The sequence below is a fragment of the Pyrus communis genome, chromosome 4 (assembly GCF_963583255.1).
Source record: "Pyrus communis chromosome 4, drPyrComm1.1, whole genome shotgun sequence".
Lineage (NCBI taxonomy): Eukaryota > Viridiplantae > Streptophyta > Magnoliopsida > Rosales > Rosaceae > Pyrus > Pyrus communis.
The window spans coordinates 27,595,673-27,667,761 of record NC_084806.1 but is presented as its reverse complement, the minus strand read 5'-3'; the positions used below and the strand labels follow the sequence as shown (position 1 = coordinate 27,667,761).

Sequence of the window (72,089 nt, the reverse complement as noted above, 5' to 3'; positions counted from 1 at the left end):
ACTCAACTCTCAATGAAAGCACCAATTTGTCGATGCAAATTTTCGCCTTCTCCTTCTTTGACAAAATTGCACCTTCAAAACGATCAACACCTTTGGTCAAGGCCAAGAGCCTTACGCGCCCACGATGAATGGGGGAGGGGGGCTTTGGCCAAAGAACCTCCGATGCCAAAGTTAGAATTTAGAGAGAAAAGTGTTTTGAGAGTTTTTGGGACTTTTGCAAGAGTGTGTAACTTAGGTTTTTAGAGAAAATTGGGTCCAATTTATAGAGCATGGCCGGCCCTCTTTGGGAGAGAGAGTGGCCGGCCTTTGGGTGTTTTTTAGGGTGTAATGGGTGAGTTATTTGGCAATTAATGGATTTAGTAGGTAATAAATCCATTAATTGGCCAATTAACTCAATTTATATGGAATGTTTTGAAGGTTATGGAGTAAATACCTTGTGGGGAATATAAGATGAGGATGGATGAAATAATTTTTAATTGTTACCTATTTCGGGTACTTTTGGCTTGGTTGAGGGATGCTTGCCGGCTACTCGCGCGTAGGAAACATGGTGTGCCTCGAGGGTAATTTTGTCCTTTTAACCCAAAAATCCACGTGCCGCCTCTTGATTATTTTTGGCTCCACAACAATGGTGATATTTTTAAGTTTGATCTGTGAGTGTTTGATGAAGGTCCTTGTAGTTGCAGAGAAGAGGGAGGTACGGGTGAGAGAGAGAGAGAGAGAGAGAGGAAAAAGATGAGACTGAGAAACTGACAACTTTTCTGATTGGTGGAAAAATGAGGGAAGTTGTCTGGTTGGGTGAGAGAATTGAGGAGTGAAAATTGATTGGTGAGGGAGATGGGTACACGGGACCGGTTTTAAGAAGGAAAAGTGATAAGGTTTTTTAGATTTTGGCACAGTAAATCCTACACAAAAATCCGCCTCTTTATCAATAACAGTGTTTCCAACACTGATAAATTAACACACGCATGTACCACTCCACCTGTTGTTAACGTACTTTAACATAACGTAACTTTTTCATTACAGATTCGATTAGGGTCTAACTCACTCTCATGTGTTCGTAATAACGAGTACTATTTAATTACAATAGTGAGAAAAATAATTTAAGGCTGTATAATCACATCCACGTCACTTTGCCAACAAGGGCATATATGTCAATTTACACACTCGGGAGAAATTACATAGAAAATTAGGGTCAGGTCGTCACATAAGGCCCTTAGGTTTTCCCAAGGCGTTGTGATCATTGACGTAGCTAGAAATTATTCGCGGATGGACTAAGCTAAAATTATTGCTACAAAATCAATCTGCAATCTTGATTAAAAACCATATGACATAGATCCAAGCTACTACAATTATCAAGTAAAGAAACATAACTTGCACCGCAATTGAAAGATTTTAAAATCTAAAATCAAAATGATAAAAAATATAAATATCCCTAGACTTGCAATGAATTTTGCAATAAAATGGCACTTTGATAAGCTCATATTTATACATATTTTACATCAAATTCACTTGTCTTTTGTTAGTTAGTTCCTTTTATTTCCAAGCTGTTCACTTTGTTTTTGTGTTTTGTAGGATTTTTCAAGCAAAGAAGAGAAAATGAGCACAAGTGGGATTAAAATAGGGTCATTTGGTTCCGGTCCCTTATCAACCTAATTGTTAGATTGAAACCTTGTTTGTTTAAATATTTTGATCGAGGTCTTGAACATCATTTAAGATATTTAACTCATGCATTTATGCATCTAATGTCCCACAAATTATGAAATTTAAACAAATTCAAATAATATTTCTAAAATATAATAAATACTTAAAAATCAATAATAGAGTAATATTGTTCTTCACAAAATTATAACAAAAAAAATAATGTACCCACATAATTATTAACATATTTTAAAAAATAACTATTGATATATTTTAAAACATAAAATAAATACATACAATTAGCATGAGTACATTTAGCAAAATTGAAAATGAGTACAAATAAATTTAAAAAAAAAATGGGTACAAATACAAATAAAAGTCTAAAATATATGGGTACAAAAAGAAATTAATATATAGGTACAAATTAAAGCTGAAAATAAAATTGGTACAAATTAAAAAAAGGGTTGCAAAGATACAAACTAAAAATAAAAATATATGATAAAAAAATTTAGCCATAAATATAAATATTTTAAATGTAACGTTTCTAACACTAAATGAATGTATTTAGAAATAATTTTTTTTTATTATTGAAATAATTAATAGCGTCTATGAAAACCTAAGGACCTTAATCAAAAATTGAAAGGAATAAAGTTTTAATCAAAGGAGTAGCGAAAAGAGGGATCAAAACCTAATTTCTCCTTTTAAATAATAAATTCATCAAAACTGGCTGTGAAGATCAGGTGACTTTGGCAGTGAGTTGCGAACAGCTCAAAATGAATAAGAAGTTAGGGGTTGTTTTGAAGCCCCAAATATGATTGCAAGTTTTTATACATATTGTTTGAATTTCTTTTATGAAGGATGAAAATCAATTCACTACCTATGTCGGTGATGAATTCTTTATGTGTATTCTATGGATGCATACTTAGTAAGCATATCTAAGATTCTAATGTTATGAATATGTCGAATGAGGACTTACATATCTTCTAAAGCTGTACTTGTTAATTGCGATTAACATGTGAATCAGTTTTTAGGATAAGTAAGACAATATTAGTACTTACGATGCCTTGTGATGACTCAAACTCTTTTTGTTCTTAATGATTTCTACTTGTTAAATTTATGAACACGCCATTCTAGATTGCATGCTAGGAACTAAGTTAAGTTGAAAACATCATTCTTTTAACATACTACGTAAGATAGAGTAATAAGTTGAGTTCTAACAGTGAGCCAACTTGAACATCTTCATCCAGAAATAAAATGAATTTTAATGAAACATAATTAACATGTTTGCATGATTATTTGGTGGTGGATAGCAATTTCCCCTAACTCGTTTTTGTTTTTTTCTTTTTCTTTTTTGAACTAAAATCGATTTTCGTTATTTTCTTTTTGTTTCTATCCTGTTTTTGTTGGATTTAAATAAAATACAAAATCAACTCCAAAAATCCCAAAAGTTTGTATGAGCGTGCCTCTATGTGTCTAGTGTTTGTATATAAAATTTTGTTGAATTTAGATAAGTGTAAGTTAGTCTAATAATTAGTTTTCGGTGACTGGTCAGTAGGAACAACAACCAAGTTTTTGTGATAATTTAAGTAGTTACGTTTCAATCTTCTGCCAGAAAGACCCTTATTTTCATATACTACAATTGATAAATCTTAGTGTTAATAAGGAAAATCAACAGGACATTTGTGTGCTACTTTGTGGTGCTTTTAATCCTATCATACTTCAATTATGCTTAACTATGAAAAAGTTGGGCCTCAAACTGCGAAGACTTAAACTTCTAAAAAAATATGGCAAACTGTAAAATTTATGACCATACTAGAGCAGAAGATCCTAACTTCAAATTCATGCGACCATAATGTCACAATTTTATGTAGTCTCTCGTGTTGATCCACGTCCCAAATGACTTGTGAATTTTTTTTTTTTTTTTTTGTTACAATGACTTGAGCTTTTGTTTTTAGTTTCAATGCTTTTGTTTTCTCACTTTCCGGTTATAATGAATTATGCTATAGAGAACAATGGTAAACAATATCTATCAATTTTAATCAACCTACATAGGCTATTAATGATACTAGTAAACAACATAAAACCAATTGCATTAAGCATGATAGACACTGGTAGTGAATGAGTTTCTTGTCTCAAAGCAAAGAAATTGAACAAAGGATCAAAGACAAGTTACCTTCAGTTTGGGACACCTAGACAGTGAAACTTTCATAAAGATGGTAGCAATTATCATCCCTTCCTGCAGCTCCATGTTGTCCTCCTAATGTTGCATCTACTGCCCAAACATGACCATAAGTGTGGATGCAAATTTTCGCCATCTTCTTCTTTGACGAAAACAAACCTTGCAAAATACTAACACCTAAGATTAAGGCCAAAAACCTCACGCGCCCACAATGAATGGGGGTGCTTTGGCTGAAGAATCTCCTATGCCAAAGTTAGAATTCTAAAAGAATGTGTTTAGGAGTTTGTGGATAGCAAATGACTTAACTTTTTAGTGGGATAATAGGGCTATTTATAGGGGAGTGGCCGACCCTATTGGGAGAATAGTGGCCGGCCATATATGGTGTAATTGGAGAATAATTGCAAGATGTTATGTGAAATAATATCTTGCAATTAACATGGTAATTAATCCCAAATTAAATAGGATTTTGGGAGTTACCTTTTGAATAAGGATTTGATGAGGAGTGATGAGAGGGATTTGAATAAATACCATTTTGATCATCTTTGACTCTTCCTTGATCGAGCCGTTATTGTCCGTTACATGCGCGTAGGAAGCCCAATGTGCCTCAATGGTAACTTTATCCTTTTTACCCAAAATTCCACATGTCACCTCCATAATTTTCTTGATTATTTTTTGCTCCACAAATGCCCCCACACGTGCTGGGTTGCTTGCAGGAAAGGGTAATAGGTGTAAAGATCTTCAACTTTGATGCAGATTCCCACTTGGACTTGGAATTAGATTCTTCTAGGAAAGGGAAATAAATCGCCTCCAAAACCTATTTAAGTCTACCTTAAGTAGGGGATTAAATCAACTTCGGAGGACAATTATTTATCCCTACAAGAAAGAAAGAAAACTAAAGGATATTTGTTCCTTTCCCCTAGCATTCTTCTTCGCTTGCCCGTGCAAAGAACCGTTTTCCGTTGATTTCTTTGTCTTTTCCATGCCATACCAAGGTAAGAAAAACTTAATTTTCTTTGTTCTTTTGGGGCCGCGGGGTAGTTGTTGGGGTAATGCGGCACATTGGCTAGCATAGGCCAAGCGTCAGCTTAGCATGGGCCAATAAGGTAGTGTGGCAAGGGCCACGACTTAGGTTACTTAGCTTGGCTAGACCTAAAGGCTAACTCAGTATGGGCCAAGGAAGTGGCATAGCATGGACCACGGTTTAGGCTGCCACATCTGTACTGCTTACCAAGAAGGAAGAAACTGCTTGAGTTTGATTTCTTAGTTACCATAGATGGAGCAATCGAGGATGAAGCTGCCAAGATCAAAGCTGCTAAAGATGAAGTGTCGGATGAGTAAACTGTTGAGTGCAAAGTGGCAGTTGCCCATGATCATTTGCTGCTTAGCTGGTTTTTAAGTATTCGATCTTTTGAGCTATGTGGCTTGCATCATAACATGATAAAGATTTGTAGAATATGATGATCATTAACTAGTCACATCAAAATGAGTAATTGTGCAAAAATTCATTGGCAGTTTGCCCCTTCCGTTAAAGAGTAGACCCAGATAGACGTCGAAGAACTAGTTTATCCTCTCACACTAGAGAGCTTACCTGGATGGGTGTCGGAAAATTAGTTTACCCTCTCATACTGGAAAACAGACCTAAATGGGTGTCGGGGAATTAGTTTACCCTTTTGCGCTAGAAAGCAATTGGTTTATCCTCTCACACTTGTGAGCAGACCCATATGGGTGTCGAGGAATTAGTTTACCTCTTGAACTGGAGAGCAATTGGTTTATCCTCTCGCATCGAAGAGCAATTAGTTTATCCTCTTGTACTAGAAAGCAGACCCAGGTGGGTGTCGGGGAATTAGTTTACCTTATCATACAACAAAGCATGGAAGTCGTTGTTATGAGTGCATATGAGGAAAACTTGACTAATAGACAACTAAAATAATCATTAGCCTGTGAGGTCTTGTTCTGCAATCCGCTTGAGACTTTGAACTACTAGTAGGAAGTGCAATGAGCTGCTCTTAGACTTTCTTTAAGTATTGCACCATCGTTAGATGTTTCGTCGTGTGCCTTTTTGAGGCTTGGTTGGTGATCAGCTGAGAATTTGAATGAATTGCAAGATTCTTCACCGTTAAGTTTTTTGTTAGCAAGGGCTGCTAATAAAGCCTTGTCTTATGCTTCGTCATTGGATGCTTTGAAGTTTGGAGTGTCATGGGCTTGGTCGATGCGATTAGGAGCCACAGGGCAAGATCAACACGGTTGGGAGCCATGGTGCAAGATTAGCAAGGTTGGGAGCCATAGTGATAGAACAAGGGCTACCGAGAGCCATGGAGCAAGTAGGCACGACTGTGAACATGAAGTTGGGGCCGACTTAGGCCAGGTTATGCGCAGCAAGAGGAATTGGACCACTAGGTTCGCAGTGCTTGGCTATTGGTGATGTGTTGCTCCAATATTGAATCGTCTAGAGCATTGAGAATAAGATCTACTTGGATTCTTGGTAATTGGGCTGGTGTGTCATTTTGGTACTTATTTGCCTCTGACGCGCCATTAGGCTAAGCTGCTGCGTTTATCGGATCAGAAGTAATCTTTGTATCCAATAGTCTATGTAGGATAATTTCATCTGCTCAATCTTGTCAATGAAAGATGACCCGCTTATTGATCATGTCTTGTCGAAGTGCCTCGTTAGTAGCTTTGTTGCGTTGGAAATCATGCAATCGTTTGATAGGAGCATTTTCATGCGACTTAAATGGCTTGTTCTCGTGCATTTACGTTATGTTTCTTTAGTTATTTTAGTACTTTAAGCTATTTTCGTGTGTTTGTAGGTCGAAAGGGCTAAAGGAGCAAAAAGATGCATTTTGGAGACTTTTGGAGCACTTTTGGGCTAAGGACGGATAGCTTATGCTTGAAGCCAAAGTGTTGGACGAAATTGAAGACCTAATTGGAGCCAAAGTGTTGGAACCTTGTTCTCTTTAGTTTTAGGACATTTAAACCTTTCCTAATCCCAATCATGCCATGCATAACACACATCCATTCTAACACATTGTCATTGCACATGCATTTCCTTCATTAGTTAACCCACATGCACTTATCACTTATCATCACCACATATCATATCACTTAATCACTTATCACTTATCATCACCACTTAACCACTTATCATATCATAACCACATATCATATCACTTATCACTTATCACTTAACATATCATCCACCTACTTCACCTACAACATCCACCTACTTCACCTACAACATCCACTTCACCTACAACATCCATCCACTTCACCTACAACATCCACCTACTTCACCTACAACATCCACCTACTTCACCTACAACATCCACTTCACCTACAACATCCACCTACTTCACCTACAACATCCACCTACTTCACCTACAAATGACATAGCCATATGTTCCCTCCACTACTCCTATAAATACCCTTGCATTCATTCATTCATGGACATCTCATTTTTCATACACAACACACCACAAACACTTCCATCTTCTCCCTAGCCGTGAGTCTCTCCATTTTCTGCACCATTCCCTTCCCTTTCTCCTCCATTTCTTCCATTTCCATAATCCCCCAATCCATTCAACACACCAACAACATCCCTTAGTCCTTGTGCTACAACGAAGACGAAGAGAAGAAGGCCTAAACGTTCATACAATTCACGTTTGAGTTGTTGGAATGTTTACGCGTTTCTTTGATTTCAATGTTTAAATTCAATTCTCTTTGTTTTGTAATGGAAGAGAAGAGTGCCTAAACGTTCATACAATTCAAGTTTGAGTTGTTGGAATGTTTAGGTGTTTCTTTGATTTCAAAGTTATGAGGAACTAAACCCTTTTTGGCTAGGGGTGATTTCAATACCATGTTTATTTATGTGATATGAATTGATGAATTCCGGTTATGAACTCTTGATTCGTGAATGCAATTGGCTTAACTATTTGATGATTAACTTATTTGTGTTTGTTGATTGAGGGTCGACACTTAATTAGCATGCATGAATATGTGGCTAAAGTTTAAGAAGGTTTCACATAATCGTTACTAACTTATACTTGAAAGTAGTGAAGGTCGCTTGTCACGATCGCGTTAAGTTTAATTCTTAGCATGAGTAACATGATGTCATAGTTACAAATGCTTTGTCAATGCTTATGGTTTTCATTATTCTTAATGATCTTCGATTGTATCTCTATTATGATGACATGTAGGGAACTTTTGAGAATGTTTTGGGTTGTCGAATGATGCCATCCAATCCAATAATATAAGGAAAATCTAAGGGTTAACTAGTGATGTCACGGTTAATTTGGGGCATTGTCGTTCATAATTCAATGAAGGAATAACTGGAAATTGATTCATATGCATAAATATCATGTGTAGAGAAAGAACCCTTAGCTAGCTTCCCATCCATTCATTTCCGTCAAATCCATATTTACAATTTGTTTTGTTTCCAAGTATTCATTTTAGTTTAAATTCGTCCAAATCCAATTCCCCCCCCCCCTATTTCGTTGAAGTCTTAGTCTTAATCTTTCTTATTTTTAGTTTTGCTTTCTTCGAGCATTAAATAGTGTTTTATATTGTGTTTTTATGTTTTTAAGTCAATTTAGAAGGTTTTAGCAAGCCCTCCTAATCCCCGGTCTAGAACGATCCCTCACTTATCCATTCTACTACAATTGTCAAACGAGGGTTTAATTTGAGTGTCAAGTAATTCTCGCATCAAATTTTGGCGCCGTTGCCGGGGATTAGCAACTTTGCTAATCCCTTGGTTCTTTTCTTTTTTTTGGTTTAGTTGTTTTCGTTTTAGTTTCTAACTTAGTGTTGTTTTCTTTGTTTGTTGTTACTTTTGATATTTGATTTAGTTCTCTTTCTTTGATTTTAGGTACTAGAGAAGTAAGATATGGATTTTGCTAGCATTCAAGCTCAATTGGCAAATCTTACTTCTAAATTGTTGCCATATGCCGAAAGGACCACAATGCAGAGTGTCCCTACATTTGGTGCTTCATATAGGCAAGGATTTCAAGCCAATCAATGTCCACAAAGAGATGGGAGGGATCATTCAAACTCTATATGGTGGGAAGATCAACAAGTTCAACGTGAAGCATATTGGCAACCATATGAGGAGTTCTATTCAAGACCTATGCAGCCACCACAACTTCATATGCAATATGCTCAATTAAATTCAAATTCGCCAATAGATTATATTCAAATTCTTAATGAAATAAATTCTTTGGCGCAGGGGTCACAAAATCAAGCCAAGGAGGCTCAACAAGAAGCATATTGGCAACCATATGAGGACTTCAATACAACACCTATGCAGCCACCACAACCTCCCCCACAACAATTCCAATCAAGTTCAAGTATGTCCATGGATAATGATAAAAATTTTCAATTACTAACCTCTTTGACGCAGGACGAACAAAATCAAGACAAGAAGTTGGGTAAATTGGACGAGCAATTTGGGCAGATTATGGAGTTCATGAAACAAATTCAAGAGCAAAGTGAACTTTCCAACTCAACTATTGAAAACTCGAAGGAAGATTTTGAAATCCATAATGCTATCACTTTGGGAAGTGCTATGGAGGTTGGAGCTGACCTAAAAATGTCCAAACATAGCCTAGAAGTGGATGAACAACTGTTAATTGAGGAGGAGAAAGAAGACATGCACACGGCAAGGGTAGAACAACCCTTGCCGCAGCCCCCTAAGCCCTCTAAACCACCCACCACCAGTAAGGACGTCCCAATTCCATGTTATTCTGATGTTATTCCACCCAATGTCCCTTTTCCTAGCAGGTTTTTGATTCCCAACCAAGAAGAGAGTAAAAAGGACATCGTGGAAGCCTTCCCAAAGGAGCAAAATGCTATTCAAATTCTTGGTGCAACACAGCAAGTTTTAGATGGTGTTGAATTCTTCAAAGGACTTTGTACACCAAGAAGAATGATTCAAGAGAAGGTAGTGGCTGGAAAAGATGTAGAAGGCATCAAAGAGGACATATTTGAAACCACAATTCCCAAGGAAGTTGGATTTTATGACACAGGACAAGTCATAACTTTCGAAGGGGTGTTTATTCTGGAGTTCATTTTGGAGCACACAGGTAAGCCGCCTCCCCGAATTTCAATTTTCTTTTATACTAACATGTGGTTAATGATTCAGGCACCCAATTTGGAATTTAAACTATTATCGGATCATTTCAAGTATCACCGCCCATTCAAAGATAAATTCCATGCCGTTTGATTTTATTTATGTGTAAAAAAAAAAAAAAAAAAAAAAAAAAAAAAAAAAAGATACTAAACATGGAGAAAGGTGGAGCTTCACAAAGGTTGTTTACGTGAAGCCCCACTACGAGGCGCAGAAGCGGAAGGCGCAGAAGCGGGAGGCATAGAAGCGGGAGGCATCGGAGCGGAAGCCATCGGAGCGGGAGGCATCGGAGCTAGAGCATTCCAGGCCTCAATACTTGGCCAAGCGCTGGATGACCCAGGAAAAAGGTGCCTCTGGAGATAAGACGCAAGCCTTTGACGGTCATTGTGAATTCGACCCTCAGATTCTTGCAGCTCATCAAGCTTCCTCTTCATGCCCGTCGAATAGTTGTTGGCAAGTACGTGCAAACTTCTATTCTCATGCTTAAGCAGTTTGATCTCCTGCTTGAGACTTTCCACCTCTGCCATCAATGATTCCACCTGACGGGAGCGGGCAAGCAGGCGTTGGCCCATGTTGGACACAGAACTCGCACACTGAACACTAAGTGCAAGGGACTCTTGAACGGCCAACTCATCGGACCGTCCTGACAGCAGCCTACTATCTTTTGGTGTGAGGAGGTTCCTAGCTACTATTGTAGCTGTTGTGGCGTCCTGCATCACAGAGTCTTCACCTGAAAGAGGACCATTAGAAGATAAGAAAGAAGGGCGCCATACGTTACCTTGACGCGGCGCGCCCGTATCACTGCTAAGGCTCAATTCCAAGCTAAGGTTCGATGAGTTTGCCATTTTTCAAAAGTGTTCAAAGAGAAGGGATGGAGTTAAATTTCAAAGGGCCGGAGTCAATTTTCAAGAATGGGAAATCTTCAGAGTGTGTTTGTTGTGGTGATCGATAGCTCAATAAAAAAGCCAAGGCGACGCGTCCACCAATTCAAAAAGCCAGAATTTCCGGCGTAATTTAGGCGACGCTTTCTCGGCTTTTTAGAAGGCGCGTTCAACTTTGTCAAAAGATTTCTTCTTTTCAGACAACACGTGGAGGCCATCATCGCAACTACACATCTTTAGCCGACAAGCGCAAAGTTCGGCGACGCTTTCTCAGCTTTTCAGAAGACGCGTGCAGCTTTGTCAAAAGGAGCCGCATCTGTACTACCACGTGTCGTTCAGAAAGCGAAGGGGCGTCGTTCAGAAAGCGAAGGGGCGTCGTTCAGAAATCGAAGGGGCGCCTGCTCAGAAATCGAAGAGGCGTGTTCAGAGATCGAAGAGGCGCCATTATTTCAAAAAGCCAGATTTGCGGGATCAAAACGTTTGTCGACAAAGGTAAAAAGTACCACCACTTGATATTATCTCTATATATGTCGACCTTCGTCTTTTATGGCAGGGCAAACCTGAAGAAAATGCCCAACTCTCCCTCACCTCTGAGGGCGCACTCCCAGCAAAGCCTTTCGAAATACTCAATTCTTTCTTCTTCCCCAAAGATGATACCAGATGCCTGGAGTACATATGACCCAGGAGGAAGCAGCACAACAAATACATGTGCTGATTCATTCACCGCTTCTTCAAAAGCAAAGGTATCTCATATCATCAAGGTCAAAAGCAAAAGTATCTCATATCATGCTCTTTCCCTGTCTTTTTCTTTGTCCTTGTTCTTACTCGCATGGCAAAGTAAAAGAAGCAATCAGCCGGCACTTGGAGTCAGTCTTCCGATCTGGAGCCAACTGCCTGGAATCTATTCCTGATTGCTTACCTAGCGTTGCTCTCGAGTAGTCATCTTCAACGGTTGATACACTTCCGGAGAAGGGACCACTTCTGCAAAGGGGAGCGAGTAAGGCAAGTGAAAATGATACATTGAAGCATGTGGAGACAAACATAGGCTGAGTTATCCTCCAACCCTTTTCAATACGAATTGGAAAGATTGAACAAAGAAACAGACCAAAGGAGTAAGCTCAGACCTTCGGGGGAGACCAAAAGAATCCTGCTGCCCAGTTCAAGAGTAGCACAAAGGAAAATCAACGATGGGAGGAGCCCCTGTGGAATCAACAACATCAAGCCTCAATGAAATCAACAAGGAGAAGATGGAATTTACATTCCACAACCAGATTTGCGTCTCTAAACTCTTCTCTTTGTTATTTACATTCTGCCATGTTTAGTATGTTTAAATGCTTTTTGTGTGTTTACTTATGCTTTGTATGATTTTAAGCTTAAAACATTGAGGACAATGTTTGATTTAAGTGTGGGGGTAACTAATGTTGTTAATGCAAATTCGTGGGATTTTATCGCCCATAACTTTAAAGGTTGTTCCTTACTGTTTTAAGGTGTTTTTAAGATGTTTTAGAGTGTTTTAGTATGTTTTGTTTTTATAAATCCGAAAATCACATAAAAATTTGAAAAACATGTTTTGAAAAACCTAAAAAGAGTGTTTTGAGTCGTTTTTGTGTGTTTGTGTCTTAGGGTACCTTCCGACACAATGATGAGGATTTGGTTTGTAATTGCATGACTGTTAAAGAGAATTATAAACATGGATGAAAGTTTGATTTACTCTTGGTATATGTTTGGTTATGGTTATAATGTATGACTTCACATGCAATCATAAAAGAAAAATTCGTTTTTGTAACATGCTTGAAGGAATGAACTCAAACAAACGCTACAACCCTGTGAGACTCGAGCCATTACTTTCTTTGGAGAGTTATTTTCTGTGATTCTTTGTTTTCTAAAGTTGTTGCATGATCTCATTATTCCTTGCTTGGTTGCTACTTAGAATGCAATTGTATCATGATAGAACTAAATGCTAGAACTTATATCCGTTTCATTCAAAGCATGATATTGATTGCATAACATATATCAAGATGAAGTTGTGTAGTTGCCACCATAGCCAAATAGCCTTACTTCCCATATTTCGTATATATTGTAAGTCTTAACCCCGTTGAGCCTCGTTTAACCTATTTTCTTTGCTAACCACATCAACCCTTACCTAGCCTAGATTAGGACCATCCGTACCCTTGTTCTTAAAAGATAGTGAGCATGACTTAAATGAATTCCTTTTGAGTACATTATGAAAGAAAATGAGTGTGGGGGAGAGAATGTTTTGTTCTTAAGCGTTTATGTATGTTTTGAGAAAAAAAAAAAAAAAAAAAAAAATTGTGAAAAATATATGTAAAAGAAAAACAGAAAAGAAAAGAAAGAAAGGAAAAAGAACTTGTTCCCCCTTGATCAAAAGTTGAGTTTTCATTCAAAAGTGATTTCTACGTTAATTCAAATGCTTTGCTCGCTATTTCTTTGAGAACCTTTGTTTTCCATATACCTTCTTTAGCCAAACACCTTTAGCCCCGTTACACCCCTTTGACTTCTATCTTGATCGTTATGTGTTTAATAATGTGGAGTTTGGAATTGATATGAGCTTATGGAATCACTGGTTCTCATTCTAAGTAGTAGCATTCCATTCATGAGATCATATTCATGTCGTTATCGTAAATTCAGAAAATGCTTTCCTTGTTATAACATATGTGAGTGTTCGTCTACATGTTTACATCAATCTTCTCACATATAACTAGTGTAGGGTGTGTAGTCAGAAAATCTATGTGAAAATAGAGTGCATTCTAGTAAGGAATTGAGGGAATTCTCTAAGGCATGTTACTACATTCAAAACATGGTTTTAAATGCTTAATTGTGAACTAGTATGTGGTGACTATGAGTAAGAATGTACTTAAGTGTAAAAATGGCTAAAATCTGTGGGAATAATGATTTTTAACTTGTCATGTGCTTTGGAAATCCCTGAGACGTTTGTTGGAAGGTTTAGGTTGTGTTTTACTTGTTCGTTTTGTTTTGTTTCTGGTTTCTTTTGTTTTGTTTTGCTCGAGGACTAGCAAAGATAAGTGTGGGGGTATTTGATAGGAGCATTTTCATGCGACTTAAATGGCTTGTTCTCGTGCATTTACGTTATGTTTCTTTAGTTATTTTAGTACTTTAAGCTATTTTCGTGTGTTTGTAGGTCGAAAGGGCTAAAGGAGCAAAAAGATGCATTTTGGAGACTTTTGGAGCACTTTTGGGCTAAGGACGGATAGCTTATGCTTGAAGCCAAAGTGTTGGACGAAATTGAAGACCTAATTGGAGCCAAAGTGTTGGAACCTTGTTCTCTTTAGTTTTAGGACATTTAAACCTTTCCTAATCCCAATCATGCCATGCATAACACACATCCATTCTAACACATTGTCATTGCACATGCATTTCCTTCATTAGTTAACCCACATGCACTTATCACTTATCATCACCACATATCATATCACTTAATCACTTATCACTTATCATCACCACTTAACCACTTATCATATCATAACCACATATCATATCACTTATCACTTATCACTTAACATATCATCCACCTACTTCACCTACAACATCCACCTACTTCACCTACAACATCCACTTCACCTACAACATCCATCCACTTCACCTACAACATCCACCTACTTCACCTACAACATCCACCTACTTCACCTACAACATCCACTTCACCTACAACATCCACCTACTTCACCTACAACATCCACCTACTTCACCTACAAATGACATAGCCATATGTTCCCTCCACTACTCCTATAAATACCCTTGCATTCATTCATTCATGGACATCTCATTTTTCATACACAACACACCACAAACACTTCCATCTTCTCCCTAGCCGTGAGTCTCTCCATTTTCTGCACCATTCCCTTCCCTTTCTCCTCCATTTCTTCCATTTCCATAATCCCCCAATCCATTCAACACACCAACAACATCCCTTAGTCCTTGTGCTACAACGAAGACGAAGAGAAGAAGGCCTAAACGTTCATACAATTCACGTTTGAGTTGTTGGAATGTTTACGCGTTTCTTTGATTTCAATGTTTAAATTCAATTCTCTTTGTTTTGTAATGGAAGAGAAGAGTGCCTAAACGTTCATACAATTCAAGTTTGAGTTGTTGGAATGTTTAGGTGTTTCTTTGATTTCAAAGTTATGAGGAACTAAACCCTTTTTGGCTAGGGGTGATTTCAATACCATGTTTATTTATGTGATATGAATTGATGAATTCCGGTTATGAACTCTTGATTCGTGAATGCAATTGGCTTAACTATTTGATGATTAACTTATTTGTGTTTGTTGATTGAGGGTCGACACTTAATTAGCATGCATGAATATGTGGCTAAAGTTTAAGAAGGTTTCACATAATCGTTACTAACTTATACTTGAAAGTAGTGAAGGTCGCTTGTCACGATCGCGTTAAGTTTAATTCTTAGCATGAGTAACATGATGTCATAGTTACAAATGCTTTGTCAATGCTTATGGTTTTCATTATTCTTAATGATCTTCGATTGTATCTCTATTATGATGACATGTAGGGAACTTTTGAGAATGTTTTGGGTTGTCGAATGATGCCATCCAATCCAATAATATAAGGAAAATCTAAGGGTTAACTAGTGATGTCACGGTTAATTTGGGGCATTGTCGTTCATAATTCAATGAAGGAATAACTGGAAATTGATTCATATGCATAAATATCATGTGTAGAGAAAGAACCCTTAGCTAGCTTCCCATCCATTCATTTCCGTCAAATCCATATTTACAATTTGTTTTGTTTCCAAGTATTCATTTTAGTTTAAATTCGTCCAAATCCAATTCCCCCCCCCCCCTATTTCGTTGAAGTCTTAGTCTTAATCTTTCTTATTTTTAGTTTTGCTTTCTTCGAGCATTAAATAGTGTTTTATATTGTGTTTTTATGTTTTTAAGTCAATTTAGAAGGTTTTAGCAAGCCCTCCTAATCCCCGGTCTAGAACGATCCCTCACTTATCCATTCTACTACAATTGTCAAACGAGGGTTTAATTTGAGTGTCAAGTAATTCTCGCATCATCGTTCGGTCAAGAGCCTCTCAACTTCTTTCTGAATTTGCCTTTGCTAGGGCAGCGTAGCTTCTGGCTGCCCATGGTTATGACTTGTTGGTTTAAGTTGCTCATCCTTATGATCGATTCGTCTATGTCGCGGCTACGGTGCATTTGGTACATTCTTAGTAGGCAAGCAAGTTACTCATAAGCTGCCGATTAAACTTGAGCCGGATTGAGTGACTACTTATCTCCATCTATTATGCTACATACTCCAATGTAAGGTGGAGAATGCTCATTGCGGGCCTAGCCGTGAATGAAAACTTCATCTGGAAGGTTGTCCATGTTGCTTATTGGAGTATGGTCCCAACCGTGAATGTATGCTCGTCCGTAGGCCTAACCGGGAGTGCATGCTCCTCCGCGTGCTAAGACGAGAGTATACATTTTCTTGGGGCCCTAGATAAAAGTGTACACTACCAGAATGCTTGGTTCATGGCTGGTCGAGAGGCTGCTTGCTGGGACGCTGCTAGAGAGGTTCATCATCTTCTTTTATCTTGCTTTGGGACACCTCGTTTGGGGCATGCTGCATCTTGGTGCACTACAAGAATTGATTCACCAAGGTCGTCTGCTGCGCGAGGGTGCTTATCAACTTTATGACTTGTCGAGACAATTGGTGTTGGCAATTTGGGATGGAAAAGCTTGGACGATATGCGTCTCCTTGAGTAATGGTAATGTAATGGACTCTAGGTGTGTGATTTGAGTTGAGATATGTCAAATCTGCAGAAAATTAGGGTGAAAATACCTCTAGTTCAATAGTCAATCCAGAAATATGAAGATAGGACAGTTGAACTAGCCTTGGACCGGTTGGGATCACTAGGTGGATTGTAAGAGCAGGTTGGGCCACGAAAGTAAGCCGAGCCATTAGCGGGGTGCGTGGGCACAATGCGGTATGGCCTGCTTGGCATTAGGCCGAGGGTGCATTAGGCTTGCACTGGCCTTGGGCTGCAACTGTTGGGCTGCCCCATTTGCCATAGTTGCAGCTGCTTAAGTTGTGCTTTAGGCCTCAGCTGCTATGGCAACGCCGTGGGCATGCTGGATCTGGGTTGCCTAGCGCTGCGTTGGCTGCCTTGTGGCATGGGCCTGGGCTCGTTGTTGCAAAGTGGCAACTGTTGTTGCTTCGTGGCCTTGCTGCCATGGAGTTATCCCACTCCCCACTACCACGGTGGTTGTGTGGCTGTCGTGGTGGTGGTACTCTGTGGTGGCAAAGTAGCTCCTTTTGCCGCCATGTTAAGCCTCATGGATCGTCGTGGTGGGGCTACATCGCAATCTCCATCATTTGATCCGAATTTTTGAAAGTAGGAAATTTCCGTTTGTCGTGGTTTCCAAATTTCCCGCCATTGTATTTTTCTCCTACGTCTTTCAAAGAATTTAAAAATTCTAGGAATAAGAACGTATGAAAATTTACAAATGAACGAGAAATGAGAAACTTTGAATGTGAGAGTCTTCTTCAAGCATGTGAATCAAGCTCTTAATGAAAGCACCAATTTGTGGATGTAAATTTCCGCCATCTTCTTCTTTGCCGAAAATGCACCTGCAAAATAATAACACCTAAGATTAAGGCCAAAAGCCTCACGCGCCCACGATGAATTGGGGGTAGGGCGAAGGCTTTGGCCGAAGAATCTCTGATGCCAAAGTTAGAATTCTGAAAATAATGTGCTTAGGAGTTTGTGGGTAGCAAATGACTTAGCTTTTTAGTGGGATAATAGGGCTATTTATAGGGGAGTGGCCGGCCCTATTTGGAGAATAGTGGCCGGCCATATATGGTGTAATTGGAGAATAATTGCAAGATGTTATTTTGAAATAATATTTTGCAATTAACATGGTAATTAATCCTAAATTAAATAGAATTTTGGGAGTTACCTTTTGAATAAGGATTTGACGAGGAGTGATAAGAGGGATTTGAATAAATATAATTTTGATCACCTTTGACTCTTTCTTAATCGAGTTGTTATTGTCCATTGCATGCATGTGGGAATCCTGATGTGTCTCAAGAGTAATTTTGTCATTTTTACTCAAAAGTTCACGTGACACCTCCATAATTTTCTTGATTATTTTTTACTCCAGAGTAAGATCACCAACAATGCCCATTAAAAGATTCAATCTTTTCAACCCCAAGCCCCCACCTGCATCCCAAAAGGAAACATAAAAAATCATTGACATATAGTACCTACTTAAACTTTGTAATACATCACTTCTGCTTCTGCTACAGAGTCGGAACCTTTAGGAACCCTGGAATTGATAAAATAATGAATACGGGGTAGCTAACAGCAACTAGATAAAGTTCGAAGGACATTTGTAGGCAAGGGAATCTGTGATTTACAAATAAATGAATGTAACTACGAGCAGATGTGAAATACACATATTAAAAAGCTTAGAGAATATTAGAAACAAGCACCAAAAGAGATTCATCCATAATCCATTCTTTTGTTTTAATTTATAACAGTCAATTTATAAGTACAGAAAAGAAAACAATCATAAAGCACAAAAGGATTAATTAATTATTTTCGAGAAAAGGAAAAGGAAATAAATTTGGTCAGCACCAGAGACCGTATGTGTGAGGGAGGGGAGTTATTTTGCAGGTGCATTGTTTCACCATCATCACTCACAATAGCATTGTTTCACATTTCCATCCAAGTTAATTTTGTAATGTCCATAATCTAAAACTTCAATGATTCATTTATTGAACATTTCAAAAAGAAAGATGATTATTGATGAGTTCATATTATACTATATATTTTACCCTAATCTTAGTATTAATATATTAGTTATTTTGGTAGAATTTTGATACTTTGTTATATATTTCCATGTAGTACATTCGACTTCCTCTGGAGTAAAAAGTATTCAAACAGATGAATTTTGGAGTGATTCCAATTGAAGGATGTTCGTGTGCCTTTCAAGATGATTGTTCAAAATTCCAGATTTTTCTACCAAGTCGTTTGATCGTGACGATGAAATAAAGGCACAGCGCATAGCTTTCCTAGATTGACGTTTCTGGATGTTTTGGGTAATTTAGAGGTCAAGATGGTGTATTTTGAGGAAGATTCCTTCTGAGAATTTGTAGGGGACGTCTTCAGCTTTCAAAAGAGACCTTTTGGGACCAAATCAGAGTTGATTTGTTCAGTCAAAAGTGTGATTTTATGAGAACTCCGAATTCTAGGTCAAATAGGAAACCTTTTATTTTCTGTTTTATCATTTAATTATGTTTCCTAGTTTTCTTGTAAGACCTTTTACTAGGAGGATTTTAATTAGAGTAGTATAAATAAGGCTTGTTAGCCATTAGGGTTCTTTACACAACATTGGGGGAGAACGCACGCATTAGTACTTTGCTAGGTTTTGAAGATTCAAGTTTATATTCAAGGTGTTTTATATCCATGATTTTAATAATATTTTGTTTTATGGTTGTTAGTAGCTAATTTTCGTTTGTTAGGGCGATGCCTTGAGCCTTAGCATGAATATGTAGTTTAAATCACTGTGCTTTAAACTGTCTCTATATTTTAATGCTTAGCTACCATTATGATGTTTAGATAAGTAGTCGGATGCAATTCGGTGGAAATACCACCGGGGAATTGAGTATTGCTTCTTGTGGTTGATAGTTGTAATTTCACCTAGGATGAATACCACATCTTAGGGGTTGCATGGTTTTTCAAAGGGTTTTCACAAAGCGTAATGAGTCATGCATGTTTATATTTGATCTAAATACCACGGACGGATTGCATGTTTGATATACATTCTAGCTTGAATACCACGAGTAGAATATGCATTAGGAAAACCTAACCTTCAAAGTTGCATGAGTTATTCATAAGTAATTAATAAATCTACATAGGATTGTTATGGGGACGGTGAAACCCTAGGCTTTTACAATTTGGTTTTCAAAACTATTTTCTTTTGTTTTTTGCTAATTTCTTTAATCATTTTAATTAAATTCGTTTTTATTATTTTTAAATTCAAAATCAACATTTTCCAATCTTTGTTTTCGAATAATTAGCTAGGAATTAGTTTACATAAATCATTCATTCAATCCCTGCAAAAACGACCTTGCTTGAGCCGTTTATATTACAACTACCTTGTTCTCTTACAAGTATTTTGTGTGTTTTTATCCCTACTTTTACAGGTGGTAAAAATACATATAAACTATGTTTAGACTAACACTGATCATAGCGAGTTCAAGTTTCAATAATATGCACATCATGAGGTTGCAGAAGGAAGAAGAAGACCCAGCGAGTTGAGGCTCAATAAACACTTAAAAGTTTCCAGCAAAATACTCGCATGATTCAATGGTCTGCTTTGCAAATGATTCCATAAACTCCCTTGTATCTAGTGGTGTATATCTATAACCATATCAACCAAAGATAACAACTGAGTGTAGGAAGACTCGAAAAATCAAAACAATCAAAATTTAAAAGCATTTGAGATATAGGCAGTCTTTAACCAACCAATTGAATCTCAGTTCCCGTTAGAAACAACTAGTCCACTACTAGCAGCTAGTTAATCGTTATGATCATGCAACCAGAAAATGGTAGTAAAGAAATACTCGAGACCAACTGCAAGTTCTTGAGCCACTTTTTGGTTGATTTCAGTTGAATCCCCATCAATGTAAATTGATGCTTCTTTCAAAAGTTGCATGTATCCCACTGACAGAGACTCCCAAGACAACATAATATCAGGCCATTTCAATTCAGGATCGTGTTTCTTTTCAGTTTACGACTAACAGATCATCATCGATGTACCTGCGAAAGACAAGAATTGTCCACCTAAACATGTGACCTGCAGACTGCACAGTTTTTATATAATTTCACATTGCATATATTTCACAAACCATATTGTTTAAGAAGGCTTTATTTTAGCAAACAGATGATTATTTTCCACAAGTATGATAAGAGACCGATAATGCCCTACTTTTATTGTCAATGAGGTGCCATCTGCATCCACAAATATATCTCTCGAGCTTTCGAAATTTTGACCTTTGAGTTGTAATCTTAATTCGACCTCAGAAGAAGCATCAACAAACTGCATTGTAATTTTCGCAATTCGAAACAAGATCCAACCGATGGAGGAGAAGCAATGGATAGGAGTGAGTACCTCGCACACTACAAGAAAACATGGATTATGTGACACTAGACGTTCATCACATAAATATGGAAATGCGTCACATTTGACTATATGTGACGCATTTTCAGCGTCACTAGTTGCGTCACCTATACAACTCACCTATAGTTTACATGATGAATTTCAAAATCGTCGCTTTTTTTCCCTACAAATGTGACACCACATACGTTACCTAATAACTATATGTCTAATGAATTAGATGTCACAAAACACAAAGGTCAATGACCTATAAATTCCTCACATATTAGATGTATAAGTGATGAATTTATCGTCACCCAATATGATCCCATATGCAATGGTTGAGGATAAGTGACATTAATACCATCACCTATTCCTTCGATATGTGGCACAACTTATGTCACATGTCAAAACCAAATGCTTCTTAGGAACAATATATGGCAAACTAATTACCACATTCCTTATTTCGTACTCTAAAAGTACAATCAATTACAAATATAAGGAATACTTCATTAATCAACAATTTAAGTACATTCCAGCACATACACCAAATGTATGTCCCAAAAGCTAACATAAATATCCCTGGTCTACCATGTGCATGTTTGAAACTAACAACAAAAGACATAATATAAATCAATCATACGTTCATATTATGGTCTTCCAATTCAACATAAGCATTGTCGTCTTTTGAAAAATCATCATCGGTACCTCTAAAGTTGCTACTAGTCTGGCCGTGACTTGTAGTCACAAAAACCTTCAATTGTGATGCTAGAACTTCATTCTCCTTTGCTAAATCGAATCGCGCTCTCAACTCTTCATTCTCCTTTTGCAATTAGAGAAAACCAATTGACAGAAGCTTGATCTAATCTCTTAACTCCCCATCTTCTTTTTCTTCATCGTATCCTTATATGATAAAATAGAAACACATGAGTACATCACACCAAAACAACCATCTTCAATAAAAGAAGTTGCATCATTCATAATTCAGTGCCTCCAGCATTGTCAATTAACAAAGTTGCAATGAAACATGCAGTCATTATTGTGTTTTTGTCCTGACAATAGCAGGCGCATTGGTGCATTGAGAAAGAAATACCTAGCTCTAAACTTATAAATGTTATACTAGATAAACAAATAATTTATTTCAGTTTCTCACAACTAATTAAGTTTATTACCACTCCATAATTCAATTTTTGGGAGATTAATGAGTCTAAAAGAAAAAGGTGAAAAGAAAACTACTAGTCACTTTCAATCCCTTTCACCATCAACCAATGCCATCTAAGTTGTCTGATAAATAAAAGTGTTGTAATTTTCCTTTTTCTACGGGAGGCGGTCCAACGAACATGGTGAGCTTTTGAACATTTTAGTATTCATGATCCATTTTTGAAGAGTAACCTTTTTCTAAATGAATCCTTAATCAGCTCATAAACTAGAATTAGAATGGAGTCTCCCCCTTAAATCAAATAAAATCACTCATTCTTCAAATCTAGTTCCCCAAAAGATATATTCAAAAGAATTGTACTTGATGGGTGGCTTAGCTAGTCGTTTACTGGCAGTGTAGAAAACCTGGAGAGTTGGTTTAGCTAGTCGTTTAATTAAGAAATTAAACTAGTTTATCCGGCGTCTTCTTGCTTATTCTAAGTTCTATTAGAACTTAATTAGAATGATTAAGAATAATCAAGAATATGTTTAATAATTCGTCTTACTTTACAATGATTAAGAGTAATTAACAATGCCAATCTACTATTGTATGGCACAAGTACAGAACAAAATGCCAAAAAAAAAAAAAAAAAATCTTACAAGAAGTAGATTACACTTGAGCCAACAAATTTTTCAAAAGTAGACATATTAGTTATAAAAGAACTTATTTTCATGAGCAGCAATGGAGTTCTTCAGACTTGTAGTCGTATGATAACTCATCAAAAGTGGTCTCTAACTTAAATAAAAAAGAATTGTATAGAATACATACCAACTAAGAATTCAGGTTTATCCATGACTTCAACACTAGTATTGAGTTGCACACTTTCACATCTGTTAAAGAGTTTGATATAACAAATTTTCGAATAAGCCTAAATTGTTCAGATAGATTCATAAATTATTCACAAAAAAATAAATAAAAAATCATTAAATTGCAAGCCACACATAGAGATTATGCACATACACACACACATTACGCACATACACATATTACACACACACACACTACGCGTGTGTGCGCGCGCACACACACTGAGATTACGCACATACACATATTCCACACACATACGGAGATAGCAGTAAACCCCAATTAATTTACAGTACTTCAAAACGAAAAAATCAACACCTTGTGCCCAAGCGAACCTAAACCCCCAAATTCTAAATCAATAACAATTTCCAGTAAACCCCCAATCCCAATCCTAATTTGAATGTAAAAAGTAAAAATCAAGACCTTAATTTTATAAAATGCAAATAAATTCAAGAGATCGACTTACCATTTATGATTGGAGTTGCAGCGATTGCGACTAGAGGAAGTGTTATGATCCAATTCTGTGATTGTCTTGATTACAAGGAAGAGGACGAAATTGCAACTGGAAAAGTAGTTTTTAAAAATAAAAATGTAAATGGGTGGGACTTAGTAGTATTTTAGCAAGTTGAGGGAATATTTTATTATGTTTTTGTCTTATATAGCTGATATGGCACTCACGTATGTGGGGAGCTAGCAAAAGTTGTTATAACCTCTCAATAGTGAAGGCAACGATCAGATTTTAATTTAATATAAAAATCCTTTTTGTCCTTCTTGCTTCTTCTCTCTACCTCCATTACCAAGGGTTAAGGTTGAACCAAGATTTTGGGTGCTAACATTGTTATCACCCAATCTTCCTGGTTCCCTTCCTCTGTGTACGCCCCGCCGTCCCCGTCCCCGTCCCGCTCCTGCTTGCGCCATGGATAGCCGTGTATCATCCCTCGAAACTTCTTTTGTTTCCATTCAAACCATCATCACTGGGACAGTGAACACTTTTGTTCACACAACCATTTCTGAGGTCCTTGAAGCTAAACTATCGGTACATTTGGATGCTTGTCTTCCAATGCACACTACTACAAAAGTGGCTTATTGTCGGAGAATGGTGGCGGTTTTATACAATGTACTGTCGGATAAGACATTTTCAACAGCCTATATAGATGATGTTGGATGACAAAGTAGTACTGTCACTTATAACCGGCAGGACTTGCTTTTTGTTTTTTTTTTTTATAAATATTTTCAAACTTGCGTCGGATAACTTAATGTCGGCATTACTGTTGCTTATAACTGACAGGACTTGCTTTTTGTTTTTAAATATTTTCAAACTTGATAGTACCGTCGCTTATAACCTACAGGACTAGCTTTTTGTTTTTTTTTTTTTATAAATATTTTCAAACTTGCTTTGGATAGCGTAATGTCGGTTTTATCCAACAGAATTCGTGTGAAATATTAGGGCAGGAATTTTCCCACTAATTTTGCATGCGAAATTGGGCAGCGTGATGTCAATGGGCGCAGGATGGTGTCGATTTTAATCGACGGAATTAATATATGTTGTCAATTTTTTCCGACGCTAGTTTTCTACCCTAAATAAAAGCCTTCTCTTCCACCATTTCCTTCAAGCACTGCTTCTCCCCCCTTGTTTCTTTCTCCTTCACCTACCTTCAAAACAACACCGCTCTCTATTCATCTCACTTCACCCTACCTTCAAAGCATCCTCGTGGCTCTCTTTCCACTACTCCTCAAAACTTTCAATCTCTTTTTCCTCTATTTATTTTCTAGAAGAAAGAAAAAAACAAAAAAAAAAAAAAAAAAAAAAAAAAAAAAAAAAAAACCATCTTTGCATAAAATGTTTAAATTTTTCTCTGGAATTCTTGCCCATCCCTTAAATTTTCTTTCTGGATTTGGTCCTCAAGTTGCGAATTTAAAAAGGTTTTGGCTTTCAAAGGAGGTGGGGATTGGTTCTATAGCAACAACAGGTGGCGTCGCAGTAGAGCTGCTACTCTACAAGAATCCTTACAACTCTGACATCCTTTCCCATCTCAAAAATTACGTCAACGAGCAGGTATGTATCTCTGTCTCTTTATTGATGGAAATCGATACTTGGGTTTGATTAATTTCAATTGAATGACTGTTAATTTGGTTGTTTTAGGTTTCTTCACAAATCGATACATGGGTTTAATGCTAATCTCTACCTTCTTTACCTCTATCGGGTAAATTTGAGAGGTGAGTTTTTTTTTTTTTTTTTTTTTTAGAATTTTTGGAGTGTTAATAATAGTTGTCTTTTGCTTTTCTTTGTTTTTTTCTTTTACATTAGATTTTGATTTAGAGTCAATCCATAAGTGATTTTTTTTTTCTATTGTGTTTTGTTTTGATTTGAAAATTACTACAAAAGTGAAATTTTTTGATTTGAAAATCTATAGTTTTCTACAAATTCGCTTAACTGGTCTTGAATTTTCTTAGTTGGTTTTTGTATTAGAATCCATAATTTATTGCGAAGCTGGACTTTGATAGTTGGTTTTAAGTTTATATTCTATGATTTACTAAAAATTTGAACTCTGTTAAATTGGTTTGTGTTTTTAGATTCCGTTAATTATTTATTTTATTAATAAAAAACTAGAATAGGCTTTTTATATTTTTTTATTATTATTAATGATTAGTGGTGTCGGTTATGAGCGACACAAATTTGCTTTTTTTATTATCAAACAGGAGTTTCAACGTTACTTTTTGTCACACCCCGACCCGCGAATAAAGACTATTCACAAGTTAGGGTGTGAGCCATATATTAATTATAGAAATAAATTCTACAACCAAGATATGGTGGAAAATAAAATAAAATTATAATGATTACACCATACATCAACAAAATCTTACATAAAATTTATTGAATACGCAACGAAATAACTATAGTGCACAAATTAATTCACAACAAAAAGTACCAACAAAATAATAATTGAATTGTAACAATTCTTTCGAATGCATGATGCAAATGAGATGATGAATGTACTCACTCCGTTCTAATCTCGCTAACATATACCTAAGGCACCCAAACCTGCACGTCCCATACCATGCTTATATCATTTGGCTCTGAATACCTTAGAATACGAGTTAACTTCCGTTCACCCCTTAAACCCAATTTTTGTAATTAAATTCTCAGTTTCCACTTTATCATACAGGCACTTCCCCCAACGCCCAATTGCATATTCAAGCCATTCCCCCAACAACTGACATATAAAAGATTTCATTATTTTATAACCAACCAGCTGTATACTCAAGCCTTACACCCAACACCTGATGTATACAAGGTTCATTATTTTATATTCAAGGCAAACTTCAGTCCTTGAATATCCTCACCACTTAAACACAACTTAACTATTTTTCTTACTTTATAAGAATGCTTATCTATATGCCATGTAACAAGGATATCAATTATCACATGCTCTAAAACATCTGCAACACTAATCAAACTGTTAGTAGCCAAAATTGTATTATATCTACAACACTAATCAAATTGTCAGTAGCCAAAATCGTATTATATTATCAATAATATATAGTGTGGATAACACACAACAATCTAATTGAGAAATATTACTTTACCATTTTACTCCATCTCTCTCTAGGTGATATTGATGCATAAACCCATCTGAGTTTCATAGAGCAATTTTGTTGGGTAAGCTCTCCTGCATTTTCTGGGATTTGTCCCCCTTATTTTACAACATTCTCAAGAGAAGTAAACGGAGATTTTGGATGGTTTAGTGGGAGTGCTCTCATAACAATGATCTCAAAATGTAAATGCATAAACAACACAAGATTTAAGTGGTTTGCCAAATCGACTACATCCACTGGGGTTTGCTTTCATTGTATTTCACTATATATGAGGGACTTACAAACACAATGAAAGATGGCTTAAAGCCCTAAGAACATGTAAAAGAAAGATAACGAGGTAATATGAAAGGCTTTCTTTTTGGAGTTGTTCTTTTTTCTTTTTTTCTTCTTCTTCCTCCTCTCTCTTTTCTCCTTGTCCTCCGTTGGTTCTTGCTCCTTCCTTTATAAAGACTGCATGACATCTTCCTCTCCAAAAAATCTCCACAAGTGGGCCAATAGAAAAAAACTAAGTGGTGTGCCAATCATTAGACATAAAATGTGTTCCAATAACAAAGTAATAATTGTTGTCCTAATCATTAAGAATGATATGTGTTCCAATGGAAAAACAACAAGTGTTAGATTAATCATGAACTAATGAATATCATGCAAGATGTTCCTTGCATCAAAAGCCACGTCCAAACTCTAAGGGATATAGAATCCCACCTCTCCAAATTTGGGGGATGAATCCTCACCAATTATTAACTATGACATGTGGTCCAATGGAAAGAAAACAAATGTTAAGCTAATCATTAGCCCTGTTATGTGTTCTAATAGAAACACAGCAAATGTGAAGTTAATCATTGACAATAGGATGTGTTCATATGACAAAACATGTTTTAAGTTAGTCATAAACAAAAATTATCATGCAAAGTGGACAAATACCCAAAGGCCACATCCATACTCTATAAGATATAGAATCCCACCTCAACCTATCTAGAGTAGTGACTAACCCCTCCTCTTTATTGTCTAATGTTTAGCAAAACGCTACTTAGCCTTTGTGAGAAAAATAAAGCCAAACTCATCATATTCCCCTTCTCCAATTCAAACTAAAAATATCTCTAATTACATATGAACATGAAATACTACTAGCTAGTTTTTGAAATAATTTGTAGCAAAAAGGATTTTACATTGAAACTATTTTACATATCGAAAGCAGGTTCTTGCATAAAATAAATCTAATAAAATCATTACATAAAAATAATTACCCACATACACGCACATATATATAACCATTTTTATTTAAATACGGGGTATTACACTTTTATCTGACACTACTGTCCTTTTTCTATTTTTAAACACTTTCCTTTTTCTTGGTGGATTAAGGGAACTAACCAACAACAAAAGCTTTTTTGTGACGCTAGCAATACTATCGGTTCTTTTATCCACCATTACACAAGTTTCTGCTGAATTTTTCTTAATATCCAACAGGAATGGGTTTTTCTTGTCGATTTTTAAAATGACACTACTAGGTACTTTTGTAGTAGTGGTATTTCAAATAATTTCGCTGAGAAATTGTTGTTCACTGGGAGAGTGAGAGCTCTTCAACTCCGGTGATCCCCGATCATCCACTACTGTACTAGTTGGACTCGATTCAACTGCCGAGAAGCCCAAATTGGACTTGTGGAGGTCAAACTCCTTGTCAATCCTAGACTCCTCAAGTGGACTTCCCTCATTTTGTTGACGGTGAAGATCCATTGTCTTGGATCTACAAGGCAGACCAATTCTTCGAGTTCTACAACACACCTGAGGCTCAAAGTGTCCTTATAGCCTCCTTCCATCTTGATGGTGAAGCTTTGCAGTAGTTCAAATGCATGGATTGCGTCAACACCACTCTACACTGGGAGGATTTTACCAGAGCTTTTTGCAGAGAATTTGGCCCATCGAAGTTTGATGATAGCGTTGAATCACTGTTTAAACTCTGGTAAACAGGTACTCTTTATGAATATATAGTTAAATTTCTACGTTTGGCTAATAGAGCCACTGATTTGGGTCCGCTATTGCTCAAGAGTTGTTTCTTAGGGGGACTTAAGCGTGAGTTAAAATTTAATGTGAAATTGCTTAAACCAGCAACTGTGCATGATGCCATAGCCATTGCTGTGCAATTGGACACTAAGATCACTAAAATGAAATCCAATTTCCCTAGACCAGCTATGAACGCTAAGCCTTAGACTATTGGCGCTAATCCACATATTGTGCCTCGCACGGGTACTTTGCCTATTAAGAAATTGAGTCCAGCTGAGATTCAACAGAAAATGGAGAGATAAGAATGTTGGTTTTGTTTAGACAAATGGATTAAGGGTCATAAATGTGGTCTTAAGCAATGACTTATGATTGATGACTTAGATCCAGGGATACTTGAAGAATGTGTTGAGGACATTAACCTTGAGTTACAATATATGGAATTAAGTGAATGTGCAATTTATGGGACTAACGACATGCATACCATTCATATTATGAAGGTTAATGGTTCAGTAAATAGCCAAGTTGTTCGGATCTTGCTAGATTCAGGCAGTTTTCACAACTTTATAAATTCCAAGCTCTTTAAACACTGGGGGCAACATGCTCAATCTACTCAATCATTCCAAGTTATGATCGTTGATGGAGGCATGGTAACAAGCTCTGGGTGTTGCAGGTCTGCCTTTCTTTCCTTGAAGGGTTATAATTGCAAAGTAGACCTCTATTCCCTTCCATTAGGTGGTTGTGATGTTGTGTTGGGAGTTCATTGGCTTTCTACAGTTAGTATAGTCTTGTGGGACTTCCAATTGTTCACCATGCAGTTTACCAAGAATCAAAAGAAGTATAAATTGAGCCACAACCCTTCTGCAGAACCACTCATACAAGTAGTCTCACTTCACCATATTGACAAAGAACTACTTAACACTTATTTGGGTTTATTTTTATACTCCATAAAAGACCAGAAAGTGCAACCAAATGCATTAACACCAATTCAACTTCAGGATCTACAACATCTCACTGAAGCATTTGATGAACTATTTGTGTTACCCTCTTAGTTACCCCCTTCAAAGCTGCATGACCATCATATTCCACTAGTGCCTCTACACCTCCCAATATTCAACCCTACCACTATGGTTCATTGTAGAAGACTGAAATAAAGAAGTTTGTACAAGAGTTGTTTGCTACAGGGTTCACTAGACCAAGTCACAGCCCATTTTCCTTTCATGTGCTTCTAGTTAAAAAGAAAGAAGGAACCTGAAGGATGTACATTGACTATAGAGAGCTCAATGCACTGACAATCAAGGATAAATACCCCATTCATTTGATTAATGACTTGTTGGATAAGTTACATGGTGTTACTTATTTTTCAAAACCTGATATGAGGTTTGGTTATCACCAGATTTTAATGCACCCTGAGGATATAGCTAAGACAACCTTCAGAACTCATAAAGGCCACTATGAGTTCTTAGTGATGCCTTTTGGTCTCACTAATGCCCTAACAACCTTTCAGAGCTTAATAAATGATCTTTTTAAGTCTCACCTCAGGAAGTTTGTGTTGGTCTTCTTTGATGATGTGTTAATATATAGTAAAAGTTGGAATGACCACTTATTGCACCTCAAGTATGTTTTTGAGATTTTGCACCACAACCAGCTCTAACTTAAAAAGTCCAAATGCTATCTGGGGCAAAGAAGGGTAGAATATCTGGGACACCTAGTCTTTAGTGAAGGAATGGAGACTAATCTAGCCAAGTTACAAGTTATAAAGGATTGGCCTACACTCAAAACAGTCAAGCAATTGAGGGGTTTCTTGAGATTAAGTGGATATTACAAGAAATTCATTCCTGGATATAGTGGGATCTGTCAACCATTATATCAGCTCACTAAGAATGATGGTTTGCACTGGAGCAAGGAGGCTATTGCAGCTTTTGAGCAACTTAAAGCTACCATGGCTTCTCCACAGGTGTTAACCTTACCAGATTTCAATAAAACCTTTGAAATTAAGTGTGATGCTTCAGGGTGTGGAATTGGTGCAGTGTTACAACAGGGTAAGAGACCTATAACATTTACTAGCCAAGTGTTAGGCCCAAGAAACCAAGCTTTGTCAACCTATGAGAGGGATTAATTGCAATAGTTTATGCAGTTAAAAAGTGGCAGAATTATCTGCAAGGTAGGCACTTTGTGATCAAGACTGATCATCATAGTCTCAAATACTTCTTAAATCAAAGGGCTACCACCCCTTTGCAACATAAGTGGGTCTCTAAACTCTTGGGATTTGACTATGAGATTAACTATAAAGTTGGACAAGACAATGTTGTAGCAGATGCTTTATCTAGAGTACATGGGATATCTACCAGTGAGGGTTCAGGTGCTCTTTCCTTGTTGGAGTGCTCCTCCATTTCATACTCCTATGGAGGTTGGTTGGATGAGATCCGTAGATATAGTGAACAGGATGCATGGGTTGTTAAGAGAACAAAAGAGGTGTTAGACAATCTGCACTCTGATATTGGCAGTTCTTCACTTGCCATGTTCTCTTTCATGAATGGGTTTTTGTGCTATAAAGGTCGAATTGTTTCAAGTTCTACTTCTAAGTGAAGGAATAAACTTATGGAGAAATTTCATTTAACTCCTGCTGGTGGTCATCAAGGGGTTATAAAGAGCTATCACAGATTAAGGAAACTATTCTATTGGCAAGGCATGAAGAAAGATGTCAAGTAATTCATTTCTAACTACCATATTTGTCAAAAATATAAGTATGAAACAACATCCCATACAGGGTTATTGCAGCCACTACCTATTCCAACTAAGGTATGGACTGATATCACCATGGACTTTATAGTAGGGTTACCTCTATACAAGTGCAAATTAGTGATAATGGTGGTCATTGATTGATTGTCTAAATATTCCCATTTTGTAGCACTCTCACACCCCTACTTTACTACTAGTGTTGCTCAATTACTTGTTGATAACATCTTCAAACTACATGGCATGCCTCAGTTTATAGTGAGTGACAGGGATCCTATCTTCCTAAGTCCTTTTTGGCGGGAATTTTTCAAGTTGCAGAATTCTAAGCTATGTATGAGCTCAGGGTATCACCCATAAAGTGATGGTTAAATTGAGGTGTTAAACAGGTTGGAGACTTACCTTCAATGTTTTATAGAGGGCCAACCTAGGAATTGGGTTAAATGGCTTGCTTGGGCAGAATGGTGTTTCAGTACCTCTTATCACATAACTTTGAAAATTACCCCATTTAAACTGGTTTATGGGTATCTTCCTCTTCATTTGGTAGCCTATGAACTGGGAACTACTATAGTGGATGCGATGGAGCAGAGCTTGATTAAAAGGGATAAGATGATATATGTGCTACAAGCCAAAGATGCTATATGTGCTACAAGCCAATCTAGAGTTAGCTCATAATTGAATGAAGGTACAAGCTGATAAGAAACCAAGTGAGAGACAATTTGGAGTTGGTGATCTTGTTTACTTAAAAATGGTTCCTTATCAACTATAGTCTTTGGCACCCCATAGTTATCATAAGCTGCAACCTAGGTACTATGGTCCATATGAAGTGCTGGATAAAATTTGGGCAATGGCTTACAAGCTCAATCTACCTGAAAAAAGTAAAATTCACCTAGCGTTTCATGTGAATTGCCTCAAGAAACAACTAGGTCCTAATGTTGCAATGCAATCCATGCTTCCCCACACATTGGAAGATGGTCTAGCATGACATGTACCTGAGGGGATTTTAGCTCGGAGGATTTACAAGAAAGGGAACTCAATTGTTGACATGCCCGATCCTGATATTCTCCAAACACCAGGGTAGGCACATGCTGGCCGACACCCGAAGGTGACGAAACCATATAAGGATGCAAGAGAACTAGAAACAATTGACCTACAAAACTAAAACTTGTAAATTTAATTATAATGAAGATGCAATTATGGAACGTTTTCAGAGCATACAACTAAAATGAGACACTAAAAAGGAATAATATAAAATTGAATGAGCAAAAAGATGGGTCATACATTGAGAGGACTCGAAGATGCCAATACGAGAGTGCCTTAACGCCGAGATTGTACGCCTCGATTCTAAGTCTTAAGGGGGCGCAAAACAAAACATGAGTGGACCAAGTTGATATATATAATACTAAAACAGTTATTCAACAGCATACTAACCCCCAAAGTTTATGAAAACTAATAGCATAATATGTGATAGGTTTTCTGAAAACCCTAGCATGCGATAAAACCTTTCATAAAACATATATTGTTGCTAACTAGTGGAATCAAATTGCCCGGAGGCTCTCTATCATGCGCCTATAGGCAGGACATACGCTCGTAGGCAGGACCGTCAGGCATCCATAAGCAGAACCATCGCCCGTAGGCAGGACATACGCCTGTAGCCAAAACAATTGCCTATAGGCAGGATATACGCCCATAGGCAGGACAACAACCACTAGATGTGCACAAAAACATTGAATATAACCTTTCCACATAAGTACATATATCTCAAAACATCTTCATAATATATAGTCATCCATCATATATACTACAAAGAGTGTAAAAACATGTTCATAAATAGTATATAGTTATCCATCATATATACTACAAAGAACATAAATTCGATAAAGTATGGTATTCCAAAATATTCTCAGTAAAGCATGATAATCACAAAGTGTAAATTTAATTTACTGATAAACGTTTCATAAAACATAACCATTAAATCATGCTTTTCATGTATGCATTCCTATTATTAAAACATGCATTTTAGAAGGGGTCCACTCACCTTACACTGTTGGCGAAGAGCCGTGCAAACAAGGGCAGATGGAAACATCATAAACAATTGCACCTAAGTATATAAAGGTACCAATTAATAAATATATACTAAAATGATTGAATTTGAGAAAACGGACATCGAAAATGGATTCAGGATGTCGAAATTAGCCTAGAAGGGATCCCGATCGAAACTCAAAAAAGTCAATGAAAAGTCAACATTGACCGATCAACGATCAAAGTCAACAGTCAACGGGTCACTCAAATAGGTCAAATGGGTTGGGTTGGATTCGATTAGGGTTTTGGGTTTCTAAGTTCTAATTTAAAATGGGTTGGGCTTGGATTTGGGCTGGTTACTCGGCCCAAGGGTTTAGGCTGGTTCATTGGGTTGGCCAGCACCTGGTTGGGCTTCTAATTAGGATATGGGTTGGATCGACCCGATTTCACTCACGGGTTGTGGGACCTCGCGAAGAAGAACACCGTAAATCCAAGGTTTTCGTCGGGAAACATCCCCGGCTCCAATCTGGGGTTAAAACTCCACCATTTCTGATGATTTTTAAACCACAATGACGCTAAATAAGTGGGGAACAGGAAATTACCAATTTAAGGGTTGACCACGGTCAAAGTTGGCCGGAATTTGGCTCGAAGGTCATCGTGTTTCGCTGGAAAAACTGGAAATTTAAAGAACACACACAAGCATAAATAGATAGACCAAATCTCAACCCCAACTCATCATAATCATCTAATAAAGCTTACCTCCTTCCAAATTTACAGAAATTTGAATACGAATCACGCCGGAGATCGACAAAGAGATTTGGAACCCATGGTTCATCAAGTCCAGTTTCTTCGCCGCCGTCTGATTGTCCATAAAAGCCCATAAATTGACTCATATGATGAGTTACACTCAACGCTAGTGAGGTTGATCTAAATTTCATCGGGAAAGGGTGTTGATATGGGTGGTTCGTGCTCAGGAAATAGAAAGAGCGAGAGAGATGAAGTGAGAGGGGGCACAAGGAGAAGAAGAGAATGAAATAAGGTAAGGGAAAGCTGCCAAGTGGCAGCCAAATAAGAGAAAGGCCAGGGGGCAAAATAATAAGATGGGCCCCACGTGGCTCACCAATTAAGGCCCAAAAAGCAAAACCAACAATAAAATATCCCACCCAAAGTAAAATTACAAAGTTACCCTTTTTCAATTCTTCAAAACCAGGACGGGTTGTTACAGCTGGAGTTTAAGTGCTAGTGCAATGGCTTGACAAGGAAGCAACTGAAGCTATTTGTGAAGATTTCAATGATTTCCAGTGGAGGTTTCCAGATTTTAACCTTTAAACCTTGTGAATAAGGTTCTTGAAGGGGAAGGCATTATTAGTACAACAGGTGACGCTTATGATATTCGTCACTTAATTCTAGAATATGTGACGTATTTATTGTCACATAAGTGTTCTTTAATTTCATTTTTAACTAACAAACTAGTCATGCCTGACACGTTTAAATATTCATCACATATAGAAAAAATATGCGGCGAATTTTTGGGCGCCACATAAAATTTGGTCACCTATTCCATGTTTTCATGTAGTGGTAGTCCTGGACGGTGGCGGGGATGGAGGAGGATGAGGCCAAAGTGGAGGTGTATAATGGGCGCCTAGTTTTGTTAGAAGTTGGGAAGGAAAGGTTGGGGAGTGTGAGTGAAACAGGCCTCCTCCATTTTGGTTTGTAGAGCTTCTGGGAGTTGTTGATGGGGTTTTGTGAGAAACTGAAAGCCACCATTTGAGTTTTAGTTAAGGAAAATGGAAAGCCTTCGGTCTTGGATAAGAAGTGTTGGTCTAAACTGACAGCGTCAACAAATAATTGGGAAAATAAGAAGCTAACGGTTTATACAAAGAAAAAAATTAATATCAAAATGGTTTCTGTTTTTTACTTTATCGGCTAATTTAGTCCTTGTGTTTTCAATTTCGCCAAATTGCCATATGTTTACATTCGTTAGCCAATTCAAGATAATCAGTTAAAAGATCGTTAAAATTGGCACAAGCCTGACACGTGAGGAAAAAAATGTAATTTTATTATACACCCACTAAACCTATGCAATATACAATACCTATCTTTAGAAATTGGTGATTTGTTTCCTTTCACTTGAATACTAAGCAATTTAGGTTTCAACATTCATTTGGTTAGAATTCTAGAAATTGTGTGGTTGCCGACTTAGCTTTTGGTGGCTAAAGAGATTGGTAAATAAAGAGGGATCTAAACATGTGGGCTAGGAATAGGTTCAATTCAAGGATGAAGTGTGACATGTTGCTAAACTCAGTAGACAACCCCACAATCTCTATCTTTCTAACCAATGGATGTTGAAACCTTAAACAGCTTAGTATTCAAGTGAATTGACACGAATACTCAATTTTCAAAGATAAGCATTGTATATTGAGTAGGTTTAGTGGGTGTATAATAAAATTATGTTTTTGTCCTTTCACATGGCTTATGTTCAGGGGCCTGAATAGGGAGGGTAACGGCGCTAATCAAGTTCAGGTCAGTTGCGAAATATCTCGTTTGTTGAAATACTTTCCAAAAAGGGTTTTTCCATTTCGGATGTCCCGTTTCCATACCCAAACTCGTCTATTTTCCCCGAATCTAAAAATGTAGAATTCCTGAACGAATTTTCCCATAACCAAACTCATCGAGCAAAAAATTTCTCATTGGTAATGGTTTTCCCTATTATGATATTTATATATTTTATATTTGTTTATATTATTAATTAAAGAGTAAATTTTAAATGAAAATGAGATTAAATTTACTGTTGATACAATGCATATAATAAATAATATTAAATATTAAATAGTGCATGAGTAATACAACTGATACAATGCATATAATAAATAATATTAGATATTTATATTATTAAGAAAATACCTATACTATTGATAATTGCTAAGCATATCATTTATACTATTAATGACATAATGCATATAATTACTAGCATGGACTTCTATATTTAATAATGCATGATTATTGATAACTCGTTTCTCTATATAATATATATTTATACTTTTTATTAGAAATGAAAATAATTCAGTTTCGGGTGGGTTGGGGTCAAAACCTAATGACCATAACCAAACTCGAAAACGAAAACTTTACGCGCTGGTTACCCGTAACCGTAAAATACCTGAAATTTAGTCTCTAAAACCAAACCGTTCGGATCGATTACTTGCAGAAATAGGGTTTAATGGTTTTAATTTCCATCCTTAGGCATGAAGTGTTGTTTGTAGCCTTTTTTAACCGTTTCCTTGTGCTACTTTGCCTTTTTTATGAAAGTTTCTCCTTTGACCAAAAAAGTATTCCTCTTCACTTGTTAGTTAGAGGTCTTAGATTCGATTTTGGCCAAAGGCAAATTTGAACTACATTATTGCTAGCCCATTGTAGGCTTAGCCCAGTCCTCTACTTTTTAGTGAAGATAATATTGTTTATTCCAAAAATAAAATAACATTTAGAGTCATTTATGACCCCGTTCCACTGACCAACTCGGTTGGCCTCATTTGGTAGGAGTAGGCGTGGGTGTGGGTTGGTTTTGGGCCAAAACCAAAATCAAACTGACCTAGTCGATTGGGCCAAAATTGCAAACTAAAATTGACCAAGTTGGCTCTAAAACTGATCAGGTTGGTTAATCGACAGTGACGAGTTGGTTTGGATCGATTTTTTATTTTATGTGAAGATACATAACAAATTTCTGTCACAAAAGCTATAATATTGTTGTCCCTAAAAACTACTTAATCTACGTGGGTACAGGCCGAATAGCTAATAAGCTAACTATGTCCTTCAATTAAATGGGGGTGTGCCAACTCGTCGGCTGAGCTCGGACGGGGAGTGAATGAATGTTGATGCGGCGTTAGGTACACTGATGACTTCTTGATCTTGCGACTGTAGCTGAGGAAGGAACATGTCTCGGTCTTTGGATTCTAGAGCCTGAAGACAAGGCTGCTAATTATGCGAAGTTCAATATCGAATTCGGTTTTCATTGTGCCAAATATTAAGCAACCTAATAACATCTCACTTCGCCTAGAAGGCTGATGAGATGACATCTTTCAATGAGAAGGCTAAAGAGTCATCACCGACAGAGACTTGAATAGATAACCAATCAGTCTCGAAGTAGTATTATTTATCCAAACTGAATGTGTTCCTCGGTCGGCTGATTCTACAAGTCCAGTGCTGTTTATCCAAACTGAAGATGTTGCCGGTTGCCAACACAGTGTTGTTTATCCAAACTGAAGGTTTGTTGGCGGGAAAAAGGAAAATAAAAATCTCAAGATGTTTGAGAGGTTTTGCATAGAGCGAGAATTTGTGCAAGGTAGTTTTATATGTTGATTTGGAGAGGCTTAAATGTGTGCACAGCCTTCTCAATTTATAGTAGTAATTTCCTCATGGCCGAAGTAAAGTTTCACTCAAACTAGAATTCCTTAACCCAATCCGAATAGGTCTCGGCCAATCCTAACTCTTGTAAGACCATGAATCAAGCTCTTTTATCACCAAAATTCAACCCTTGATTCTTGGCATCTTTTCTAATTCAAAGCAAACTAGCCCTTAAGGATTCCTTATTATACTAGGATTCGGCCACTCACCCTTATCCAAATGAAACCATTTCCTGATAAGATTCGGCCAAATTCCACTGAGCTAGGCCCGTGGTGGGAATATTCCTAACACCTCTTATTGGACCGAGAACAATCATGGGCTCGGCCCAAAAACGTCATTTTGGGTCCAAACAAGTATGTAACACCAATATGAGTGATTGTTCAAAGAACAACACAAATGAAGCAGCCAAAGGAAAGCACCAAAGCAGCAACTACTGCCTTCTCCAAATGGTCCCCCCGTTCTTCTCCAAAGAGACACTTAAACTAATTAGGTTTTGTTTTCATGTAATGAAAACACAGTAACTCATAAATAACTAACCATTTATGTTACCACACGTATTAATTATGATTAAAAAGATAAAATTAAATATATGTGGGTCAGTTCGATTAATCACACCGTAAGAATTTTGGGAACTTATAGTCAAACCGATTAAGGTTGATGCGATTCAGTTTAACCATCGAAAAATAAAAAATAAAAAAATAAAAAATAAAACCAAACCAAGCTCCCGATGCGGTTCAATCGGTTTTTGTGTTTTTAAATGCCCAGCCCTAGTTGGGAGCCGTCCACATCAAATCAAACGGCTAAAAAACGCAGCACCCTTGGTCCGCGGTCCGCACAGGAGAATTTGCGAATACTATAAAGGGAAAAAACTGGGCCTCTGCTTAGTTGTAGTCGAGTTGGGCACACTGACAGTCAGCCGAGAAGGAAGAATACTGAGAATACAGAGAGGGAATTAGGGTTTCAGAGAAAGAGCCGTAGACGCTTCTCAGCACCTGATCGATCAATTGCGCTTCTTCCATTGCTAAGGTAATTCCCCCTTTTCCAGATCGATTTATCGAAACCCAAATTTTGTTCTGGATTTTCTCTTCCAAACCCTAAAAATATTGACAGTTTCTGCAAAATCCCGAAAACTGTTTCTGGTCAATTGTTTTTTTAAATTTATTTTGTGGGTTCGAATGCTCTAGCAGTACCCTGTTCTTAATTTGCCAATTTTTTTCTAATGTCTGATGATGGATGGTTACATGTGTTGATATGCAGGATTAATTCTTTGTTTCGTCAAAAAATCGGTAATTTGATAAAAGAATCGCCAAATTAGATGGAGGACTGGGGTAATAGTGCTTGCTTTAATTCTATCTTAATTATGGCCGTGAAATTTTGTGCAAATTTTGCTTGCTAATGGTAGTTTAAGATTTAGGATGGAGATAATTACTGTTTTATTGTTGAGGAGCGGTGATATGCTTGCAATCTTTGTAATATTTTTCAAGGTTCTAAAAGACTAGTCGGGCAGTGGGTTGGGGCCTAGTGCCTAGGCAGGTAGGCGGGCCTGTGCGGACTAAGCATTTTTGTATAAATTAGTGTCTGCTTATAATTAAAAAGTATATAATTTAATTGGGATACATAAACTGTAAAATAGAATGGCATATATATTATAAGGGGTGTTAATCTAAGTATTCAACAATTCTCTTACAATTTATTAAAAATAATAAAATGCAAAATGAAAGTTACCTATCTTCTGTCTAAATGAGAGTTGCGACCTAGGCGGGTGCCTAGGCGGCCTAGGAGGGCGCCTAAGTAGGTATCGGCGCCATTTCTTAATTTTTAAATGCCTAGGGATTAATGGCACTAGGCGGGGATTTGTAGAACAATGATATTTTAATATTCTTTTACTAATTATTATGTTTCATATTTGCCACCTAAAGCTTGCTTGCTTAAACCTTTGAATAACAATTTGTTTTCTTTGTAAGTGGAGTTTTTTTGTTTACAAAGCTGGCATTCTTTTCCGATGCTTCAGAAGATGAGAAAGCCCCAACTCTCCTTTCTAAGGACCAACCAGTACATAAATGGGATGATGAAGATGTGGATGAAAATGATATTACAGAGTCATGGGAGGATTTAGATGAACCTGCTCCTTTGGTAAGATCAATAATGCAGTTGTGATCTTATTATTTTGTTGAGTTTCGGAAAGCAATTTTTTTCCTGCGTATCATTTAGAATCCCTGTCACAGGTTGATGGATGGCGTTTCTTACTAGCTAATTTGGCTGGGGAAATGTTTCATACTTATTTATCTTTAAAATGACCATGGCCAACATTAATTTTTCTTTTGGTGTGAAAACCCAACTTTGTATCTTATGGCAATATATATATATGCATGTAAATGGTGAATTTTATGCATTGACACCATGAGATGACTTTTTAATATTATATGGGTATTATGGGATGTCTTTGACTGGTACACCATATAATGTCACTTTGTACTGCACTTGTGTTTTTTCTATGTATAATAGTCATATTAATTGAAAATAGACATATTAAAAATAGCTCATTGCGCGCTAGTTCGTTCCTTGTCCTTAATTGAAAATAGAGATGGCTAGTTTTGAGACAAAGGGTTCCACATTATTGTGAAGTCTGACCTCATTTTTGCAACAATGTTGGTTCATTTCAGTGATTGGATTCATTCTCCTTTACTATTGAAAGTGAGATTTACCAACTTCGGACATATCAAATGGTTTGGTTTGGTTTCCATTGGGTTGGCTAAGTAACAACTGCTGTAACAGAATCAAACCGCACTGGATCCATTACAATTGGTTTGGTTTGGTTTCCATCGGGTTGGCCTTGGTTGTTGTTGTGTGCATATATTCAATTTGTCCACAAACCACAGCAAGCCGTTTTGCAGTCATTAACCTTAGAGGCTTTGTCCACAAACCGCATGCATCATATTGATGGCTGTTTTGTCTTTACACTTATTCTACTGAAAAAAAATCTGTATTTATTTTATGATCACAATTAGTCTTTATGATATGTTATTTTTTATGGTGGGCAGGAACCTGCAACAAGGCCTGTTTCTGAGAAGGCACCTAAGAAACCTGCAACAAAACCTGCTGAAAAAGCTACAGAAAAGAAAGGGAAAACCGTTCAAATAGAAAAGGAAGAGCCACTGGATCCTGTGGCTGGGAAACTTCGCCAACAAAGGTGTGAGTCAACATTTAGGCCTTGTTTAGTATGTGGTACTGACTAATTTAGGTTGGATATTACTAATCTGTGTCTTACGGTACTGACTATTATACAGAATTTAGTCAGGCGTTTGGTGCTACCTCCTATTAAGAAGCCGGACCAAATTTTATGTCAACAAAACAAACGTGTAACTGTTACTTAAAATTCATATTTAAAAAGGATCACTCTTTTTAATAACAAAAAATTTACAGAAATTTGTAAAATTATTAAAGATAAGTCAAAATGAATCATCAATAGAAAGATCCAATTCGAATTCAACTAGGTTGTGGATATTTCATATTCACTATATAGTTCATTGTGTCAGTTAATTGACACCCTTGTTCTATGTTTTTTTTGGTACTATTATTCCTAAATTGTACTTGTTGGGACCGTTTGGAGGAAGTAGTGGCTATGTAATATGTAATCACTCAATACTTCGAGTTTTTCACTGATATTTGGAAGTAAAATTAAACAGTCATGGGTTGATAAATATTTCTCAAACGGAGTGTATTCGACTTTGGTTTATAGCAAACAGTTCGTGTTTTGTTGTAAGTGTATGATGAATGACCCTCATTAGCCCACTCAACACAACTTTAGGTTTTTTGTTATATTGTTTTATTGGTACTACTGATGGTTCAAATGTGGTGAGTTGTCATGCATTCTAATGTAATTAAGCCCTGCAATTCTGTTTCTTTGGTTTTTGTTTTGAATTCTTTTAATATCTTGATATGAATAGCGCCTATGTGAGTAAAACCATTGTTTTGAGTACTTCTGATGTTTATAATGTTGTTGATCATTGTGTCTACCATGCACTATATTATCTGTTAATGGTGCACCTAGGCTGCGCTTGATGTCTGTGTTTGATGAAGTTTTAGAATTGTGATATGTGGGGACTGGCCTTCATTAGGTTTTTTTTCTTCATTTTTCTCTATACCTATCCTCTGGATGATAGACCCAGTTGATTCAGAGTTAATTATTTCTCCATGAGAACATGGTTTGTTACATTTGACTAACAATTACATATTGAGTGCACTAAACTGTAAGCATATTACAAAAAAGATATATAGTACGAAACGTTTGGTTAGCTTTTGGTCACTAGTGGTTCTTACTGAAGCTTTTCTCTACGCCACAGGCTGGTGGAAGAAGCAGATTATAAGTCCACTAAAGAATTGTTTTCCAGCGGAGGCAATTATAAAACCTTAGACAATTTCATTCCTAAATCTGAAAGTGACTTCCTGGAATATGCAGAACTTATTTCACATAAACTTCGTCCATTTGAGGTGTGTTAATTTGTCATATCCATTTAACAAAGCTTCGAGAATTTCAGATACATAATTTTTTGAAATTTAATTGCAGAAAAGTTTCCATTATATTGGTCTACTCAAGGCAGTAATGAGACTGTCAATGACTTCATTGAAAGGAGCAGATGCAAAAGAAGTTGCATCTTCCATTACAGCAATTGCAAATGAGAAAATAAAAGCAGAGAAGGAAGCAAATGCTGGTAAAAAGAAGACAGGTGAGTCTCTTAAGCCAATTTCATTCTTTGATAAGAATAGAATGCCTCATGCTTCATTTTGAGTTTTATTTATGATTTCTCATTCTCTTGAAAACCAAAATAGTGTCCTATATGTGAAGAAAGGCAAAGAAAAAAGAATTATATTTATATTTGTTTTGAGAAGCGTCAGCCAGAAGCTCTTAGTATTGTGGAACTCGGAAACTTAAAGTGTTAAAAAATGCGTTGCACGTTTGATTCAGAAAACTTGTTTATGGTATTGGTCAAAGCTGCCCCTGTGGTTTCCGGTTTAGGTGTAGGTGTCACAAATAAGTGAAACTAATGTGTTAAAAATGCCTTGCATGTCTGATTCAGTAAACTTGTTTAGGGTATTGGTCAAAACAGCCCGTGTTTTCCGGTTTAGGTGTAGGTGTCACCAATAAATGAAACTAAGTAAATTCGTTTAGAGTGTTGGTCAAAGCAGCCACTGTGCTTTCCTTTTTAGGTGCAGGTGTCACCGATAATTAAAATAGCTGAGGTTTTATGTAATAAGAGTTGAAGGTATGGCAATGCCATCCACTTTAGATTTTAGAGTCTGATACGAACCAATTCCTATGGTTTCCCATTCAAAGGTATCCTTTAATAAAAAATCAAGGGAACTTTAAAGAAAAACTCATGGTACTGTTCACTTTAACGAAAAACCACATTTTTACACTAAAAAGTCAATCATGGTATTATTCACTTTACCCTTTATTTTGTCCTTATCGTTAAAACTCAAAAGTTTTCAAACCCTTTTCATTAGTTTTCCTAAAAATCAATCCAACTGAAAAAAGAAAAGAAAGGAATAGAGGAATATTGTTAGTGCTATTTAGATAGTTATGTCGAGCTATCTAATTATGCCCCTTATCTTTACCTAGTGGTAATCCTTTTGTGTGAAAATTGTCCCACATCGGAGGGTTCAGAAACCTTGCAAGGGATTATTAGGAGTTGGGCTACTCCTGCTATTGCCAATTGGTTTTAGGGTGGAACCTCAACTTTGTTTATGTTATCAGAGCAGGTTGGTCTGCGAGTGGAGCCCAATAGACGCGCTGCACGTCACCCAGTTAAAATTGTCTGCTTGTTAGGCACAAAATTTGCCACAGGTCAAAAGCAATCTGAAAACCTCATCTTAAAATTGCCCGACTCAAAAAATTGATCAAAATCACCCAGTTTGAAAACTATGAAGTCTAGGGCTGCTTCTGCGTTCGGCTTAACTTCATTCGTGGACCCTCAAAACTTGTTCACGGCACCCAGTTAAAATTATTTTAGGGTGGAACCATGATCTCTTCATCAATTATTTTAGGTGTGAACTTATGTTGATGGTGTAGCTTTCCTTGGTGTTTGTTAATTGCTTTCTTTGTTTTCAGGCTCCAAGAAAAAGCAGCTGCTTGTTGATAAGCCGAATGATGATATAGCTGTTGATGACTATGATCCGCTTGATGACGATGATTTTATGTGAGTGTTTCGATGTAGCAAGTTTTCATCAGAAGGCAGTAAAGAACATGTATTTTCAACATTGAAGTAGGGAGAGATTCCTCCGGCGCCCCTCTGCACAGAGTGATTGATACAAAGTGTGATGTATTTTGTCAAATAAGAGGTTTTCGGATTGCCCTTTTTTTTTATATGATGGTCAATTTTGTCGGTTACAGATGCTACATGCTCATGGGAATCATTGGCTTGTCAAATATATGGTTACACTTACAATGACATTCTTTTTAAGTGTAATGGTAATCCAAATCTTGTAAGTCGTATAGGGGGATACGCGCAAACGAATGATAAAACATGAATGTCTAGATGAAAGTTTTGAAGCTTTGTCTCCACCATGTTAATCATGTTAGGTCTATCACAAGCAATATCCATTTACACGTGTAAGGCCATGCAGTACCCATTTGCGCGCAATAATCACTTACAAAATTGGAGCTATATCAAGTTTATTCTTGTTTTGTTTTTGTTTGGTCATTGCATCGTATAGCAAAGAGGGAGAGATGGATATCTATAAATTCGCTGGAGCTAGGAAAAGGAAGACAAAGAGTCTTGAACCAAGTAAGGTGCATCAAGCATGAGAATGGAAATGTTATAGATATGGAGAACGCGGTTAAAGACAGACAATGAGCTTATTTTCATAATCTTTTCAATGAAGCATACGAAAGGATACTTCTTTGGGTGAGTTGAGTAACTCGGAAGAGTGCAAAAAGAGTAATACTAGGTTGACTAAATTTGCAAATAATTGAAGTGTCACTAATAAGGCATAAACACGTTAACCAAAACTTAAATAATAATCTAATTATCAACCTCCATTTAGTTTACAAAATTTAAGTCTCCCTAGCATTACCTGTGTAGAAATTGCTCCTATCGCCAAATTAGGAAAGAGGAAGAGGTTGTAGCTTTAAAAAAGATGAAGCAAAGAAAAGCAGTGGGTCCTGACAATATATTGATCGAAGTATGGAAAGGCTTGGGAGAGACTGGTTAACTTGGCTCACAAACCTTTTCAATAAGATTTTAAAAACTAAGAAGTTGCCAAATGAGTGGCAAAAAAGCACTTTGGTGCCTATCTACAAGAAAAAGGGCGATAAACAAAATTCCAAGAACTATAGGGGTATTAAGTTAATGAGTCAATACAATGAACCTTTGAGAGAGAGTAACCGAGCATAGACTGAGGCAAGAAATACGGGTCTCAGACAATCAATTCGGATTCTGCTATGGCGCTCAATTATCAAGGCAATCTATCTCTTACTGAGATCAAGGGAACGATATAGAGACATGCCAAAGAATTTGCATATGATCATTATAGATTTGGAAAAAGTGTATGATGGGGTTCTAAGAGAAATTCTTCAGATGATTTTAGAGAAGAAAGGAGTACGAGCAACATATATCCAAAAAATAAGGGACATGTATGATGGAACAAGGATTGCAATAAGAACTCATGAAGGATAAATTGAAAGCTTTCCATCACCATATGGTTACACCAAGACTCAGTTTTAAGGCGTTCCCTTTTCGCATTGGTAATGGATGAGTTATTGCCTTATATTCAAGATGATATCCGTGTATGCTTTTTGCAGATGATATAATGTTGATAGATGAAACACAGGAGTAAATGCATTTAACCTTTGGTGGGATGTACTGGAATCTAAAGGTCTTCACTTAAATAGGTCAAAGATAGAGTATATTGAGTGCAGTTCAGGGGGAGGTCCAAATGAGATAGGCGTGAGGATTGGAGAACAGGGAGTACCAAAGAGTGAGCTCTTTTGTTATATTAGATCTATATTGCAAAAGAACGGAGAATTTGATGGAGATCTCAACCATAGGATACAAGCTAGATGGATGAAGTGGAAGAGTGCATAGGGTGTGATATGCGATCAATGTATGTCACAAAAGCTCAAGAGAAAATTTTATAGGACGACAACAAGATCATTAATGCTTCATGGCACATAATATTGGACGGTGAAGCATAAAAAACACATGCAAAAAATGATTGTAGTGGAGGTGAGAATGCTTCGTTGGACGCATAGGAGCACAAGAAATGACATGATTAAGAACGAGGATATTCAAGGTAAAGTAGGAGTGGTTGCAATTGAAAGGAACAACAACAACAAAGCCTTATCCCACCAAATGGGGTCAATTATATGAATCCTAGAAGGCCATTGCGCTCAATTTTGTGTCATGTCTTCTGTTAGATCCAAGCGTAGGAGTGGTTGCAATTGAAAGGAACAACAACAACAAAGCCTTATCCCACCAAATGGGGTCAATTATATGAATCCTAGAAGGCCATTGCGCTCAATTTTGTGTCATGTCTTCTGTTAGATCCAAGCAGTCCAGGTGTTTTCTTAGAGTCTCTTTCCAAGTCTTCCCCTACCCTTTTGGCCTTGAGCCTTTGTCTCATAATCGAATCTTCTAGCCAGAGCATCTGTAAGTCTTTGTTTCACATGACCAAACCACCTTAACCGATTCTCTCTCATCTTATCTTCAATTTCGGCTACTCCTAACTTACCTCGGATATCCTCATTCCGAATCTTGTCCTTCCTCGTATGCCCACACATCCAACGAAGCATTTTCATCTCCTCTACACTCATTTTGTGTACGTGTTAATACCTCACAGCCCAACATTCCGTGTCATAAAGCATTGCTAGCCTTATTGTCGTCCTATAAAAATTTTCCTTGAGCTTTGGCATACGACTGTCGCACAATACACCTGATGCACTCTTTCACTTCATCCATCTAGCTTGTATTCTATGACTCAGGTCTCCCTCCAATTCCCTGTTCTTTTGCAATATAGATCCAAGATAGCAAAAATATTCACTCTTTGGTACTTCTTGATCTCCAATCTTCACCCTATCTCATTTATACTATGTTCCCACTGAACTTGCACTCCATCTACTCAGTCTTTGACCTACTTAGGCGAAGTCCTTTAGATTCCAACACTTCCCGCCAAAGGTTAAGCTTCGCATTTACTGCCTCCTGAGAAGATGTGATTATGAGACAGACTCAGGGCAAAAGGAGTAGAGAAAGACCTAGGAAGACTTGAAAAGTAGGGGTTGGCACTTGGAACTAAAAACCAAAACCAATACACAAACCAAATCGGACCGCACTGAAAGGTTTAGTTTTGCAGTTTTGAAATTGAACCGCATTGTAGGGAATGGTTTGGTTTCGGTTTTGGCTTTTGAAAACCCCACCGAAACCGAAACCAAACTACTAATAAACATTTAATTAGATGTCCATATGAGGTGTCATGTTTTAATTGGTTGTTTGTTAGAGTTCCATACATTTAGTATCTACTCAACCACATTAGAATATCATCATTCATCATTCATCATTTGCTGCACGTTTGCTTGCATCAAGTTTGCTTGCTGCATATGTAGTTGTTGCAGGTTTGTTTGTGCATATATTGTCCTAATTTTAGATAGAAATAGATTATCAAAACATCCTCACTCAATGTACTCATTGTTAACATGCGTTCATTAATTAATGTATTGTGTAGAAAATGAGACAGTCTTATGTGTAGATAGGTGTATATTTTAAAATGTACATTTCTTTCTTAAAAACCAAACCGAAACCGCACCGAACCGAACCAAACAGTTTGGTTTCATTTAGATTTTGGCTTCAAAACTGCACCGAACCAAACCGTGCCCACCCCTATTGGAAAGAGACTCTAGACATAAAGTACTTGAATCTAATGGAAGACTTAACGAAAAGTGAGCAAAGTGGTATTTTAGGATTTATACGGTCGACCCTACTTATGTTACTTTCGTCATTGAGGAAAGAGATGTTGAACAAAATAAACCGTGATAGGGTATGTGTTTTCTTTCTCATGTTACTTTCGTCATTGAGGAAAGAGATGTTGAAGCTTTGGCTGCTAGGAGAGGGGCAACCCTAGATCCTTCGCATTCAAGTAGTTACTGCCATGAAAATTTAAGACTTCTCTCAGGTGTTAGAGAAAAGAAATTGATTGTAACATCTATTACTAGAAACGAATTGAGATTCGATTTACATGGCTAGTCAACAACTGGCTTCATCTGTACAGTATACACCTAAAACTGAACCCTTGCGAGATAGCTTCGTTTCCAGAAGAATTCAGCTCTTGCTGAAAAACCATATGCACAAAAAGAATCCATCAATTCCAGATGGTTTTGAGCTTACATTGATCATCAGCTTCAATTAGATCTTGTTGGCACAGTGCATACTTGCGTTGAAGTTCCCCAGTCAACCTTCGGTCAGGAGTTTCAAAATTAAGGTAAGGTCCTAACCTGCGAGATTCAATCAAATCTAGTTACCAAAAGAGAACGATCATCAATGTGCATAGGAATATATTCAATAGCCAGTGCCAAGAGCGCAAATATCATTTTCAAATGGTAACAAAAACACTTCTATCGTTTTCTAGATTCTTTATTCGGATTTTCACGCACAGGATACACTTGAACCCTGTAAAACACGTCTTCCAGTCAACCTTTATTTTCATTTAAAAACCAGCCACAACGTTATTTCACTGTATTCAATTAATTTACACATTAAGAGTGAAAAGCTTTTTAGAAGCGTTTAAGTAGTCACACAACTGGTAACTACAGAAAATCAAAATAGATACCTGATTATGAAAGCAAAGTAGGAAGGAAATCTGCTTAAAGACGGACTAACTCCATGGTTGGGACAAAGAAACATTTGGAGTGGATGCGTTTAGTCCTTGTTCATAATGTATAGCAGATTTGAGCACATTGTACTGTTCAGTAACAATATCATACAGAGCCTGTGCGTATACCTCCCTAGCCTGCAACATACAACAGCCAGAATACTTAGAAACAATCTAAGAGAAAAATGGTGAAGTTTAAAGAACATTTAGAGTAGATATCAAATCTGCACCCAGAAATTTGACCAATGCGGCACTTTGAGCCCTGAACTTCAAAACGTCTGGTCATCATAGTAACCGTGTCAGTTAGCCAGTTTCAAAAACATTTTGAATTCCCTGAACTATAGTCACCTAAACCCCAAAATTCAGGGAACAAAGGTGTTTTACTCTAACAATTAGAAATCAATGAAAATGACTTTCCAGGTCCTTGAACAGTAGCTTTCAAGACTTTGTCATATGGATGAACATATTTTATATATATATCCATATATTATGTTATACCCCTACATTAAACTACTTTTGGATACAGTTCACCAATCTATTCCAGCTGTGCACTAGTCGTTACATCATTGTTGACCAAGGAAAAGACAGTATTAGTTAAATGCTAATGTTCATCACCAAACTAGATAGGCGGAACAAGTTTTTCCACACTACTCAGCAGTTGGTAACATGACATGATTTAAAATGCAGTAGTAATCCTCAGATCAAGAATATATTTACACACGAGCTTTCATTGCAGAATAATGTTAAAGATCACGAAGAATATAACAGGAACCATCCAAATCAACCAGGAAGTTGAAAGACATTGTATATGGCACCAACCTCTTCAGAATTTTGACAGGAAGCAGTAATATCAGAGAAGGTGATTTTTGGTGCAACTGATAATCCAGTACCATGGAAGGAGATCATTCTCTTTTCTCCAATTTCTTTTTCTACCTGAAAAAGAATTGTCACTAAAGCGGAAAAGTAGCACTACAGGAACCACCAAAACAGAGACGACGAACCTGGGGTGGAGGAGGCATGATGTTGTGACACAATAATGCTAAGGGATATATATGCCCTGGAGCAGCAGAATGTTCACCAAGCCTTCTCAGATTGTCCAGTGAAGCAGCATCAAAAGGTGCCTGACCAACTTATGTCAGTATGAAGACAACACTTGTACTTATCTCTATCAAAAGGTGCCCGACCAACTTATATCAGTATGAAGTTAATTGCATCATGAAGACAACACTTGTACTTATCTCTACGTGTTTGCATGTATGTTATGTCTATGTGTTAAGACTGGTTAGTTGTCAGTATGAAGTCATTGCACCACCAACTCAAAATCCTTATCGAGATAGGTGGATGTGTATCTATATTGGTCAATTCTTGGTTATAGGAACAGTATGTCAACGTGATCTCAAATTGTAGCCTATCTTCGTTTTTAGGGAAGCCCAACTGCTCAATTAAATACAACTAAGTTTATGTCAAATTTAGTAAATTATTAGAACAGTAATTTATTTCAAAAGACAGAAAATGGTGGATTATATTTCAAAATCATCCTCAATCTATTTATGCTTTCCTCTAGAACTCTTGAGTCCCTATTCTATCCATGATGAACCAAATAACTCCTTTGATTTTATATCTATGCTGTCAGGTTTGCTTAACCTAAATTCACAATACAACTAGAACATATAGATGCAACTTTAAAACCTCATGTGGCAACACTATAGGGACAATTGCAAAATAAAAATCATCACCTGAACATTGACGACACTATCCGGATCAAAACATTTTACAAAAAGAAAGCTAAAAAAAAATTAAAAAAATATTAAACAATGATCATGAAATCCATGATTTCCTTCTCAATCATCTCATACATGATGAAGTTGAAAGAGCTTACTGGGTACCACTCTCCTGTTGCAGGATCTGGCCGGTCCCTTCCACCACTAGGTGCAATCCATACAATTTGTGATCCGCCCCTATAAAACATGTTCAATTAGAAGGCTGTATGAAGAAACATATATAAACAAATTCATTACATTAAAAGAGTATTATTTAGAAAAGAAAATTGTTATGCAAACAGCTTGGATGATGATACGTGAGTATGAGGAAACAATAAACTAAACATCGCCTCACACAATTACAAGAAAAAATTATTATCGAGATGGCTAACTTTTCCTACGTCCCCGTGTGATCTCTCTTGAGAGAATCACTAGCACTGATTCTCTTTGAATCCTATGCCGACCTCTTCGGTATTTTGATTAGCAAAAACACAACAAACATGCATGATGTGTCCTAGAAAAAAAAAAAATACAAGAACAAACAGAGACATAAGAAATTCCACTTGACCTTTTTTTTTTCTTAAAGAGAAACAAATTTTATTGCAGAAAATAATAAAATTACAGAAACAGTGGAAAGTCCACTAATATTGTGATTAAATGCAGATTATTCCTTTACCACTAACTGAAATTAGAGAAACCATCCCCCCACCCCAATTAGCAAATATACCACCAGCGGAGACCTGAAGGTAAGCATTTGTTACAATGTTGAACCTTCACTCCTAATTTTGTCTCTACGACTGGACTGGATTGGCTAACTCACTAGATTCATGAAGTTGAATGAAGAAATAGATGCCGACTTACATATTTTGTTCAAGTTCAAAGGTACAAGATGGATTAGTAAAGAAGGAAACGTATCCCTTCAAATCCCCACATAAAGGGTACAACTGGAAATAACAAGTTTCCTTCATGACAATGCATCTTCTACCTTCAACTTCGACAAGCCTTAGAAGTTGGCATCCATTTCTTCCTTCAACATACATGGACTCTAGTGAAATTTCCAATCCTAGGCACCAACGAGCCATTCTCTCTCGGTCTAGCACCTAAAATGAATTGTTTCTCGCTTTTAGTAGTATCCTCGACCCAAAGTACGCACCTCCATTTTGAGTATCCTCAATCCCCAGTTTGTTACTAGCTACGTTTCACAAAAACAAAATTCACTTTAAACAAATTGGTTAGTTCTGAGATGTGTAGTGCTTAATAGGGTTCAATGAGACAAGAAAACAACAATAGGTAAGAGCAAATAAAACAGAAAAAAAGATATGAAAGAGGAAGAGATCAGGGTTTTCCAAGAACAGAAAAACAATGCAGAAAGAAAAAGGAGGGGAAAAAAGCTTTCTGCACGTGACCTGACATGGTAGTAACACTCTCAGACCTTAATGGGCAGAAATAAGAAGAGCTGTTATTAATAACAAACCAACTTTGACCATGCATAGACAAATAAAATAATTGCGGTACCTCAATAGCAATGCCATTTCCTTCAAACTCCGGGTGTTTGCTTTTCTTTTCATATCAGCAAGCTCAGGATCATCATTCATGTGCTTTTTGGAGTACACACATATCAGATTCCTGTGATAATACTAAAAGAAAAAATGGTGAGGATTTCATCATTTAAGCATAGAGATGCATACTAATTGCATAACATTATTCAAGAATTCACAAGTACCTCCCCATGCTGAAAGGCTTACAAAGAGGATCTGTCACAACCCTATCTCCTGCTATGTAGGTCTGTAGTACCAAGTCTAAAAACTGGTTATGCAAACAGTTATAAGTGCACAAAATAGTGTATGCATCCAATTTACGGTTAGAATGAAGACAGAACATTGCAATTCACCATTTTCTCAGCAAGATGTCGGTTTGTTGATTCAAGCAACAAGGCAATGACAGCTGGATCTGCTTCAGTTTGGTGGTTTGATATCAAAAAAATGTTGTGACCCTGCATGCATAATCCAAAAGCATTACATTACAAGTCATCTCCAAGTGTAAACTAATCAAGATGATATGGCATCTGCATAGTACTACCACAGTACCACCAAAATCGTATACGAAAAAGCTCGAGACAACTACAGGTCGACTGAAATTGTGATATACAGCACCAAGACAAAGTTATAGCATTTGTATTGCATTCTACTATAAAATAGTCATTATTTTGATAGTCCATGCAACTGGCTTGTAGGAACCCTTCAGATCATCAGTTCTTATCAGTTATCATGTCCTCTCTGACATAGTTTTCTAAAATACTTCAACATACATATGTCCAAACCTAAACTTGGACTGCCAAACATGCATTTAAATGAATGCATATCGGAGGCCACTATATAACTTTGTAAGTTGTAACAACGAAACAGGGGAGAAATTCAGTGTAACTTTGCTTCTAGAAAGAAAGTGTTCCACAATTCAGCAATGTATAGTTGTTAACCCCACAAAGAAAATAAGCTGAATACTGAGAAAAGGCACCTGATGAAGCTTCTCTTCAATTTCATAGAAAATGGAAAGATTGCCAACATATGAGTTTCTGCACAAATAATCATCAGAATTTAGGATAAAGAAATAGCACAGAAGAAAGAAAACGCTGAGTCGCCAGCAATTTTTTTGTTTCTTCATGTGAGTATTCTCTGTCAACAAGTTTTTGAAAAATCTTTTTCTAATAAATGGACACCCTTAATGGTTTAATGGTAACATTGCATTTCTCTAGTCCATTATAATACTTGGTGTAAATTTATTTCAAAACGCAGTGAAGAATTCAGCATAAAAAAATACAAAATGAAAAGTTATAATTTTCATTTATTTACTTCATTAAACAAGCCAGAAAAGGGAAGATATAAAAACAGCAGCGGATTAGAAGTCTAACTGTCAAAAAAGAGAGAAAAAAAAAATATCACTCTCCAGAGCTATAAAATCAGAGTTCACCGTACTACACGTTTCCCTTACCCAATCATAATGCAAGCGATAATCACCCAACTATGGATCCCCATTCTCCATGATGAAGGGAAAAAAAATTATCTCCGTATTTACCAATGCCCACAGAGAAGTCAAAAGCTGCCCTCTCTCCTAAACTCCTAGCACCTCGTCCTCCATATTAACATAAAGAATTCTACAAAACTTCTTCCTTAAACCCACTAAAGGCGCAATGCTTCTCAACATGTACAGGAAGAAGCCAGAATAGTCAGCTCAGTCTTGCTCCTCAAAGAGTGTATGCTGGATCTATTTACAATGGGGCAATATAGGAATAGATAATCAATATCCTTGCAAGCTTTTACAAATAATACGGTTAGCAGGAAAAAGAAAACACTAACCCCATATACAGAGCATTATAAGTAGTACTCACCCACCCTTGAGCAACTACCCAAATTGGCACACATGTACCTTACATGGTACCTTATCCTTCCAAATCAATTACGATGGATTGAAAGTAAGGACAGTTCATTGATCAACCACACTGGATTTCGGAAAAACTAAGTATCCAAACTGAATACATAAACATACTACATGCTCACATTTCCATTTCTAAAGATTCTTAAGCCAGAACTACAAGGTGTTAGAAACAATGATCCCAACTTTTGCATTCTCTATTTGTGCAAATGTAATTTATACAGGCAACTGAATCTAACACACCCATTTCTGAAATTAAATGACACATAGGTTCTTATTCCTTTATGCATTTTTTTTATTGTTATCAACCAGTTGATCCAATGCTCTAATCAGACACCCAGTTGATCCAATGCTCTAATTACAATATAAATATTACAATGTTCCACAAATAACATTTTTTTACTTTCTCAAATACTGTCATGTTATTTTCAATCCATCCAACTGCTAGTTGGACTCGAGGACTGATGAACCATTCACATTTCCAGAGTCTTCAATACAAAAAGGTTTCAGTTAAAAAGATCTTTACATTTTTGTATTAACAATTAAAAATCAGAATATTTAAAATTGCCAATACAACTAATATATAAAGGATTCTCTCATAAATCAAAATAAATGATTTTAATCTCATGCTGAATGATACGATGATAGCACGTCAGATGGACAAATAACCCATGACCCTGTCAGTTTTAAGGTTCCAATGAACTTCATGAAATAATACATGGCATGTCCATTCAAATTTAGCAAAAATAGACAACAAGAATAAATGCATCTGCTTTCACTTTATTTACATCAAAGTAGCGGATGATGGTAATAGGATAGAAGTTGTCCAAGTTACCTGAAATCAACTAAAGGACGGATATAGTATTGACCAAACATGTAGTAATCAAAAGGCACTCGCATTGCTTTGTGATATGGTGAGAAGACAAATGGGTCCTGAAAAATTATTGGTCTATCATATAGGCAAAATAAAATAAAATAAAATAAAACAAATCAAATATACAAGAAAACAAACGGATAATTTGGTTTCCTATCTGTGTCAAACCCACATCAGCAACTAAGGCAGCTGTGTGATAACGCATATAAAACCCAATCTTACCTCTATATCCAAGAATACACGATCCAATACAGCAGTCATATTTGACAACACAATCTCATCTGCCTTGGGATTTCCACTTTGAAGAATCTGAATAATTATAGCATAGGACTAAGAAAAAAGAAAAGGAGTTTCTTATCACAAAATAAATTACTTCTAGGGCATCTAATGCATACAAGCCATTCATATACGATCTAATAATTGAACAAGAAGTCCTCAGACCGTTATACGCAAATAAAATCCAGATATACAAAAACACTAGAAAATCAAAGCAGATTGGCATGTGCTTGAATAATTAAAGCTGATTGTGATCTCGCTTTCCTGAAGCTACCCATATACTTACAGCTCAACGTTAGTGACAGACAATTGACATTTTAATGAACACATAATTTCATGTCCGCTAATTAAGGAAAAATACGGCACCTGGCATCCATATATAGAGAACACCCCCCCCCCCCCCTCTCCTTCTTTTATTCTCCCACACACACACACAAGTGTGTGTGTGTGTAAAATCCACTTTAGTCAAAGAGGATCAATACCCTTAGATGAGTTTTAACCAGTGAAGCATAACAAATATAAGTTTCAAAATTAAGTTTACAATGGTTATTATGGAAGCTTGTAATAAAATAACCATGACGCAAGTTCTAGATCCATACACAATGGTCACACTGTGGCTTATTTGTTCGTGTAAGCACAACATGTAAATGGTTCAGATTTCCTATAAAAAAATCAGTCTTTTTATAGGCACATTTATCTCGTGCTAGCTAGTGATTGACTCTTTGTTATTCTCTTAGTTACTCACTATCTGTAAGTACCATGGTCACGTTAAGTGGTAGTAAGCAAAGATTGGGTCCCACTCAATTAGTATCAACATTTCCAGTAAAAATGTAGGCCTTGAACCACAAAATGTCTATCTCACAGATTTTTAATTCCTACTCAGTAGCAAAGCCAAGATTAGGATATATGTAAATAACAATATATTAGCAAGTTGAAAGATACTCCTAGTTCATAAGGAACAGGAAGTTCAAGGTTGGACGAATTTATGAAATTTTATTACCAGTTTTGTCGTCTCTAATTAATATGGCTACAGCTATACATACTAAAAAAAAAAAAATTCTATTTTGAGAAGAAAATACTAAATCTTCTTCTTTTAGCAATTTTGAATGCTAAAACCATTAAAAAAAATTAAATTTACAGACGCACACATTTGATACACAAATTACTTTCAGATGAGATTTGAGCCAAAACGTTTACGGATATCAAGTAAATTCAAAATAGAAATATAAGAAGTAGATCTAACTATGTACAGTACAACACGAGATTAGGAATAAAAGTTTACAGCATTTTTATAATTCTGATATAATTCTTCCATTCGTGACGCATTATAATTCTGATATAATTCTGATAAAAGTTTACAGCATTTTTATAGTTGAGGGAAGCCTGCCAGCTTCTGTTTCCTTCCTTATTACAGACAACAGCTCTACAGATGAACATTTCAAACAAGTCAAGAAAACTAGCATCAATAAACAGGAGAACATTAATAATGTAAAGAAAAGCTGCTTAAAAAATAGTGTGTTTTTTCATTAAGAAAGCTGCAGTTAATGACAAACTAGCTCTAGGTCTAGTTGCAATTTCCATCCCAATGTTGACAAAAAATTTTAAGTTTCGTTCAACGGAACAGGAAAACAATATAGATGAATTATTCAACTACAATACAAGGATACAAGCAAGAAAAACAAAAATATAACCTTCAAGGAACTTGAATAAGAAGACACAGAACATTTGAAGTACATATCAGAGCATGCAATCAATGACATCAGAGGTTATGTTTATAAAGCGGTTAGTAAAAATAACAAGGGCAGTGGAAAAACGAAAAAAAGAAAAACTGACATTGGGACCATAGTCCCAGTGATATTGCATTGTAAATTTGAGGACAATCTTAGGCTATTAGGAGTTGGAACTGTAATGGTCCCACTAATAGGAAGGACTCAAACACTATCCAACCACAGGGTTCAGTGGTCCATACCTACAAAGATTAGCAATCCAATCAAATAGCTATCATAATAGTAAAGGTTATTATGAGCAATGGTCCCTGAACTTGTCCATGAGTTACAATTTAGTCCTCCAACCCTTTTTTAGTTCATGTGGTCCTTCAACTTGACCACCTCTTGCACCATTGGTCCTATCCGCCACTATGTACCATGTTCTGTCTATTTATCCATGCTTTGTTTAATAGTAATCTGTCTTTTCTTTCATTTTTTGTTTCTCTTTTGGTTTCCATGGGGGGGAATAAATATAGGAACTTTACAATGAGTGTGAACAACAATAAAGGTAGGGCAACTAGACAGGTCTTATAAACCAAGCAAAAAGTGCTCTTAAACTATCAAAAGTTAATAACGCATACCCCGCAAGAATTGTACCATTTGATGCATCCAACCATTTGATGCAACCAAGTTCAGTTTTAAGTCCTTGCACAATTCTTTGAATTATTACAAATTTATATAGGTACAGAACCCATTTCGTTTATTGTAGCATGCATTGATGGGTACCTACCTACCATGGACTTGGAACGGATGAAGTTGTTGAGTAAGTAGATCTTATCATAATAACTAGTCCAAAAAAAATCTGGCTTCCACAGGCAGACACTTGAAACAATGGGTATGAGGGGTACAATCTATAAAAAAAAATAACACTGAAAACAGTGTTTAACACAGAAACAAGGAGCAATAACCATTGAACAACTTCGATGTGATGTTGACAACTCATACCTAATGAAAACCCATACCTTTTAATAAATTTGTATAAAGAAATAAGGTATTCAAAGTATGGTGTACTTTTAGGTTCATACTCAGATTCCATAGACTTGTCATAACTTTCATTGTTCTTCATTTGTTCTCTGTTTTTTATTGTTGTTTGAATACACTAGGTAGGTCACTTTTCGAAAATGGACAATTTTGTTAATATTTTTTACTCATTTCAAGAGAAAACAGTTTTCCTTAAAACATGATATTTTAAAGAGAAGGCTTAAAACAAAATTTCAAAATATACTTTATGGCATATACATTTGGGGAAAGCATTACTCAGAAGTTAGAACCTTAAAGTAACAACTATATCCAATAAAATACCTTCCATCCTTGTCCTTATTCTCTAGCTTGTCCAATCTTGTAATGCTTTTGGTCTACAGCTCCATATATAACTAGATTCACTTATATATACAGAAATAAGTCTTGTATACACCAACCCCTGGCTAAAGTATCATGCCCTAGTGCATAGTACAGACTGAGGCCCAATAGTTACATATGTTGAGAATATCACGTTTTAAGAATGGGAAAAACAAGAACAAAACTCCGGAAATCGAAAACAAATAACCAAGATAAATAACACCAAGAATTTACGTGGTTCGGCAGTATGTGCTTACGTCCACGGGACAGCAACAACAATCTTTCACTATATCAATAATGAGTACAACCAATAATCTTGCCAAATCTCTAGAACTAGGACTTGACGAAAAACCTGAAAGAACAAGAACAAGAAATACCCTACCTCTTTTCTTTTCTCTCGCACACACTTTACAATATTCTCTCACTCTAATCCCTAGAGTGGTATACAATTTATTGTTTTGCTCCGTCTCAAAACTAGTACAATAGCCCCTTTATATAGACATAATAAAGGTCTTCTTCAATAAGGATTACTAATCCTAATTGGAATCTAGTTATGAATCCTTCTCCAATTGAGAAAACAATTTAATCCTCTAAGACTATTAATTCCCAATAGACTTAGGACAACTTATCATGGGCTGGAAAAAACCCAACAACATAAAGATGGGTATCTAATTTGTACACTTCATAAACCCAAATAACGTATCTAAATATTTTTATATTGCATTCTATATTGGGTGCTAATGCTAACCAGTAAAATCCACATAATTTTAAGGATCGAAAAATGAACACTGTACATCCTTGTGAAAAAATACATGCCTGACAACAATCGGCTCCCTTAACATAAATAGGAATACTTCAACATGAACTTTTTGCTCAACATTTCCTACAAATTGAAAACAAGCTATCAAGAATTCCACTCATTTAAGGCTAGAGTTGGTTAGAAAGAAATCAACGGATTTTTGAAGATGCTGGGGGTGTCGGAAGTGGAGAAGGTGCAGGAAAAGGTCAAGTACTGGGCAGCGATATGGGCTTCTGTATCGACCATGTTACTAGATTGGAAGGCTGCAGTATGAATCAAATTTGAAACTTTAATCACTTCCAAGTTGAGAGGAAAATTCTTTTGACTAACAAGTGAAATACTCAGCTCTTACGGCAAACTTAAAAGAAGAAGAGTGAAAAGAAAAGTAGGGGAAAGCGTTCATACTATTCTTTTCTGGGAAACAAAAGGAAATGCAATGAATGACTAGAAAAAAGAGACCAACTTCCCACCCGACCCTTTGTAATAAAAAGGGGAGTCCTTTCAGGATTCCATTTTGAGAAAAAGGAAATGCAACGTGAAGATCAAGATTCGCATAAACTACCATGCAAAACTGACTCATGAACATCAAGATTCAAACAAAAAATGGAACAAAAACAGCCCATAATTCATGTAAATATCAAAATAAAAATTAAAGTCAGCCAAAAAACAAATTGAGAACCAATTTCATTTTAACAGTCAAGAAAGGCAACATTTCAATTCAAGAAAAAAAATATGAGCATTCACTTTCTTGCATTTTCTGAGGAACCAAACAGAGAAAATGCAGAAGAGTTCTCACCCTAGGAATTTAAGTCAGCCATGTAAACAAAAATGAGAACCAATTTCAATTCAAGAAAGGCAACATTTCAATTCAAGAAAAAAGTATTCACTTTCTTGCATTTTCTGAGAAACCATACAAAGAAAAGGCGAAGAGCTGTCACCTTGTTCAGTGGTCGCATTGAGAAAGGTGCGAGAATGGTTAGTCTCCGTCCTCTCTGCACTCTGAATGGGCGACAAAGACGACGACTCCGTGTCCTTCACCAGCTCCGCCATGGCACTGACCTTCAAGGAGGAAAACAAGCAAGGACAGGCAGAGCTCCGCCGTCTCACAGACACCAAGCACAGCTGAGAAGACGACGACAGTGACGAACAAGAAGCAGCGGAGGGGGAGGAGGAGGAAAGGGACGACGGCGAAACCCTAGGCGAGAGGAATGTGGTGGATGGCGTCGCGGAGAGGGTAAACATAGCAAGAGAGAGGAGAGAGAGAGAGAGAGAGAGGCGGAGGATATGATCGATCTGTGAGTTTCGGTTTTCTGCAGAGTGAGGGATTGGACGGGGATGGGCAAAAGCTAATATACGTTCACGTGCTTTCCAACAACGCCAATGGTGGGAGAATGGTGGAGGAGGCTTTGGATTGGGGGAAGAGTGACTCCAGCGGAAGCTATCCGGACACGTGGATGATTCAAAAGGGTGGATTGAAGAGGAACGGGAAATTTTATTTGGTCCAGTTATTTTATCTTAACATCCAACTAAAAAAATTTCTCTATTAAACTTCTAAATTTGCCTTTAAATAAATAACAATAAGAAAATAAACATTAGTGTTTTTATTTCTGCACCCAATAAGTCAAAACCTAGCACACCACTGCATTTCTCCATTATTTCCGACGAAACCCACCCAAGTGACAGCAAAAAATTCTATCAAGATCACGAACGACCATGGGCTACAAAATTTTCAATTGGGATTATTTATTGGAAATTTTAGGGATAAATTATCAAGACCATATCCAGTAATATAATTTTAATCCAAGTCGTGTAAAAGTAGTTTCATCCACGGCACAATTTGGAGAACCAAAAAAAAAAAAAAGCAAAAGCCGCAAATCAAAACCACTTTTGTGAAGGAGAAGTTACGGGAAGCCATACATTCCCCAGTGAAGGAACTTCCATGGAGAAAAGCAATAGATGCAGCACTGGAGCAGCTTCTGCTTGGAAAAAATAGCATTCATATGATATGTTACTTTGGGCACCCTCAGCTTCTTATCAGACATCATATTTTCCATCTCCAAAAACTATAAATTGGTGATACCATTTGGTCTGCTTATTGAGTGCTTATTGATTGATGTATTGAAGGAGACATTGCAAGATGTGCTTTCCAGGTCGGAGGAGAATTCCAATGGGATAGCAGTTTGTTTTGCCGAAAATAATGGAGGGGTGGAGTGGTGCGCTAGATTTTGGATCATTGGGTTAGAGATAGAAACATTGGTTTTTATTTTCTTATTTATTTATTTAAGGTTAAACCTGAAAGTTTAGTGAATAAAACTTGGGACGTTTTGATATAGACGTCTCGTTTTTAAATATTATAGACTAAACATCTATTCCTCATGCAAATTTGATTAAACATTTTCCCTACAATTTTGAAACTTTAATTTTATTTCATTAGAAGTCTATACACGTTAGTATCCCCTTTTTTCCTCCTATTTTTATGCATTTCTTATTATGATGATTTAAGATTTTTTTTACTTTTTATTAAAATATTTATTTTAGTAAATTAAATAGAATGTAACAAAACTCGTTGTTAGGTACGCTTGGTTATATTGGTACGTTTGATTATAATGGTACATTTAGTTACTTGGTACATTTGAATTTTTGGTACATTTAGCTTCTTGGTACATTTGAATTTATGGTATGTTTGTTTTCAAAACATAAGTTTTATTACTTTTTGTCCTAATAATGAGGAATTACTTTAATTAATTATTTTTTTATAGAAAGAGTCGTTAACAATGTAAAAGTTTAAATTACTTTAATTTATTTTATTTTATTTTTATAAAAAGAGTCGTTAATTAACGGACAATAGCCTTTTTGTTAATTCAAAATTATATGATTTATTGTTATTATTTAGCATTATCTACAATAATAAGGATTTATCTCTGATCAACTAGAAGTTATTCCAAAGACTTATCTACCAAAGAACAAGACTATCTAGAGCATTGTGTATGAATCAAACATATTTTTAAACATTCCATAAAGATGAATATTCATTTTAATATAGTTTATAATTGGGTACGTTTTAATTCGGGGTTGGTACGTTTTTGTTTGACGTTGATACGTTTTCATTTAATGTTGGTACATTTTCATTTGGCGTGGGTGTACATTTATGACACACACTGACTAAAATCAAGGCGTATTGGCCGTCACGCGAGAGTGATGTAGCCATGTGCACAGTGCGGAAGCAATAATAATAATAGAAATGGGAATAAATAAAAATCAAACTAACTAGAGCACTAGGTAAGAATAAGTGCAAGACGAACTAAGTGTGAATTCACAACCAAAGGTAATCCTACAATGGTGATAATCTGTTAGAGCTGTCGTGGATTCCTCGCAAGCCACCAAAAAGCACTCCTAACTAGAACCTGAAGGAGCGCAAAACAGAAAGTGTGGATGGGCAAAAACAAAGCTTTTCAAAACCATTTCAATTGTCAAAGATAGTAACCCCTCACGTGTAAAACCTATATAATTTCCCATAACATAGAATACATATCTATACCACAACCATACTCAGAATAGCACAATTCGCAAATATGCCATGTCGGATATCTCAGCATAAAAATATGTAAGCCAGGTGATATTAATCAATGACAAATGATATGTCAGTCGGAGTCACCTAACCTAACCTGTATGGCTAATTCTAGAGCTCATCCATCTAGCCGGAGTCACCTAACGTGACCTGTACGGCTCAAATCCACATCTCAACAAATATACCCGCACACTGATAGGAGCATATTTATGCGATTTAGTTAGCTTGTTTTCTTGCATTTATATTGTTAGTTCTTAGTTATTTTAGTATTTTAAGCTATTTTCATGTGTTTGTAGGTCCAAAGGGCTAAAGTAGCAAGAAAGTGCAATTTGGAGCATTTTGTAGCAATTTTGGGCTTGGAATGGATAGCACATGCATGGAGCAAGGTGGATGGACGAAATTGAAGTTCAAGAAAGGTTAAGAATCTACTAAAGAGATGAAAGAAATTAATTCAAGACTTGGAAGAAAAAGAATTAGCTACAAAGAAGGAAACATGAGTCAAACTTCCTTATTTTGACTTAGTCAATCGTAGTCTTTTCCTACTTGTTTCTCAGCTGCAAGGAGGGTTCCTAATTAATTTAGGACACTTAAATATAAGTTCTAGAAGCCCTAATCCCAGTCAAAGAAGGATGCCGCAGCCTTTCCCTTCCTTTCCCTTCCTTGCCGTTCAAGGCATCCCCTTTTCCCTTTCTTTCTAAGCTTGCCGCATATTTCCTTCCCTTTTCTCTTGGGATTCTGATTTATTACCTTTTTCTTGGACGATTTGGAATCTTAAACCTTTCCCAATTTAATTCCCAGCCGTGCTCTTTCCTTCCCATATAAATAAGAGCATTGCCACAGCTTTTAGGGGATCCATTCATTACCATTCAACCTTGCAGCCATTCTTTCATACAATTCATCACTCAAACCTTTACCCACACCTTGTGCCGCAGCAAAAAAGAAGAAGGAGGACCCTGGGACGTGCTCCATTCAATATTGGATTGTTGGAGCGTTCTTAGGTGTAATCCATCTTTTGTTTTCAATGTTTAATTTAAGTTTTCTTTGTTTTGCTGTGAACATAAGGAACTAATTTCATGTTGGCTAGAAGAGACTTTGAAACCATGATTATATTTGCAATATGAATTGATTACTTCCAGTTATGATTTCATAAATCGTGAATATAATTTACTTAAATGCTTGATTGATAACTTATTCATGTATGTTTATTAAGGATGCGTACTTAGTTTGCATGCATGAATTTGATGCTAGAATATAAGGGAGTTTCACCTAATCATTATGAACTTATATTCATAAGTAGTGGAGGTTGCTAGTCACAATCGTGTTAAGTAACTTCCTGGCAGGAGTATCATGTTGTTCATAGTTACGAATGCCTTGTCAATACTTATGATTTTCACAAAGCTTAATGACCTTTGATTGTATCTCTATTATGTTGTTCATGTAGGGAACTTTTGAAGAATAATTTGGCTGCCAATGCGTATCCCATCCAATTCAATAACTTAAGGAAAATCTGAGGGTTAATTAGTGTTGTTCACGGTTAATCTGGGGTGTTGAGGTTCATGGTTTATTGAAAAAGCAACTGGAAATTGATTTGTATGCAAGTGTGTCATGTGTGGAAAAGTACCCTCTAGCTAGCCTAGCACCCATCCATTCACCCAATTTCGTGTCAACTTTGTTTAAGTCTTTAAGTTACTTGTTTTTACTTTAAATTCGTCAAAAACCCAATCCCCTTTACTTTGTTGTGTCAAATTAGTTAGAATCTATCAAAACTTGCGTTTTTAAGTGTTTTGAGTCAAAGTTAAGTTAGAATTCGTCCAAATCACCCCTTAGAGTCTAGTTTGAGTCTATTTGATTGTTTTGTGCTGTTTTGAGTCTTTTTAGTTTGTTTTGAGTCATATAAGTCTAGTTAAGTATTTTTAAGTCAAGTTTTGTGTTTTTAAGTCAATTTAGAGTAGATTAGCAATCCCTCCTAATCCTCGCCCTAGAATGATCCCTACTTACATCTTTACTACAATTGTCAATAAGAGGGTTTAATTTGAGTGCTAGTTTGTAACACATCACACACGAGTCAGAACCACCTAAAATGGTCTGTACGACAAGACTAGGTGTAAATAAATACGCTCAAGTGCTACGATCACATGAAGATTGTGCGAATAATTGCAGGTCACCTACGAGTCGGAACCACTTATAGTGGTTTATACAACAGGACTGTGCACTTAACTTGTATCCAAGGTGAGCGTATGGTGCGGGAGGTGAACATTGATGCGAGAATTATACGCGCATAAATTAAACCCTCTTTTTGACAATTGTAGTATAAATATAAGTAGGGATCGTTCTGGACCGGGGATTAGGAGGGATTGTTAATCACTTGGATTTGACTCAAAAACGTAAAAACACAAACTAAATTGATTTCTAACTAATTTGACATTAAAGTAAAGGGGGATTTAGGTTTTGACAAAATTAAACTAAATGAACAAATTGCAATTAAAACAGAATGTAAATATGAATGTGAATAAAATATGGATGATGGAATAGCCAAGGGGTTCTTCTCCACACATGTTACACTTGCATACAAGTTGATTCTCAGTTGGTCTTTCGATAAATTATGAAACTCAACGCCCCGGGTTAATTAGGTCCGCTTAAATTAACCGTCAAGTTTTCCTTAAGTTAATGAATTGGATGGGTTAGCGCAACGCAATTCACCACATTCTCCAAAAGTCCTTTACGTGAACAGCACAATAAAGATACAATCAAAGATCATTAAGCATTATGAAAACTATAAGTGTTGACGAGGCATTCGTTACTATGATGAGCATGAAACTCGTGCCAAGAATTCATTTAACGCGATTGTTTATAAGCAACCTCCACTACTTGTGAATATAAGTTCATAACGATTAGGTGAAATTCACTTATATTCTAGCGTCATATTTATGCATGAAAATTAAGCGCGCATTCTTAATAAACATTCATAAATAAGTTATCAATCAAACGGTTAAACAAATTGAATCCACAACTTATGAAATTCCAACGAAAGTTAATCAATTCATATTGCAAATATAAACATAGTTTCGAATCACCCCCTAGCTAAAGGGGGTTTAGTTCCTCATAACTTTGAAATCAAAGAAACGCCTAAACATTCCAACAACTCAAACTTGAATTGTATGAACGTTTAGGCACTCTTCTCTTCCATTCCTCATACGTACAAAACAAAGAGAATTGAATTTAAACTTTGAAATCAAAGAAACACCTAAACATTCCAACAACTCACACTTGAATTGTATGAACGTTTAGGCCCTCTTATCTTCCTCGTTGTTGTAGCACAAGGTCTAAGGTGAGGTTTGGGGGATTATGGAAATGGATGAGGAGTGGTGTTTGGATTATAAGGGAATGGATGGGAAGCTCACGGCTAGGGAAGGGAGAATGTGTTTGTAATGTGTTGTGTATGAAATGAGATGTCCATGAATGAATGAATGCAAGGGTATTTATAGGAGTAGTGGAGGGAACATATGGCTATGTCATTTGTAGGTGAAGTAAGTGTGTGAGGTTGGTGAAGTAAGTGGAGGTTGTAGGTGAAGTAGGTGGATGTTGTAGGTGAAGTAGGTGGATGTTGTAGGTGAAGTACATGTGTTTAAATGGTTGAAATGTGTAGATGATTATGAGTGATAAGTGATAAGTGTATGATATGTTAAGTGATAAGTGAATGATTATGATAAGTGATAAATGAATGTATGATATGATAAGTGGTGAGTGATATGTGGTGAATGATAAGTGGTAGTGTTTAAGTATTTAAAATAGGGAACAAAGCCCTTCCTTGCATGGCAAGGAAGGGAGACACAAGGAAACACACGACAATGTCCTAAGGTTGCTAGGAATGTTGTTTTTGTGTTCTAAAATGCGTAGGAGTTTTCAATGATGCTCAAACATGAGGTCTTTTTAGGTTTTAACTTTCCTACTTCAAGTCTTCAATTTCGTCCATCCTTTTGGCTTCAAGCATATGATATCCATTCCAATCTCTAATTTGCTCCAAAAGGCTCCAAAAGGCATCCTTTTGCATACTTTGCCCTTAGAACCTGAAAACACACAAAAGAAGCATAAAGAACTAAAATAACTAAAGAAACATAACGTAAATGTACGAGAACAAGCCATTTAAGTCGCATAAATATGCTCCTATCAAATACCCCCACACTTAGCTTTTGCTAGTCCTCGTGCAAAACAGAAAAACAAAACAAAAAGAACAAAACACAACCTACACCTTCCAACAATCGTATCAGGGACTTCCAATGCACATGACAAGTTAAAAATCATTATTCTCACAGATTTGAGCCATCTTTACACTTAAGTACATTCTTACTCATAGTCACCACATACTAGTTCACAATTAAGCATTTAAAACCATGTTTTGAATGTAGTAACATGCCTTAGAGAATTCCCTCAATTTCTTACTAGATGTACTCTCGTTTTTCACACAGATTTTCTGACTACACACCCTACACTAGGTATATGTGAGAAGATTGATGTAAACATGTAGACGAACACTCACATATGTTATAACAAGGAAAGCATTTTCTGGAATTATTAACATGTATATGATCTCATGAATGGAATGCTACTACTTAGAATGATAACCAGTGATTCCATAAGCTCATATCAATTCCAAACTCCACATATTGAATACATAACATCAAGATAGAAGTTGAGGGTTGTAACGGGGCTAAGGGTAATGGTTTAACAAAGAAAGGTAAAGTGAAACAAAGGTAATAGAAAGCGAAGTAATGAAATTGACACTTAAACTCACTTTTAATGGCAGAAATCAACTTTTAAACACAAGGGAAGATTCATGCAACAACTAGGGTCAAATTCATTCTTTTGGACCCTAGTTTCAATAACCAATGCTTGTGAGATCATTCTCACTTATTTTTCAACTCTTTTTTTTTTTTTTTTTCTTTCTTTTCAACAATTTTTTTCTTTATTTCATTCTTTGGCCGTGCCCTATTATCTTCCCCCACACTTATTTTCTGCAGTATATTGATCAAAAGGAGTTCATTCTAAGTCATGCTTCACTATCCTTTAAGAACAAGGGGTTAACAAAGAAAATAAGCTTGAAAAGGCTCAAAAGGGGTAATCCTACAATACATGTGAAAAGGGATAGGCTTTTTGGCTTTGGCTTAACTAACAACTTCATCTTATTGTATGTTATGCAATCAATATCATGCTTTGAATGAAACGGATATAAGTTCTAGCATTTAGTTCTATCATGATACAATTGCATTCTAAGTAGTAACCAAGCAAGGAATAATGAGATCATGCAACGACTTTAGAAAACAAGAAATCACAGATTATACTCTCCAAAGAACGTTATAGGCTCAAGTCTCTCAGGGTTGTAGCGTTTGTTTGAGTTCCTTCCTTCAAGCATGTTACAAAAACGAATTTTTCTTTTATGATTGCATGTGAAGTCATACATTATAACCAAAACCAAGCATATACCAAGAGTAAATCAAACTTTCATCCATGTTTATAACTCTTTTTAACAGTCATGCAATTACAAACCAAATCCTCATTATTGTGTTGGAAGGTACCCTAAGACACAAACACACAAAAACGACTCAAAACACTCTTTTTAGGCTTTTCAAAACAATTTTTTCAAATTTTTATGGTATTTTCGGAGTTATAAAAACAAAACATACTAAAACACTCTAAAACAACTTAAAAACACCTTAAAACAGTAAGGAACAACATTTGAAGTTATGGGCGATAAAATCCCACGAATTTGCATTAACAACATTAGTTACCCCCCACACTTAAATCAAACATTGTCCTCAATGTTTTAAGCATAGATTCACACAAAACATAAGTAAACACATAAAAAGAACTTAAACATACTAAACATGGCAAAATGTAATTAACAAAGAGAAGAGTTTAGGGACGCAAATCTGGTTATGAAGTGTAAATTCCCTCTTCTCCTTGGTGATTGCATTGAGGCAATGATCTTGGTGATTCCACAGGCATACTCTTGAACTGGGCTGCATGATTCTTTTAATCTCCTCCACTTGTTGATTTTCCTTTGTGCTACTAGGCTGGAGGATTTCTTTTGGTCTTCCCCGAAGGTCTGAGCATACCCCTTTGGTCTGTTTCTTTGTTCAATCTTTCCAATTCGTATTGAAAAGGGTTGGAGGATAACTCAGCCTATGTTTGTCTCCACATGCTTCAATGTATCATTTTCACTTGCCTTACTCGCGCCCCTTTGCAGAAGTGGTCCCTTCTCCGGAAGTGTATCAACCGTTGAAGATGACTACTCGAGAGCAACGCTAGGTAAGCAATCAGGAATAGATTTCAGGCAGTTGGCTCCAGATCGGAAGACTGACTCCAAGTGCCGGCTGATTGCTTCTTTTACTTTGCCATGCAAGTAAGAACAAGGACAAAGAAAAAGACAGGGAAAGAGCATGATATGAGATACTTTTGCTTTAGACCTTGATGATATGAGATACCTTTGCTTTGAAGAAGCGGTGAATGAATCAGCACATGCTTCAATCCGCCGTTTCCTCCTAGGTCATATGTACTCCAGTCATCTGGTATCATCTTTGGGGAAGAAGAAAGAATTGAGTATTTCGAAAGGCTTTGCGGCCTCAGAGGTGAGGAAGAGCTGGGCATTTTCTTCAGGTCTGCCTTGCCAAAAAAAATGAAGGTCGACATATATAGAGATAATAGCAAGTGGTGGTACTGTTCTTTTACCCTTGTCGACAAACGTTTTGATCCCGCAAATCCGGCTTTTTGAAATAGTGGCACCTCTTCGATCTTTGAAGACGCCTCTTCGATTTCTGAGCAGGCGCCCCTTCGCTTTGTGAACGACACGTAGTAGTGCGGATGCGGCTCCTTTTGACAAAGCTGCACGCGTCTTCTGAAAAGCAGAGAAAGCGTCGCCGAACTTTGCGCTTGTCGGCTAAAGATGTGTAGTTGCGATGATGGCCTCCACGTGTTTTCAGCTTTGTCAGAAATCTTTTGACAAAGTTGAACGCGTTTTCTGAAAAGCCGAGGGAGCGTCGCCAAAATTACGCCGGAAATTCCGGCTTTTTGAATCGGTGGACGCGTCGCCTTGGCTTTTTATAGAGCTATCGATCACCACAACAAACACACTCTGAAGATTTCCCATTCTTGAACATCGTCTCCGGCCTTTTGAAATTTAACTCTATCCCTTCTCTTTGAACACTTTTGAAAAATGGCAAACTCATCGAACCTTAGCTTGGAATTGAGCCTTAGCAGTGATACGGGCGCGCCGCGTCAAGGTAACGTATGACGCCCTTCTTTCTTATCTTCTAACGGTCCTCTCACAGGTGAAGACTCCGTGATGCAGGACGCCACAACAGCTACAATAGTAGCTAGGAACCTCCTTACTCCAAAAGATAGTAGGCTGCTGTCAGGACGGTCCGATGAGTTGGCCGTTCAAGAGTCCCTCGCACTTAGTGTTCAGTGTGCGAGTTCTGTGTCCAACATGGGCCAACGCCTGCTTGCCCGCTCCCGTCAGGTGGAATCATTGATGGCAGAGGTGGAAAGTCTTAAGCAAGAGATCCAGCAGCTTAAGTACGAGAATAGAAGTTTGCACGTGCTTGCAAACAACTATTCGACGGGCATGAAGAGGAAGCTTGATGAACTGCAAGAGTCTGAAGGTCGGATTCAAAGCGACCGTCAAAGGTTTTCTGCTTATCTCCAGAGGCACCTTTTTCCTGGGTCATCCAGCGCTTGGCCAAGTATTGAGGCCTGGAATGCTCTAGCTCCGATGCCTTCCGCTCCGATGCCTTCCGCTTCTATGCCTTCCGCTCCGATGCCTTCTGCTCCGATGCCTTCAGCTCCGACGCCTTGTAGTGGGGCTTCACGTAAACACCCTTTGTGAAGCACCATCTTTCTCCATGTTTAGTATTTTATTTAATATATGATTTTTATTTATTTATTTATTTTTTTTTTTTTTTTACATAAATAAAATCAAACGGCATGGAATTGGTCCTTGAATGGAAGGTGATACTTGAAGTAAACCGGCATTGGTTCAAATTCTAAAGTGGGTGCCTGGATCATTAACAACATATTAGTATAAAAGAAAATTGAAATTCGGGGAGGCGGCTTACCTGTGTGCTCCGACATAAACTCAAGAATAAACACCACTCCCTGGAAAGTTTCAGGGATATTGGACTTGGCCAGATTGCATGTGAGTATTGGTCCTTGTCTTGTGTCATAAAATTCAATTTCTTTGGGGTTGTTTGCCTCAAGTATATCCTTTTCTAGACATTCCCCAGTCACATCTTGCTCTTGATTCTTTGGAAAGGATTCGAAGATGCCTTTCTCACCCTCTTCTTCCTTGGATTGCATAATCCTGCAAGGAATAGGGACATTCAGTGGAACGGGGTTAGAAATAATTAACTTTGGAACAACCTTACCTGAATTGGATGGCGTAGGAGCGATAGGTGCCTGCGGCAAAGGTGTTTCCACCCTTGCCATAGGTTGCGTGTGTTCCTCTTCCTCAATTAGCAGCTCCTCATCCACTTTTTGCTCTTGAATTTGTTTCATGAACTCCATAATCTGCCCAATTTGCTCCTCCAATTTACCCAACTTCTTGTCTTGATTTTGTTCGTCCTTGGTTTGAGTTTGGACTTCCTGCGTCAAAGTAGTAAGTAATTGAAAAATCGTATCATTATCGCTTGAATTACTTACATTGCTTTGGGCAGGTTGTGGTGGCTGCATAGGCATTGTATAGAACTCCTCATATGGTTGCCAATATTCTCCTTGTTGAGTCTCCTCGACTTGGTTTTGTGAGCCCTGCACCAAACAAAGTAATTCATTAAGCTTTTGATTATAATCTATTGACGAACTTGAGTTTGGTTGGGCATATTGAATATGAGGTTGTGGTGGATGCATAGACGTTGAATAGAACTCCTCATAAGGCTGCCAATATCCTTCTTGTTGAATATGTTGAGGTTCCCACCATATAGAGTTTGAATGATCACTCCAATCGGAATTGTAAGTATTGGAAAACACGTCGTTCCTTGATTGATTATGATCAAATGTACCAACTCTTTGCGTTTGGTACTCTTCCATAAGCTGTGACAAAAGAGAAGCACTATCAAGTGCCATGTCTTGCGTCTAAAATAAAACTAAAAATATATACACACAAACGAAAATAAAACAATCCAAGAGATTAGCAAAGTTGCTAATCCCCGGCAATGGCGCCAAAATTTGATGCGAGAATTATACGCGCATAAATTAAACCCTCTTTTTGACAATTGTAGTATAAGTATAAGTAGGGATCGTTCTGGACCGGGGATTAGGAGGGATTGTTAATCACTTGGATTTGACTCAAAAACGTAAAAACACAAACTAAATTGATTTCTAACTAATTTGACATTAAAGTAAAGGGGGATTTAGGTTTTGACAAAATTAAACTAAATGAACAAATTGCAATTAAAACAGAATGTAAATATGAATGTGAATAAAATATGGATGATGGAATAGCCAAGGGGTTCTTCTCCACACATGTTACACTTGCATACAAGATTGATTCTCAGTTGGTCTTTCGATAAATTATGAAACTCAACGCCCCGGGTTAATTAGGTCCGCTTAAATTAACCGTCAAGTTTTCCTTAAGTTAATGAATTGGATGGGTTAGCGCAACGCAATTCACCACATTCTCCAAAAGTCCTTTACGTGAACAGCACAATAAAG

General features: G+C 36.8%; 2 protein-coding genes across 4 annotated transcripts; one reads left to right on the top strand and one right to left on the bottom strand.

Moving 5' to 3' along the window:
• Positions 1-38,573: 38,573 nt before the first annotated feature.
• LOC137732509 (uncharacterized) lies at positions 38,574-44,184 on the top strand. 2 transcript variants are annotated; one of them, XM_068471827.1, is made up of 7 exons: positions 38,574-38,743; positions 38,975-39,045; positions 39,687-39,850; positions 40,759-40,907; positions 42,061-42,208; positions 42,285-42,444; positions 43,827-44,184. In XM_068471827.1, exons 2-7 carry the CDS (start codon positions 39,033-39,035, stop codon positions 43,916-43,918), a joined length of 726 nt encoding a protein of 241 aa, XP_068327928.1. In that variant the 5' UTR covers positions 38,574-38,743; positions 38,975-39,032; the 3' UTR covers positions 43,919-44,184. The 2 variants fall into 2 exon arrangements, with proteins under 2 accessions (XP_068327928.1, XP_068327929.1); XM_068471828.1 differs by having other exon boundaries at positions 38,578-38,743; positions 39,729-39,850.
• Positions 44,185-47,905: 3,721 nt separating this feature from the next.
• LOC137732446 (glycerol-3-phosphate acyltransferase, chloroplastic-like) lies at positions 47,906-60,185 on the bottom strand. Of its 2 annotated transcripts, none has more exons than XM_068471754.1 (14): positions 59,758-60,185; positions 56,285-56,339; positions 56,199-56,241; positions 54,863-54,949; positions 54,602-54,699; positions 52,852-52,909; positions 52,229-52,330; positions 52,061-52,143; positions 51,853-51,963; positions 50,457-50,535; positions 49,579-49,698; positions 49,397-49,510; positions 48,536-48,715; positions 47,906-48,200 (listed from the first exon to the last, which is right to left on the bottom strand). In XM_068471754.1, the coding sequence occupies exons 1-13, from the start codon at positions 60,059-60,061 to the stop codon at positions 48,581-48,583; spliced, it is 1,389 nt and encodes a 462-aa protein (XP_068327855.1). In that variant the 5' UTR covers positions 60,062-60,185; the 3' UTR covers positions 47,906-48,200; positions 48,536-48,580. The 2 variants fall into 2 exon arrangements, with proteins under 2 accessions (XP_068327855.1, XP_068327856.1); XM_068471755.1 differs by having other exon boundaries at positions 52,061-52,122.
• Positions 60,186-72,089: the final 11,904 nt, after the last annotated feature.

Coding starts and splice junctions, on each gene's coding strand:
- LOC137732446 (XM_068471754.1), bottom strand. CDS start 60,061: ATGTTTACCCTCTCCGCGACGCCATCCACCACATTCCTCTCGCCTAGG. Junction 56,242..56,284: donor GGCAGGCTTCCCTCAACTAT/AAAAATGCTGTA, acceptor TCAGAATTATAA/TGCGTCACGAATGGAAGAAT. Junction 49,511..49,578: donor TCATGCCTCCTCCACCCCAG/GTTCGTCGTCTC, acceptor ATTCTTTTTCAG/GTAGAAAAAGAAATTGGAGA.
- LOC137732509 (XM_068471827.1), top strand. Junction 42,209..42,284: donor ATAAACTTCGTCCATTTGAG/GTGTGTTAATTT, acceptor ATTTAATTGCAG/AAAAGTTTCCATTATATTGG. Junction 42,445..43,826: donor TGCTGGTAAAAAGAAGACAG/GTGAGTCTCTTA, acceptor CTTTGTTTTCAG/GCTCCAAGAAAAAGCAGCTG.